We start from the raw sequence: 63,528 nt of genomic DNA on the forward strand, positions 1-63,528 counted from the left end.
TCTCACTCACCCTCGCCATTAACCTCCGAGACATGATCGTAACAGAGGCAGCATATTCACTACTGAGCATTCTTGATTCTGCAATAATCTCAGAATCAGCCTTACTAGAAAAACGGTTCTCTGCTCCTATCATGGTATTGACGGCCTTAGGAGAGAAGATTGATGATTGTTGCGTCAAGGGTTCCTGATTCAAGTCTAGAACATTAGTGGAAGAGAATTGCTTAGCCATTCTATCATTGTGGAAAAACAGAACTCAGGTCAAGAAGTGATGTATTTTTTTTGGCATCTGATAGATGAAAATGATCATTTTTTTATAGAAACTTAGAGCCTTCAATCCCGTTTGTCAACAACATCAGGCGATTGTTTAAATCTTCAGCCGCACTAAATTCATAGAGTTAGGCCTCGAGGCTTTGCAGCACTTGTCGGGTCACGGACGGCTTCTTTTTTAACTATCTACAATGTCTATTAACGCACCGTTTTCTTCAGTCTACTTACTTGCTGCCGATCCTTTTTAATGATGCAAAAAGGGGGAGAAGTTTTAGACTAGAACATTAACATTGTTTAAATTGCTAAACTTGTTATATATACTTAGAATCATATTTATACTTTTACTTGAAAAACTAATGCACATTCTCAGGGGGAGCTTAAGTATTAATACAGGTTTCAGGTTCTATCAAGTATTTGTCATCATAAAAAAGGGGGAGATTGTTAAACCCAATGTTTCAAGTTTTGTGTAATTATATATCTACACATGGATTTTGATGATAACAAATGAATTCAAAGAATAAAGAAGTCTCAAGCTCAAGTTGTCTACACAATGGAGTCAAGCACATCAAGAAAACAAGCATGAGCAAGAAGGGAACAAGTTCACATTAAAGTCATAGAGTAATGTTGTAAATCTCTTAAATTCGAAATTAGGATTAAAGCTCAAAATTAATATTTTATCATAAAACATTAAAATACATTTTCAACATGTGCATGAATATTTTGAAAATTAAATTTGAAACTATTGAAAGATAATTGATTGTCATCTTTCACATGTGCATACCTTAATTAAAGGGTTAAACTTTGAAAATATTAAAGATGATTGATTGTCATCTTTCACATGTGTTGTTTTATTTGAATATTTTCAAAAGTGATTGATGCGCTTTTTTTGACTTATCCAAAAGGTAGATGATTTTGTTTGAAAATTTGAAAAGTAAAGTGTGCTCCTTTTGTCATATGCAAAAAGTAAAAGATTAGGTTTGAATCTTTTGAAAAGTAAAGTGTGCTCCTTTTGTCATATACCAAAAGTAAAAGATTAGGTTTGAAGTTTTTGAAAAATGAATGATGTTGTCTTTGATAATTGAAAAGGAAGAACCTTTTATTTGAATTTTTTGAAAAAGTAAATGATGTTGTCTTTGACATGTGAATCTTTTTAAATTTGAATATGAAGTCTCATATGCCTATAAATAGATCATTTGAGAGCTTCACATTCACAACACTAAGAGCATACAACATTCATTCAAAACTTTCATTCTCTCTTCTCTAAGCATTGAGCCTTAATCCTTGTTCATTTTGAGAGATATAGTTTGCGCTGTATTGTTCTTATTTCACTCATTGAGGAGTGTTTTCTGATAACCTACCCACTATCAGCTTTTGTATCAGAAAAAGGGTGTGTATAACCCTTGTGCGTGTAGAAAGTATTCTACACGGGGAATAGTTGAATCACCACGTGTAAGGTGATTGCAAGTGTAGAGGGTGTTCTACACGGATCCTTTGTAGCGGTGTTGTTCAAAAGTGTAATAGGTTTCTATCTCCACCTGAAGGAGGTTGAATAGTGAATTTGGGAATCCTCAAGGGGTAGCTTGAGGCGAGGACGTAGGCAGTGGGGTCGAACCTCGTTAACATACTGAGTTTGCTTCTCTCTTACCCTTACTCTTTATATTTATTGTTATTTCATATTTTGTTTATATTTTATATTATATATTTGATTTATAATTGTTAATTTTTTAATACACCTCAATTCACCCCCCTCTTGTGTTAGTCATCTGGGCAACACTGTTGATTGAGATCTAAGTCAGATTCGCCTGGATTTATCTTTGATGTTGGAGCTTTTTTCTTTGTAGGATGGTGTTATTCTGGGGCTTGCATAGAATGGCTCAAATCTTTTACATGTTTTAGATTCAACTGAGGAGAGGAAGCCTCTATTACTTCTACTGAACTATCAATGCTGATGGTGATGGGCTCTTCAGTGTTTTGGGTTAGCACTCATTTGTTTGTGGGCTATTTCAAATCAGTACTAAAAGCAAATTGGGCTTGGTCACTTCTAAGTGGGCCTAGTAATATAAAGTGAGAGTAAGAAGTGATTGGCTCACATTGAATTGCTAAGAATGACATGATCCGATGCTTGATCATTCGAGTATTGAATTTTGATTGTAGCTGCCTCCACTGAGATTGATAAGGAGCCTTTGTCAATTGATGTTCTGCTGTTGAAGAGATGGGTTGCGTCAAATGAGTCAAATCCTTCAGAGAATAGTTACCCCCTAGTGATGGAAAATGTGTCATTGCCCTAGTTGTTGATGCGGTTTCCTTGTCAGCGTAGTAATTGAAGCCTGTTAGTTTGGTTGTGGTTGGTGTCGACTAATTAACGCTTGGAGAAGAGAAGCCAAACCAATGTAGTTTTTTGCCACGGGCTATCAAAAATGATGGCTTCATTACTCTGCCTTGTAGACTCTCCGATTGCTTTAAGAAGTGAAAGGGAGACTCCTTCCCTCTACCCTGTGTGTGTTCTAAGTCCATATCGTTGGTATGATCCACCATAACAGGTTCTTTGATTTTTTGTCCTTGGATTTCTAGTGTATCTTTGACCATTATTGCTTTCCCTTTATCTTTTCTTGAGGATCGTTGGTGGTGCATCACTTGCATGTAGTCTATTGTGGGTAGTGAACTCGAAATTATCTGTGTTGAAAGGGGTCTTGAGTCTGTGATGATATTGTGGTTTGAGAAATGATGGCTCCCGCTTGTTTGTTTGTTCCTTGGATAGTATTTTGTGAGTTTACAGATAGGAATGTCTGAGAGTGACTCACGCATTGGTGTTCAGCACGCATCCAAGTTCGTATGGAAGGTTGTTTGTGACAGATTTGAGAAATGTGCATAAAAGTTGGTGATGGCCCAAGCTGCCACAAGCATAACATAAACTCAACAGCCTTTCATATTTGAAAACCGCTCATGTATCAATGTTAATATCTCTAGGGAGATTAAACCCTTGTTGCAGAGGGTTTGTGATGTTTATCTCCACTTTAATGCTGATGAATTTTCTGCAGGTGATTTCGAATGTAGAGTCTTTTTCCACTTCAATTAGATTGCCCAATGCATTCCCAATCTAAGTTGCATTTTTTGGTGTCATGTAGTCTAAGAGGAGGCCATGAATTTGTAGGTGGAAGACTTGGTGATTCAGACGAATCTCCTTCAATGTTGATCCAGGGGGCCATGATTTGAGAATAAGCAATTACCCTTTAAAATTCCATGGAGCTTGGTTGAGGATACGTAATCTATCTTGAGGAGTTTGAAAGGTGAACAAGAAGAGATTTGCTTCTAGATCCTCTATTAGAAGTTTTTGAATGAAGCTCCAGGCAGCCTTGATGCTTGCTTGCATGGCAATCTTGTTCAATAGACGTGTGGCTACCAATCGACCTACTAATGCTAACACTGATTTCTTTTTTTGCTGGTTGCATTGTAGGTTGAAGCTTGAGATCCTTCCATGAGAGAGCTTTTGTTTGAGAGATTAGAGAATCCATGTGCTTTCAGTTGAGGATATTTGTATTTTGGTGCTTTGTGTTTAGTGAAATTGATGAGTATTCCAATATTGTGCATTGGAGTTCTTAGTTTACTAAGCAATTTTAGAGAGAGACTCTAGTGAGAAAGTGGGATTGAGAAGACCGGCTTGGATCATTAGGAACACAATTTGTGTGGCTTTGCATTAAATAAAATTTTAAATAATTTTTATATTTTTCAATCACTATGCAAGGTCCCCATAATACTTAATATTTAAATTATTTAAATTTTAAATAATTTTTTTAAGATCTTGCTAAATTGAGACACAAAATTTGCATTGAGGCCTCATTTTAATTACTTGTTGTGTTAAATATAAATTCAAAGAAGTTGTTTTAAACCTAACAAATATTGTTTTGGCAGCCAAAATTTGGCTTGCTTTTTTAGTCTTTCAGCATGATTTTTATTGTTCTTCATTTTAAATTTTGTTATGGGAGTCACATTTATTGATGTGAAAAATTATGATTGACTATTAATTTAAGCGGTATTTATAAAGCCATTGATCGATAATTGCAAAGTCTACTTTGTATGATCAAGGTACTAGCTAGCATTTTTTATATCATTATATGGAGTTTGGAAGAAGAGTTTTGCTACTCATCATCCCCACACACCACACACTATACTTATTTTTATTTTTTATTCAATTATTTTTGATTTTTTTCTTTTTAAACTAAATGAGTTTTTCTACTAATTATTCTCCATACACTATATATTTTGTAAGAGAGAAAAATAATAAAAAACTATGTATGGTGTGTGGTGTGTGATGATGATAAGTATAATTTTTCTTGAAAGAATCATTAAGAATTAGTGAGAGAAGAATCTGTAAACACATAAAAAAGGAAGGAGAAGAGGGCGGGGGACTGGGAAGAATCTCAAACTAAACTCACCAAAGAGTTTGAATTTGAACAAGGAAGATAAGGCAACCCATTTGAACAATGAACTAAGAATATGGAAACTGTACTCAAGTGGTGAATTAGTATGGAATTAGATCATCCAGATACTATCTAGACTATGTTTCACATGATAAGTAAATTTTGCACCACATATTTCACTCTTTACCATGGCAAGGTTTCATCTTTACTATATTTGCAATGCTGGTGTATAGTTGAAATAACTCTATATTATAAACATAATTCTTCTCTCAATCGTCTCAACATGCTATAGAGGTGAATTGGGTAGTCTGCTACTACTCTGTAGGAAGTAGGGAGGAGGAGTTTCGATCACCTTAGTGGTCGGAGTGGAGGAAATGGAGGGTTTAGAGGAGCGTTGGGATCGATTGAACTTGAATGAACAAGAGAAGAACCCCATCGAGATTGAAACAGAGGAGATAAAAGAACTAAAAATAAAAGGCGAGAGAAGTCTGGTAGGGAAGATCTGCTTTGAATAGGTGATTAGGAAGGATTTAGTTAGATTAATGATGGATAAGGTGTGGCGTGTGAGCAAACCGATGGAATTTCATGAAATTGAAGGGAACTATTTTGTAATAACGTTTGCAAATCAGAGTGACAGAAACAGAGTCTTGGACGGATGTCCTTGGTTATTTGACAATTTGCTATTCATGATGAAGATGTTTGATGGAATGACCTAGTCGCATCTATTGGACTTTTCTAGTGAAAAATTATGGATCCAGATGTCCAATCTCCCTCTAGGAGGGATGATTTGGAGAATGGGTGAATAGATTGGTAATTCGATAGGAAGGGTTATTGTAGTGGATGTCAATGAGAGTAATGTAGCATGGGGAAGATGCCTTAGGGTGAGAGTGGAGTGTGACTTACGAAAGGTAGTAGCGAGAGGAAGAACAATAATATTTGAAGGCCAAAGTATGTGGATCCCCTTTAAATATGAAAAATTGCCTAAAATATGTTTTAAATGTGACTGCTTCTCACATGATAAGTAGGGTTGTGATAAAGGGGAGAATGATGGGTCTTATGGCAATGGTGGAATAGTTCAGTTTAGATCTTGGCTGAGAGCACCAACAGGCAATCGAAGGAATTTTGAGAGGAGATGGGAAACAAACAAATACCATAGAGACAGTGGATCTAAAGATAATCTACAAGGAATTCTAGTTGTGGATGGAGAAGGGCTACTCAGGGGAGGGGAGAGGAAGGAACATTGAGGTGATGGAGGATCTTGCTGAGGATCGAAGGGTGGGGAAGGCAGGGATTGAGGGAGTGAAGAAAGTTATGGGAGGGGGGTTGGATGATGGGGGTGAGGGATTAAACTTGATTTCTGTTGATGTGCAAGAAAAGGAAGACTTAGGGAGGGAAGTCCGAGCAAGTTTGAAATAGAGAGAAACAAAAGGGAGGTAGCTAGAAGAGGAGGAGGGCACGACAGACAAATCCTCCAGGTGAATCTCTCATCTCTATCACAGTTATGAAAAGAAATATTGAGTGTAGTGAATGAGGGAGAATAAAAGGGTAGTAAGGGAAAAAAGGCCAAGATGGACGAGGAAGATGTAGATGAGTAGATACTGAATTCAATGGTATAGGCTGCTAGGCATCCCCACTAGTCATTATGAGTCTATTAAGTTGGAACTGCTGAAGGCTTAGGAATCTTCGAACAATTCAAGATCTTAGCCAATTGGTTAAGAAAAAGCAGCCCAAGCTTATTTTCCTTATTGAGACCAGTAAAGCTATGAGAGTGGAGACATTGAAGAATAAGATGAGGATGGATAGGTGCTTTGCAATTGATCTGTTAGGAAAGAGAGGGGGGTTGCTCTCTTTTGGAAAGATGGAGAGGCAATAGAAATACAATCATATTCCCAATGACATTTGAGTGCAAAAGTAAGAGAGGATGGTAGAGGGGATTGGGTTTTTATTAGTTTTTATAGGCATCCTGACACCATTAAAAGAAGGTTCTCTTGGAAGTTGTTGGCTAGAATAAATCCTGGAAAAGAAACTGCATGATGTGTTGCTGGGGATTTCAATGAGATATTGTCCGAGAGGTAATAGAAATACAATCATATTCCCAATGACATGTGAGTGTAAAAGTAAGAGAGGATGGTAGAGGGGAATGGGTTTTTACTGGTTTTTATGGACATCCTGACACCATAAAAAGAAGGTTCTCTTGGGAGTTGTTGGCTAGAATAAATACTGGAAAAGGAACTGCATGGTGTGTTGCTGGGGATTTCAATGAGATATTTTCCCAAAAAGAGAAAGTTGGAGGGAAGATGAGAGTTGACCACCAAATGGCCCAGTTTCAAGTGGCTTTGGAGAGTAACAACTTGTATGATGCAGGCTGTGTGGGAAATCCTTTCATATGGAGCAATAGACATTCTGATCACACATGTATTAAAGAGAGGTTGGATCGATTCTTGGTGAATGTAGAATGTAAAGGTATATTTAGAGATGTTGTGGTGGAGGGGCTTGTTGTAAGAAGTTCTGACCATAAGGCAGTACTGTTGTCTGTTGTGGAATCAGAAAGGAGGTTGAACAAAATGTGCTATGTTTTCAAATTTGAGGCAAGTTGGTTGAAAGAGGAGGAATGCAAGACTATGGTCGAAAGGGCAAGAAGGTACAGTCAAGTAAGCCTATAGAGAAAGTGCAGAGGCTCTTAAGAATATGTGGTGGAACATTGGCTAGTGGTTTCAGAAGGAAAGATAGAGAGAGGAGTGGAAATATTGACCAGATAACTACTAGAATCAAAGGAACTGCAAGATGTAGAAGGGCTTCAAAATATTGATGAAATAAGTCATTTGCAACAAGAGGTTGGAAGGTTTTTGGAGCAAGAGGATCTGAAGTGGAGGCAAAGGGCTAAGAGGAATTGGTACAATATGAGGGATAAGAATACCAAATTCTTTTATGCTTTAGCCAATCAAATGAAGGAGAAAAACCAGATTCTTCTATTATAGATGCCCAATCGAATTTGAGAGTGGATTAGGAGGACAACTGAAGCTTTCAGGGGACATTTTGATGAAGTTCATAAAACTGTAGCTCCATTTAGCTCACTAATAGAGGATTGTCTGTAGTTTCTAGACCTTCGAGTTACTAGCACCATGAATGATGACCTACAGAAACCATTTACCAGAGAAGAAGTAGAGATAGCCTTGAGGCAGATGGGACCTTATAAGTCCCTTGGTCCTGATGGTTACAATGCTTGTTTCTATCAAGTGTGTTGGAGTACAGTAGGGGAAGATAGTGAAGCAGCTCTAGATTTTTTGAATGGAGGTAAGATGAATAATGAATTGAATTTCACATATGTGGCTTTCATCCCAAAGTGTGCAGACCTAAAAAGGTAAGGGATTACAGGCCCAAAAGCCTGTGTAATGTGTTATATAAGATGATGGCAAAAGCCCTTGCAATAAATTGAAGCTGGTTCTTAATAATGTAATCTCTAAAAACCAAAGTACTTTCATACCTGGGCGCTTGATCTCAGACAATATCATATCTGCATATGAGGCCCTGCACTCTATGAGGACTAGATTGAAGGGGAGAGTTGGAAGCATGGCACTGAAAGTAGAAATTTTCAATGCATATGACAGGGTTGAGTGGCCTTTTTTGGAGTTTGTGATGAAGAAGTTAGGTTTTGGTGGTAGATGGATTGGATTAATAATGACATGTATTAATTTAGTTTCTTATGTTGTGATGATAAATGAAAGTTCAGGGAGTATCATAAGGCCTACGAAAGGGTTAAGGCAGGAGGATCCATTATCCCCATACCTCTTTCTGTTGTGTGTTGAAGGGTTGAACAACTTAATAAATATGTTTGAGATGAGAATGGAGATTAGGGGTGTGGTTGTGGCTAGGGGTGGGATTAGATTGACAAATCTACTTTTTGAAGATGACTGTATCATTTTTTGGAGGGCAAACTGGAATGAATGATAGAAAATCAGCTCTCTTTTGAAGTTATATGAACAGGCATCAGGGTAGTGTTTGAGCAAGCAAAAGTCTACCATTTTGTTTAGTAAAAATGGTAGGAAAGAGGAGTGGGGTTAGATTGCTCAAGACTTAGGGGCAAGAGTGCAGAAAAATTATAGGAAGTATCTAGGCCTCCCCACAATGGTGGGTAGGTCTATTGTGGGGAGGCCTAAATACAATACCTTTAGAGGCATTAGAGATAGAATATGGCTCAAGATTGATAATTGGAAGAATCAGTTCTTATCACCAGCTGGGAAGGAAGTTCTTTTAAATGCTGTCATTTAATCCATACCTACCTACCATATGATTGTGTTTGCTCTACCAAAGAGTTTGTTTAAGGAAATTGTTGCTTTAATGTTAAGGTTCTGGTAGGGTCATAGAAACAACGAAAAGAGGATAAGGTGGAGGAGTTAGGGAAAAATGAGGATGGCAAAAACCAGTGGAGGGCTGGGATTTAGAGAAGTGGAGAGTTTTAATAGAGCTTTCCTGGCTAAACAATGCGGCTAGGGTGCTTAAGGACAAGTATCATAGATAGACTGAGGTGTTAGAGGGAAAGTTAGGCAGTGTGTGATACCCCGTATTCATGAGTATTTTATTGAATGATGATTTAAATTTATATGGTTAGTGGTTCTCTTGTTTTAAATTAAACGTGATTTTCGTGGTATTATTTTGTGATTTTCAAGTTTTGTAATTTATTTATTGTTATTAATTATAGTCTATTATTTATTGGCCATTTACTTGAAATTATTTTACTGTTGGATTTTACTATTTTATTTTATTAAGTTGTGTTTTTTATTGCCTTCTTATTTATCTATTCTTTTTAAGTCAGTTAAATTAGTGTTTTAAATCCTTTTTGTTGGTTCAGTTTTAAGATCCCAAGTTGAAAGAATTGGACGTTTTTGTCTCTTTCCTTTTCATTTTTCATTTTTCTCTTTCCTCTTTCTTCTTTTTTGTTTTTGTTTTAAATTTTTTTTCCTTCTTTCCTCCTTTTTCTTTTCTTTTTCTTCTTTTCTCCCCCAACCCGCACGACACCCCCTTCCCTTTCTCTTCTAAGCTAGCGACCTAGGCCCGCCGATCTCAGCCCCTACACCGTCCCCCTTCTCCCGCACGCAAACCCCACCCGAATGGGTCATTTCGTTCATTCCCTCCAAAATGCAACCCCAACGTCACCGCCAACAGCCACCCATGCCTTGTCGGACCACCCTCGACCACCTCTTTGATCTCCAGCCACATTCAAGCCCCCAACACGTAGCTAACTCTCATCCTGAAATGGGTTTCTCATGCACGGGTTTAGCAACCCAACGCTGCCGTGCGCCACCGCCTCGCCTCACTGCTACCACCATCGGCTTCCCCTTCCACCAGTGACCTCCCCTAGCCAATCTCATGCCCCACCGTGACCCCTAGCCGCCACACTCTCCCCCACTCTCCCACAACCTTTCTCCACCTTTCATGGGCGATCTCCACTGTGTGCCGCCACCCACGACCAACCGCCACCACCATTAGTTTCGTCAACACTGCTAAACCCTACAAGCTTTCCCTAGTCTTCGTTTGTTCCCGTTCAAATTTGGGTATTTTGAAACCACAGCCATAGTGCATTTGCACTGTCATGTTGGTCTGCCGCCACCTTTTGCATCTCATTGATCATCCGAGTATTATATTATAGTGCTGTAAGTATTTTCTGAGCTTTTTTTAAGATTTAAATATATTTTTGCTTTAATAATACATTGTGATTTGGTTGGTTGTGCCGGACTGAGTTCGAGGAGTCGGGGGTCGGATGGATTGGAGGACGGAGTTATTTGTATGGTTGATGTTGGGATTTGTTGGATATTTTGTGTCTTAGTGTATGCATTGCATGGAGTATGCATGTTCATGTTTGTCAAAGGAAAAACTAGATTTTCGCATATTGCATGCATGTACATTTGTTAGAAAATGAAAACTGGGTTTTTATGTGTAAAAGTGGATTTTTGGGTGCATGTGTATCATGACCCCAAGTCGAGATGAGGCATTATCTTGGTCAAGCTCATTTGGTCACTCAGAAGTAGAAAATACTGAATGACATCCCCTGGGTTGTCGCTGGGTGACAACAGGCTTGGACAATACGGTAACGTTATCGTGCTGACTTCGTGGTCCCTCAGCTGGAGGGGACTAGAGGATGCTTGGTCATGGTACGCTCTGGGCGCAGAGCTATGTATCGCTTGTGTAGATGTCACATGAGTGGTCGTTACCTACGGTGTGGCATAGGAGCTAGAGTGTGCGGATGATCCCTAAGGGAGATCATGGTGCATACAATAAAATTGGAAATTGGTTTTGATATTGGATATAGGCCAGTTTCTGGAAAAATGATGAGTTTTGGTTAAAGGATATTGGTGGACCGTTTTCTGGAAAAATGTCGGGATTTTGTAAGTGGATTTTCGTGGACAATTTTCCTAGAAAATGGTGGATTTCTTGCTTAGCGATGGAATACATAACCCGTGTTGTCATCATTCCGACGCCTCGATTTCCACGTGTCCGTACGTGGGAGTTGGGGGCGTCACATAGTGGACCTTCTTTGAGGTGTTATAGACTGAGCTGTTGAAGGAAGGGCTTGTCTGGAGGGTGGAAAATGGGCAGAATATTCAAATATGGAGGGATAAATGGCTACCAAAGCAATCGTCTTATAAGATTCAATCACCAAAACAAAATCTGAGTGAGGAAGCTAGGGTGGCAAACTTAATTGATGAGGGCCAAAGGAGGTGGAAAGAAGAACTGGTGAAAGGAATATTTCTTGAGGAAGAAGCTGAGCTAGTTTGCAGTATCCCAGTCAGTCAGTCACGTTTACCTGATAAATAGATATGGGCACCATCTAAGAATGGTTTGTTTAGTGTCAAATCTGCCTATTATTTTGAACTTAGTAAGAAGAGGAAGTTGGTAGGGGAAATGTCATATGGATTAGAAGGGAAAGTGGGCTAGAAAACTCTGTGGAAGTTATCTGTGCTAGGAGTGGTAAATGTCTTCATATGGAAAGCTCTAAACAATCCTCCCTACTAGTATGAACCTAGTCCAAAGAAGAGTGCTTAAAAAGCCATGCCGTCCCATTTGTGAGAGGGAAGAAGAAACCATATGCCACGTCCTCTGGTGTTGCTTGGCTGCTACAGATGTTTGGGTAGAGAAAGGAAGCCCTGTACAGAAGTGGAGCTATGGTGAAGTAGATATGGGGTTAGTTTGGAAAAAGATGGTTGAGAGATTAAAGGAGGAAGACTAGGAGTTGGCAGCAACTGTTATGAGAAACATCTAGTTGAGGAGGAACAAGTTTGTGTTTGAAAATGTTTTCCTCAGTCCAAGGAAAGGTGTTTAACCAGGCCAAGTCCAGTATTGAAGAGTACAAACAAGCTCAGTCTATTCAGAACCTATGTCCAGCGAGAGAACAAACTAATAGAGGTCTGGTGAGATGGATTGCACCCAGGGGAGGAGTTGTGAAGATAAATTGGGATGCAGCTTTCGATCCAAAAAACAAAAAGATAGAGGCAGGTGTGATTGTAAGAGATAATGAAGGGAAAGTTCTTGTAGCTCTGAGTATGCCAAAATTGCAAGTTTCATCTCTTGCCTTTGCTGAAGCCAATGCTTTATGGGGAGCCTTGAAGTTGGGTGCTGAGTTAGGGATTAGTCCTGCTTTTTTTGAAGGGGATGTACTGGGAATCATAAAGGCAATTAATAATTCAGCAGAAAATTGGGAATGGAAATGGAATGGCCAGAAGGTGGAGGACATTAAAGTTCTTCTTGCCAACAGACCCTTTTGGAAGGTCCAACATAATTATAGGTAAGGAAATAAGTTAGCTCATTTTTTAGCAAGTCATGCTTATACTGTAAATGAAGAAAATGTATGGATAGAAGATGGCCCGGTGGGTCTTTACAGCTTTTTCGTATAGGACAAGATTTGTAACGATTGATTATCAATGAAATACAGATACTTTGGTTTTATTGGAAAAAACAAAAAAAAAAAAACTCTTTATTATAAACGAATAAATCAATCTGAAAAGCTATATATAAGGTGGACCTAAGAGAACCCATGACAGCTCTGAGATAATATTTACATCTCTTACTCAAAATCAAGAGATTATCGTATAGAAGATGTTGTGCAGTAACAAACCTTTTAGCCTTAATTATGATTTATGGATGCGTGGCCAATAGGATTTTTTTTATATATAAAACAAAATATAGAAAAGGGTAGATTTATGTACTGCGAATTGATGTTGTAGAGCTGCCAATCCAAGTTAGAGCAGAATCCGGGGAAAGTGACTGCGAATGAGTCTTTAACAAAGCAGCATCATCTGCAGATATATCTACCTCCCCTGTCTTGTGCTTAATGTACTCCTTTTCCCGTATATCATTTAGTTCTTCCAGCAACTCTGCCATAGATGGTCTGCTTTCCTTGACATGTTGCAGACACTGAAATGCCAACTCTGCAACAGCAGTTATCGTTCTCTTGACCTTGCTGTCTGATTCAAACCCAAGAGTTTTGTCAACAAGCTCGTGCAATGTCTGGTTTTGGATCTTGTTGACAGCCATGTTAGATAGATTAATTTCGTGTCGATGCCGTGTGATGTCAACAGCAGGCATGGATGATATAAGCTCAATTAGCACCACTCCGAAGCTAAAAACGTCGCTCTTCTCAGTAAGCTGGTAGCATTCATGATACTCGGGATCGACATAGCCAGGAGTCCCTTGTGGAGCAGTAGAAACATGGGTGACATCCGTTGGAAAGAGACGAGACAATCCAAAATCTGCAACTTTGACACAGAAATTGTCGTCGAGAAGAATGTTGTTGGTCTTCACATCGCGGTGGATGATAGCAGATGCATGGAGATATGTCAAAGCACTTGCGGTTTCAATGGCAATGTTCAGTCTAGTAGGCCAAGGAAGTGCACCAGGTTTTGCCCGTTCGCCATGAAGATGATCGGCAACAGTGCCATTGGCTACGTATTCGTAAACCAGCACCAGTTCACGGCTGTGGCGAGAGGTGCTGCCATAAAGTGAGACGAGATGGGGGTGGCGTAAGCGAGTAAGGATTACTACTTCATTCATGAATTGCTCGACTCTCTTGCAGTTGTTTTCGTATAAGCGCTTAACTGCTACTGCACGCCCATCTCGAAGCTCGCCTGGTGATCAAATATATCAGAAAAAAGACATTTTCGTCGAGTTTAAACTAAGGATATATGCTTTAGTATTGTGTTAAATCACGATTTGTAGTTTTGTACCAAAAACTTGAATGAAAACAGTATTGTGTTTGTGCGTGGGCTCTTACCATAGTAGACAGTGCCAAAGCCACCGTCCCCAAGTTCTTTATGTGAATCGAAGTTGTTTGTGGCTTCTTCAAGTTCGGTGTAGGTGAAGAGATGAACTCCAAAGTACTTACTTCCCATCTCAGGATCTGTCGTTGTGGAGGAAGGATGATCAGAAGAGATGTTTCGAGACTCAAAGGAGGAACGCACATATTGCACTGCAAATTTCTTCTTGTAGCGTTTTTGATAGAAGAAGAAGATGATGCACATTATGATCACGCTTCCAATAGCTGTGCCAGCACCTGGGGTACAAGGAAGAGTGCCAACAGGTTCAAACTGATGATCAAATTGGAGAAATGTTTGTGATAGACCCCGAAGAGACAAGAAAAAAGGATGAAAATATATTACCTATGGCAAGCTTTGTCCGCCAGTTCCGTTTCTGTTTATCTGTAAGTGTAAGCAAATATGGAATCAATGAAGTTTCAGAATACTTGTGCCATAAAAAAAACTATGAAAAAATTATCTCAATTAATATAGCCAAAACCAACCCATAATTTGTTTTTTTAATCCAATTGAATGCAAAGAAAAGAAGCATAGTGCAAAAAGGAAAATGAATTGTAAGGTTAAAGGACTTAGTACAGTGGCATCAACTATGAGAAAGGTAGGAAAGATTTCGTACAGTGGACCTTCAAGAAACAGGAAGATTACATAAACTTATAGCGTAAAGGAGGAAATGAGACAGGATATCATGGTATCAGAGACCTGATGTTTTTAATTGATTTTATTTTAAACTTAGACATAGCCAATCCTCAACCATCCCCTTTAGTGGGCTCTGTTTTCTGAGAGTAATTTAGTGCCAACGTCATGATTCTTGCTCACCAACAATCTGGAAATTACAGATTATGTCTGACAGATGCTTAGGAATTTCTAGGATTTCGTCCATGTTTTGGAGCAGAGGACAGAATACTTGAATATGAAAATTCTATCAGAACCTAATAAATTTGCAATATTTGAATTTTTAGTCCCTAGCTTTATGTGACTGAATGTAGATTAGACTGAAAACTAAGGACTTCAAGAAAATAATGAAACAGACCATGCAGAATGAATGTAAAGCCAGACCAATCAGTCATTCAAAAGTTCAGATCATGTCATTTTCTATTCCCAGAGAAACAATCCAAGAAACCATCAATGTCCAATTTACTGAGATGAAGTTAAAATTGAAATTTGAAAGCTGCGAGATCTTCTCACCTACGGTGCTAGTTGATGAACCTTTTACTATAAAAAAGCTAAAAGAGAGAATTGAACTCATTATAGTGTTCCTTTAACACATGCCTAGAAGAGAAGGAAGAAAAGTTTGAAGAAACTACTCAATAATGATGATGAATCTTCCTACGAAATTACCATCATTGCATATTTTTAGATGAGGCCCGCCTTGGCAAAAACAAAGAAACTTATCATTATCGAATCCACACCGTCCACCACTTATCTGACAACTGCTGCAATCATGTCCACTCCAATTCAACAAAAAACCCATCTTCATAATCTCAGTATGATTCATTTTCAATAAGCTTGTGAAGTTGACTCCACTCTGCACATCTACAGGCACATCAACCAAGGACTGGCACGATCCTGAAGAATAGTTTTGCTCCAGTGCTTCCTTGTGGAAAACGGCGAAAGAATACAGATGGGACCTATTGCTAGCACACTCTATTTCAAATATAGGGTAATCAGGCAATGATGTGCAGTTGTAGAAGATGGAGAAATCACTATTATCCGAACTAATATCCAATTGAGTTCGATGGATGCTGATATTGTGCAAAGGAGCAGGGCATGTGTCCTTATAGGCAGCAGCATTGGCGATGAGCAATGAATGGTTGGCGTAAAAGATATCCTTAATGATATACTCGACATTGGAAATTGAGAAAAACAAGTTTCTGTCTCTACAGATGACCTCAAAGTTGGGCAGGCCACAGAAAGATTCTTGCTCATGAGGTATCCAAAACGGGTAGCTTATATTTAGACCATTGCCACAAGTTCGAGGCATGCAGGCTTGAAATTTTGTGTCTAGGGAAAGTGTGTGTTTGGCCAAAGTGAAGAAGATGAAGAAAAAGATGCATATATGAAAAGGTTTTGAGGACATGAAGAGGTTTTGGAGGTCCATTTGGGGTGGAAGGAAGCAAGGAGTAAAGGAAAACAGAGGAAGAAGGAAAGAGCCTTACCATGTACTGGAACTGGAAGAAGTTTCTATATTGTAATTTGGTTTATAATTGGAGTTTGAAATGGTGGGGCAAATCAAAACAAAGGCTCAAGCAACGGCAAAAAGATTTGTTCCTTTACCAACTTCCTAAGTACATCTTCTCGCATTGGCTACTCTTCTCAGCCATTATCTTTTGAATGTCTCAGTCAACAACACATCATTCAGGACAAAAGTAATCTAAAATCTTCGTTTTCTTATTACAAATTTTCAAAGGTATTGACAATTTTGCACTCCAAGTAAGAAAGACACCGTCATCCCAAGTAAATGGGGGACACCATCATGATTCCATATATTTGTATGCATGTATGTATGAAAAAAATGAAGAATAATCTAACACCCTAATGTCAAAAATGGTCCTTAAAGTAAGCCACAAATGCATGGTTGAGACGTATTGAAAATTTCCTACAGTAAAAGACCTCTACCTACCAAACAAACGAATGAGACAAAAGCTGCACATATGTCAAACAAACATTGGATGGTGATAAAAAAAAGGCTCAAGTTTGTGTGATGCTAACATGATAAGAGTGGATTGGTTAAAAGCTGTGGTTGGTAGAACAGAAAGTGGAGGGAAAAGAGAAGTCTATCTCTTGCTTCCTTCCGCATGCCCCCAAAGTTAACGAGTAGAGAAAATGATGATCTAGATGTTGGAAACGTGCAGGGAATTGGTCGGTTTGCGTATGAGGGAAACTGGTTGACTCTGAAATATAGTTCCTAAAGCAAGCCACATTAATGAATATTCTATGTATATATATTCATCACATATTTTTAATTTATTAATTATCAAAAGATATGTTTTAACATAATCTTTTTGTGTTAGTTAATAGGCTTTTCATTAATTCAGAACAATTAGTTAGCAAATTTAAATTAAATCATAGTCTACACTTTTTGATTTAATTATAGGAAAATGATTTGAAAAATGGGATAAATTTAGGAGCCAAATGAAAAAAATCCACTTTTTAACGGTGGACTCTATTATTTTTCAAAAAGAATATACGAGATTTGGACATCTTAAAAATATATCTACCATTAATCTTAATTATAAGTACTATGGTTATTTGCCCATTAAAAGTACAGTACAGAGTATGGTTAATCAATCAAGTATTTTGTTAAAGCAACAAAATTCATATTTTCACATATTTATGGGCTAAGGTGAATAATGACTTAGGCTGTTTGGATAATGAAATTATTTAATTTTATCTCATCTTATTATTACAATTTTTTTAAATTTTTACATAAAATATAATAAATAATTCAAAATTTTTAAATTTTTAAATAATAATAATATTTTAATAATATTTTATTTAACTTTCAATTTTCATCTCCCTGTCTAAACAGCAACTTAGACTTGAGCAGGAAACATAGCCTTTAAAAATCTTGATGATATTAAAGACGGTGATATTAAAGAGTATTAAAGACTCTTCTGTTCTCCAAAAGTATATAGTTTTCGACCTAATAATTTTAGAAGGAATAAGTTGACCAAACAGAAACATCAAAACAATGTATAAAAATAAGTAATAAAATGATCAAAACACCTTTCTTTTTTGCAATAAATGGATATAAACCTTGTTATCGCTAATCACATATTGTAATCTATTACATTTCAAGTGACTCCTTTTATCAATTACTCAACTGGCATTCAGTTAAAATATGCCTCATCACCAAATGTGAATGAGGATAATAAGAATTATGATAAAAAAGAGAATCACTATTTGAATAAAATTGAGAGAGTTATTATTTTCAAGAATTTGTTAAAGAGAAATGCTTGGAATTCTGATAATGGGTCCCGCGCACTTCTCCTAATATATATATATTTTTTACAGTTGTCGGGACCCAATCAGTGGCTGTAGAGCCACTCTTTGTTAAAACTCTCTATTTCAAGTTAATTAACAATACCATTACTAGAAACTGGTATGCTAATTATTCGAAAACCATACTTTTAGTTTTGAATCACTAAGTTTATTTTTGAATCACCAAGTTTATTAAGGATTTGGATCTCCTAGATTTCTTGCTCGGACTCTAGGGCATTGAAGGGAGAAAGTTACACATAAAGTAGGTCTCACAATATTTATTGAACATTTAATATTATTTAAAAAATTCACTCAAGTCATCATAGGTGTTACAGAACCCACTTTGTCCGTCTATTTCTCTCCTACTCTAAGACCTAAAGTTCTGATAGAAGCTATAGAGAATCTAATTAACCACTGAATTATATCCTTGAAAGTAAGAATAATTTTTTAGGAGATTTTTCGTTTTTTAAAAAATTGTAGAATTATTGATGGGGTGATTCTCACCGCATCATGACATCATGAGGACTCGGTGAGAGGACAAAGAAATATTAAAAATAGCATATTTGACTCAAAAGGAACATATTCTTAAACAAGGGTGTGGCTTGGCCACTTCCTCCAAGCTTTGAATGTTGACCAAGATAACATGGCTGCAAGATATTATGGCATTCTCTGAGGGGTGGCCTTAAGAGCATTCACATTGATCTATGCATATATATATATGTAAAGTCATATTTGTATAATATGAGTCTAAATTCATCTACATTAGATTATGCATCTTCAAATATTTGCATAGCTATGAACAGTACATTTACATATTTAAAGATCTACTATTCACTCTCCAAAACATATTTTATTCATTCTTTTTCTCTCCTCTCACTCTCTTTCTACATATTTTACCTTTAAATATTTTACTACATATTTTACTCATTCACTCCCCAAAAAATATTTTACTTAAATATTTTACATATTTGAAGATCAAACTCTATTAAAAAAAAAAGCAAAAAAAAAAAAAAATAAAATGATAATATTTTATTATTATTTTGTCTCAAATTTGCATAAACCAATGTGGAAGTTTTGTTTGTATGACAAATTGGATCTTCAAAAGATGTGATTTTATATATGCATATGCCTTAACCAATGTGAATGCTCTAAGAGGTTCAAATTTCAACAATATTTGATGATGATGACCCCTCAACAAGCATGACCCAGTCCATCGAAAAAATATATTTTATGGTGCTTTTATTCTATAATATCACTAAGTTTTTATTTCCTTAATCAAATGACTTCTTTTTATTTTCAAAGTATCGTAAAAACTCAATTCTAAAGAGAGAATCCCTATGGATTTGAGAGTTTATGAAAGTATATATTTATCAAAAGAAAAATGCAACTTGCAAGTAAACTTATTGAATCATTAATCTAGGAAAAATCTCCAAGAGTTAGGTATAGGATAATAGGTGGGCTAAGAAATCGAGAGTTTTGCCAGTAAACGATGATGTAGAAGCATTGATACGATTTGATCTGATTCGTTAGATTTACTTTATAATAAAAGTAATTTTATAATATGACGAGCCATATCAAGTTATGTCAGTTTATAAGATTACTTTGTGCAATTTCTTTGTGGTTAGAGTAGTTGTTGTTGTTGTTGTTGTTTTTATTTTTTATTTTTTATTTTTATTTTTTTAAACTATGCTATAATGTGGCCTATACCTAATTAAAGAAGAAGAACCATACCACATAAATTGATTAATCTAGCTAGGAAAAAACATGATCAAGAATGGAGGCTTCAACTTATCCAATGAAAAAATCTATTCACAAGTCTAAATACCTACTTATACTAGCTTATCATTAAAATATAAATTGAATAACCAAATTTAATTACCTCTTACTTATACTAGCTTAAAGACGAAGAACCATACCACATGAATTGATTAATCTATCTACGGAAAAACAAGCCTAAACTTTTTAATAAATTCAGCAAACAGGTCGATATTTGTAGAAATCTTAATTTACATTAAGTAGTTGTATTTTTAAAAATATTGTTGTTTTAACTTTTTAAAAATTGTAAGTTCCACATCAAAACTCACATCCAATTGAAAGGCCAGGAGAGCAGAGAAAAAAATGTGCATACCGTCTGAGCAGAGAAAAGGAGATTGCCCTCCGTCACGGCAAAAGCAGACAAACTGGGAGGTGATATTAGAGCCGCATCTCCCACCTGACAGCTCACACCCACTACAGGCAACCATCAACGATTGATTGTATTCCACCTCAAACCCTTTCTCCAGTGCTTTCATCAGTAACGTTGCTCCATCCAAAGAGTCTTCATGATCATTGAAGAAAGTACTATTGGAAACGGGAACTTTGACAGTAGTGGGATCGCATAATTCGGTAAATTCAGTTCGATTGATACCGGGCCAAGAGTCGTCTACGAAATAATTAGAAATATTCCGAGCTCCTGGGCTGCATTCAAATCTAATGCCCGGTAGACTAGGCCGAGAGCAGTTATAGAACAAAGTTATGTTCTTAACGGTTGAGGAGTAATCATACCAGGTGTAATCCAAAACGGTAGTCAGCCGTTTTTCTGGACAAAGATTATCCCGGAGGTCCACTCTTGCAATGGTCATTCTGCTTGTAAACTGGATGAAATTCAGTACCCGGAACTTCAGCTCGTCAAATTGCAAAACAGGGTATTCATTATTGGGGCACTTCAACTCGTACTCCTTATCCTTATGCCAGCAATTGTCCGGCCGATCATCGTCTATCCAGAAAGGGAACGGAATGTTTCTGAAGCTTCCACAGTTGTAGGCGCACTCCATATAGAAGAGATCATCGTCGATGCAGTAAGATGGTGGAAGTAGTAGTACTGTTAAGATGATGAAGAAGGAGATGAGGAGGATGGAGGGTAGAGATGTAGAGAAATATGGGGCGTCCATGTTTGTAAGGAAAGCGGGTGGGGTGTGAGATGATCAGATGATGATGATGATGAGGGCACGTTAATCATGTTAGTGTGGACACAGCATATTGTTGAACAATGAATGGATCAAAACGAAAGAAATGATATTTAACAGATGCAAGTTTGACCATAATTTTGTTTGGAGGGAGAAGTGGGAATGATCAGGAGATCGATCGAGGTTGTTGGAATTCTCATATTATAAAGTGAAAGGAAGGAAGGTTGAGCCCTATATTGACTAGAACCATGAGAAAAGTCTTGTTGAATGGTAGCCATGGCGGCCACCAGACGCAACATATATAAGGACCAAACGTATGTGCATGGGTCGTGGTCATCTCTTGATCATATCTACTGACATCTCGTCCTCTAATTTTTACGTAATTGGTTGACAAATAATGAATAATAAATAATTTTTTTAATAATTATTTAATGAATTACGAGCAAATATTAATAATAATAATTTATCTTTCTTTTTTTCTTCTTTTAATTACTTCTATAATTATTTTATTTTATTTTTTGGAATGGGACATGCAGTAATTTTCTCCCCTAACCTCCACATTTCTGCTCATAAATCATTTGTTAATTTTTTCTCTATACACTCCACTAGTACGGTTTTTTCTCTATAAATTAAACCTCCACATTACTGCTCATAAAAAAGGGTAGTCTTGAATGTCATATTTTCAAGAGAAAACCATAAAAAAACAGTGTTAAGAGGAGGAAAAGGGGGGTGAATCAGTTCCAAATATCATTGTGTATGCGAGTTTTGTGGTTGCCAAATGGCTTCAAAGTTGAAAGAGTTATTTTATTTTAAGTCGGTGTATAAAGTATATCATTCATGTAACTTCAACGGTAATATCTAATTTGTAAGATTTATATTTTAAAATTTATCTTCCAAATCAAATTATGCTATGTATGTATTTTATTAGGTGTAGTACTCTACGTACCGGGTTGAGAATAGAATTTTTCAAAACAAGCCAGATACCCATGACTAACTCATATAAAAGGGGATGCCCAATAAAATATCATGACTATTAATGGTGATATTTTGTTCCAACCTCAGGTAGTGATTCTTTGAAAGAGAGAGGTTTTAAGCGTGACGTGCACAATGGGTTAGAAAGTTAACATCCATGACTAACTCATTTTGAACAAGTCAGCTTGAATTGAAGCCTCATATGAAGAGAAATTTCCAAGGAATTTAATAACGAATTTAATATTGAAATTGACATTGGTGAAACAAATGAAAGAGAGATGAAACAACTGATCAGAGAAGTCTATTGAAAATCTTGTATTCAACTTAAGTGATTAATATACAAGGTAGAATATTGAAAGTCTGAGAAAAGCGGACTAACTCACAAACCAATTACTAACTAATTATAATGCATGCCATCTCGATTGAAAATTTACAATATTGCACTTGAACATATATTTGTAGTTAATAGTCCCCTCAAGATGAATGGTAGATATTATTAACATTCATGCATGTTGGACAACAAAGAATGAAAAATAGTAGAGCCAAGAGGTTTTGTAAGCAAATCAACATTCTAATGAGAAGAAGAACCGGGTGGAGTCTGAAGAACATTGGTTTGTATTTTTTCTCTAATAAGATGACAATCCAATTTAATATGCTTGGTTTTGTTGTGAACTACAGGATTAGCTGCAATATGGAAAGTAGCATTTTGGTTCTCACAAAAAAACTAAAGGGTGAGGATGTTGTTGATGAAGATCACAAAGTAAGGATTGAAGCCAAGTGAGTTCACAAACTGCATAGGCCATGAATCTATATTATGCTTTAGCAAAAGATCTGCATGCTGTATTTTGCTTCTCAGATTTGCGGAAGTGAGGGACTCACCAAGAAAGATGCAATATCTAGAAACTGATCTTCTTGTGTCAAGACAATTAATTATCTCAATCTGAATCAGCAAAGACCTTGAGATGGATTCAAGTTGAAGCTGGGAAAAAAACTAGTGTCATTTTGATATGGGAGCTGCCACTCCAACCGAGGGGATCTATCGAACAACAAAAAATTCTTTTTTTTTTTTTTTCCAAATGTTTTTTTAAATCACTTGAAGATTTTCAAAATAAAAAATCAAAATAAAAAATTCATTAAAAACCACTTTCTTAATTATTAAGTAAAAAAAAACCCAATCGGTGGATTTTGTCGGTGGATTTTGTAGGTGGGAGTATGTTTTCCTTTTGATATACTTCAAAATTCTAAGAGATGCTTGCATATATGGAACTCGAACGGAGTCAAGAAATTCACTAAGATGACCTATTAAGCGTGAAACAACTCAACCTGTTAGCTAGCCCAAACCCTTAGGAAAAAACCTAGCCCTAAGACGTAAAATGGAGTCGTTTTTACCCCTTAAGATCAAAACTCTACTACGTAACCACCTCCCCTTTCCTTCTTTCCTTCTCTCTCTCTCTCTCTCTCTCTCTCTCTCTCTCTCTCTCTCTCCCCCCTCCCGTAAGCCCAACCCGCCACTTATGCACACCAACCGCTCACCCACCACGTTTCTGCTCAGCCCTTCAATGCCACGCTTGACGCCACTTATGAGGCCCATCCCACGACAAGGCCTAAAAATTTAGGAAAACCCTAGTCCATCCTCCAGAATGATGTCATTTTGGCCTTGGGATATCAAAGCGTAATACCCACTTCTTCTTCTTCTTCTTCTTCTTCTTCTCTCTCTCTCTCTCTCTCTCTCTCTCTCTCTCTCTCTATATATATATATATATACATATACATATATACATATATATATATATATATCTCCCGCTCATCTCCGTCACTCTCCCTCTTTCTACAATGCCACCACTTCTCTCCGTCTGTGTAATGCCCCGGTCTTGGATGGGTAAGAGAGTTATTAACTATTACCTAAAATCATATCTCACATTATAGATATAAACTCAAATTTCTTAATTACACATAGATCTCATTGTTTTAAATGAACTACTCCAAAATAATTAACTAAGAACACCACAAATTCTCAAAATAAATGGTAACCTTCCAAAATACCTAGATAACATAGCACAACAAACCTACTGAATAAACTCTCCAATAATTAAAGTACCCTCTTTGTACTTAATCTACTATGCTCACACAGTCTTACTCATGCTTAGAATTCTTGATATTTAGCTGAAACATCCAAAATATTTGAAAATATTATGGAGGTAATGGGTGAATTATTAATAACTTACTAAGCAGATAATATATACTAGTATGTAAACATGAGTTTTTTCACAGAGTTTAGAATACAAAACAAAACATTTTAGCTTTCAAAATGTGGAAATCAAAACATGTTATAAAAAAGGAAAATGATAAACACATATCACATTTTACAACATTTTACACAATAATGTTTAAAAGGAAGGTATTTTTGTAAACTCCTTTATAAAATTAACATAATTTTACAAAAATACCCTTATTTTATAAAATGTGTTGTGTAAATTGTTGTGAAATATGTTATGTGTATATCATTTCTCTATAAAAAATATCAAAACAAAAGTTTAAAAATATTTTAATTCAAAAGTATCATTTGACATAACATAATTGAGTATCATCATCATTATATCAGAGTATCATATTAAAACAGAGGCCACGTTTAACCCTTGTGGTAGGGTTATACATATATAGATAACAAAGTAGAACATAAATCACTCTGTCACCAAATGGTGTGCACTCAAATAGAGGCCATTACTATAACTCATGGTTGGACTGTATACCACTATTATCACCCCTGGAAGGGCGGTGTATCACTATTAACACCCGTGGCAGGGTCGTATACCACTACTATCACCAGTGGCAGGGCCGTATACCACTATTATCATTCATGGCAATGTCGTATACCACTATTATCACCCATAGCAGGGTCTTATAATACTATTATCACCCATGGCGGGGCCTTAACAGAACAGAATAGAAACAGAATCAGAAAGTCATGCCCAAGGTTTTTCAGATGCCACATCATATCAAAATAGAGTACTAAACAAATTCATATAATTTTCACATAATCAAAATAGATTCAAAGCATCTTCACATAATCATGCACAAATTCTCAGATTTCATATTCGCTCTTTTTGCATAGTTTAGAAATAGGATGTCAAAAATATTGTTTATGTTTACACCAGTCATAATAAAAATAATTTTCACTTTTTATATAGATTTAATGAGTAATACAGAACAAATAACTCAGGTTGTTTCAAATTTCTTTTCATAAAAAAACATGCATATTTTTTAAAATCAACCTCAATTCATTTTTTTTTTTTATGCAAAGTTTAGCGTAGGAATCTCGCTTACCTGAACTTATTAACTTCTCTGAATTTTCTCACAACAAAGCCAAGAGAGTATCAAATATCACCTACAAAATACTCAAAAAAACATTTTGACTCCTCAATTCATTTTTTTTATGCAAAGTCTAGCATATGAACCTTGCTTACCTGAACTTTTTAACTTCTCTGAATTTTCTCACAACAAAGCCAAGGGTGTATCAAACATCACCTACAAAATACTCAAGAAAACATTTTGACTCAGACCAATTCAACCGATTCAAATTGAATAATTCAGAAATCAGACCAATTTTAGTGAAATTTTTGAATCATTCACTGAACTATATATTAACTTTTTTATCATTGTATTTTACAAAAATGATAGAAAATTGAAAGAGAAAACATATAGTTCTTTATTTTCTAGGAGATGAACGAGTACCTTGTATTAAATTTGTTGTTGTGCATAAACTACTATCTTTACCATGTGCTTAAAACTTACTTCTTTATCTCCTTCTATAAGAGGTAAAAAAAAGGTTGACAATTGAGGTTAAATACCTAAATTATATGTTTATTGAAATTATTTAAATTCATATATAGTTTTATTAAAATTAGTCAATTAATTTTTATTCATAAGGTTTTAATGGTAAAATTCAGGATATAAACTACTTGAACTCCCCTAAAAGCTATAATAATCCTGATAAAAGTAAAAGTAGGACAAATTAAGGCCCCATCAAAATTTTTATCCCTAATTTTTGTCCCATCACGAATTAGGGCTAAAGTTATTCGAAATTGTTTTGAGTATTAATACAGTCATAATTTTTTTTTTTATAAAAATAAACTTATAAATTCACATGATTTCATATGATATATCATAACTACTTTATAACAAAAATAATTTTATAATTTAATATATCGCATTAAATCAAGTCGATTAATAAATTTACTTTTATGAAATCTATTTGTAATGAAAATTTTCTCAAATGTTTTCATTGATTTGTTTCATTTGGAAGATAAGGTTTGAGATATGAGAAATGATATTTGCAGTCGTGGTTGTGTAAATGCTGCGCAGTTTTTTTAAAAAAAGTGAATTAATATGAGACCCACATGAAAAAAAACTAACTTTTTAATCGTAGACTCCACTTTTTTTAAAATAATTACACGATATTTACACATTTCATAATTATATGTAATATTATTCATGATATATTTGAGTTATTTTATCGTTTGGATCATTACTCCCGGCCCGCTCATTCCTTATCTTAAATGCGTGGCCAATATTTCTAGCACAGCCCAAATTCTCTTCCATCTCCGCTGTTCCACAATTGTTTCTTCGTAAGTTACCTTAAATGATTTTTTTTTTCAATTTTTTATTTTGTAAAAAAAAAAAAAAAAAAAAAGATTTCTCCCAAGGGAAGTGGTCAACTTGCGTGTGTTAAGTATTTCTTTCGTTTTGATCCAATCATTGTTCAACAATTAATATGCTGTGTCCCACACTAACTTGCATTACGCGCGTACCCTCATCATCATCATCATCATCTGATCATCTCTCACTCCACCCGCTTTCCTTACAAACATGGATGCCCCATATTTCTCTACATCTCTACCTTCCATCCTCCTCATCTCCTTCTTCATCATCTTAACAGTACTACTACTTCCACCATCTTACTGCATCGACGATGATCGCTTCTATGTGGAGTGCGGTCGTCCCTACAACTGTGGACGCTTCAGAAACATTCCGTTCCCTTACTGGATAGTCGATGATCGGCCGGACTATTGCGGGCATAGGGATAAGGGGTACGAGTTGGAGTGCTTCAATAATGAATACCCTGTTTTGCAATTTGAAGAGCTGAAATTCCGGGTACTGAATTTCAACCAGAGTACCAACAATATGACCATTGCAAGAATGGACCTCTGGGGAAATCTTTGTCCTGAAAAAAAGCTGACTACCGCTTTGAATTACACTTTGTATGATTATTCTTCAACCGTTCAGAACCTAACTTTATTCTATGGCTGCACTCAAGCCGTCTCCATATCGGCCGGCAATAGTTTTGAATGCAGCCCTGGAGCTTGGAATAATGCTTATTTCGTAGACGACAATTTGCCGCCCAGTGTCAATCTATCTGAATTTAAGGACTTTTGTACTGATACTGTGAAAGTTCCCGTTTTGAAAACGAGTGCTCCCAATGAAGACCCTGATCATACGGGTGGAGCAGCACCGTCTCTGATTAGAGCACTGGAGAAAGGGTTTGAGGTGGAATACGAGCAATCGTTGGAGGTTGCTTGTAGTGGGTGTCAGGACTCAGGTGGGAGGTGCGGCTCTAATAGCACCTCCCGGTTTCTCTGCTTTTGCCGTGACGGAGTGCAATCTTTTAATTGTGGTCTAAACAACTCAGTCGGTAAGCACTCATCTCTCTCTTTTTGCTAACTAGGTTAGTTTGGTTCTTCAGCTTATAAATTAGGTATAGGGCATGACATATACATATATAATGGCATATATATTTAAAGTGCATATGTATACCATTCGTTGAGATTAGAGTCAGCCATTGGAGAAGCATCAGAGAACTGCAAAAATCTAGTTGGTCAGCCCTTCTATATACTTCTGATCTTTTCTATTTAATTATAAGCTCCGATCCTTTCAACCAGACTCGGATTGTACGTAATGAATTAGTTCTAGGTAGCTAGAACTTGAGGTTGCAACTAGTAATATTGCAGTACTACTCAAAACTCAATAAATCATGATCCCCATATAAAAAACGTTAAAACCATGAAATTAAATGGGATAAAGTGTAGATCGAACAGAATTTGATCTTAGAACTTATGTTCTGATAACATGTGAATCATCGTTTGTCAAGCCAAAAGTTTAAGATCATGATAGTAAAATATAAATTTTATTATTTAATTTATATTTTAACGATGATAATGAAATTTGAAGCTTTATAAATTAGGACACACAAGTACAAATCATGCTTTAATATCTCACAGCTAGCTAGCCTTATCTGGTCAACATTAAAAGGTAGGAAATTATGGCTAGGAATATTCAACCCACCCTCGTTTAAGAACACATTCCAGCCTTGAGTCAATACAAGGCGAGTTGGATTGTTTTTTTGTGATCTTAATTACCAATTAGTCCTCATGATGTCATGATATCATGCGATGGAAAGCACCCTATTGTTCGTAAGTACTACACCTACCGCTAATTATTTTGTGTGTTTTTTCTTTCTGATTTTTATATATTTTTATATATTTAATATTTTTAAATATTTTTTTAAAAAAATCACAATATTATAAAAAAATATTTAATTATTTAATAAAAAATAAAAAAGCCAGAAATAGGCCCCGCTACCTGCGGGCTCCCAAGCATTTCCCTCAATGATTAACAAGTATATTAAAATTTCTTTCCATTAAAGAGAGAAGATTTCGTACGTACGTAGTAAATTATTTGTTTATTTACTTATTAATGAGAAGGATGAAGAAATTAGATTCTATTGGCAGATGACCATTTTGAAAATAGATTTGGTACTCAATTTTTAAAATGCAGGTTTAATTTTCAAATTAGCATATTAGTATCAAGTTATGCTAGCTCATGTTAATTAATTAACTGAAACACAGACAATTTTAACAAGTTCTTGGAAGACAATTGATCTCTATTTTCCTCAACCAAAGTCATCCACTCTTATCATTTCAGCATCACTCATTTGTGTCTGGGACAGAATTGCAAATAACATGGTGAGAGGGGCCGTTATATATATATATATATATATACACGGAATCCCTTCCAACATCACAAATAGAATTTCTAATTATTTGAATAATTTGCGATACAATAAAATGTCTGATTATCGTTAGTATAAAGATGTTTTTATGTCTCGTGTTATGCTTAGAGATGATTCCCAAAACCCTTACTGGCTCTTCTGGTTCTGGATTCTAACAGCTTTGCTTTATCTTGATCTCTTTCTTATCTTGGTAACTACTGAAACAAAATTCTTTGGTACATCCATAGATGGCCCTCCAAAGTCCAATGTCCTCTTCACATGCATATGTTACATATATGAGTAAAACTACTCATCACCTCAATTCTTATCATTTTATAATGTGGTATTAGATGATTGAAGACTATTTATTATATTTCACTTGTGAACCTATCATCTAATACCACATCATGAGATGATGAAAGGATAATAAGAAAAAGATTAATGAATAGATTATATTTTTTTTCTATATATATTGACCCTCCTATATATGTTTGCAGCTTATGCCTTACACATTTGTTTGATAAGTAGGGATCTTAATTAGGAAATTCATAATATGTCATATTAATGAGCAGCATACTATAAGGACTATTCTCAACATTTGATCGTATGCTATGTTATATAATAGAGTAATGTTAGATATCACACTGTTATTCCACCTCATGATGGGCAAATGCCGCCTCATGATTTCACCCTTAAATAGTGATGATCTTTGAAGAGCTTTAGCTCATGCTCTCTTTTTCTTTTTCTTTTTTAATTAAAAATAAAAACTTGTTGCTATGAAGTCTATATTGGAAATTTGTGTTCTTGTTTACTATTGTTCGATTTCAAAGAATGTCAATTTCAATTTGTTAGATTTTCTCTTAAATGGTTTCAACTTTCGAATAAAATGGCATATTCTTTTTTGCAGGTTTTTATGCAGGCCGGAAGGTCAGTAGATCGAAAGTGATGATAATAGCATTCAGTAAGATACCTCTTCACCCTAGTTTCTTTTCGAGATCAATACAAAATACTTGCTTGGACTACTTACAAAACTCAAAGAAGTCCATTTGGAGTTGGTGTTTTGTTTCTTTAGTGCATATAAGTTTTAACTCCTTTCTTAACCATTCCCAAGGTGTGGCTAATGAACACCTCTTAAAGTATTATTCCAATAGAGATATAAGGTTCCTCTATTGGAAAGTTCCTAAAACTAGCAATGACACTTCAAACTTCTACTTTCCATCATTTTTTTTAACCTATTTCATGTTCAAGGGGGCTTTATGTTTGCCTGCTATTAACAAGTTAAATCCCAATTCTGCTTTAGATAGTTATAGCCAAGACATCAGCATAATTTCCTACTTCAGTGTTAGTTTGGTGTCACCACATATAAAAAAATGCAATTTTGATTAACTTTTCTTTATGCACTATATAGTTGCATAATCTTTATTCTTTGTTTACAGCTAGTTTATCTACTGTAATTGGAGTTCTGATAATTGGCCTCTGCTTCAAGAGAAAGTTTACATCCATTAATATTATTCATTTTATCAAGAAGGAAAGTCTAACACATCATAGTGTCAAGACATTTCTAAGGAATAATGGACCATTTTCAATAAGAAGATACAGTTACTCAGATATCAAGAAAATGACCAACTTCTTCAGAGATCAATTAGGCCAAGGAGGCTATGGTTGTGTCTACAAGGGAAAGTTACAAGATGGTTCTTTTGTAGCAGTGAAAGTTTTGAAAGAATCAAAAGGAGATGGTGAGGAATTCATTAACGAGGTTACGAGCATTAGTAGGACCTCTCATGTCAATATTGTTACTCTTAGAGGCTTTTGCTTCGAGGGTTCTAAAAGAGCTCTCATCTACGAGTTTATGCCTAATGGATCTCTGGAGAAGTTCATATACCAAAAAACTCCACAAAAGGTTGATCATCAATTGGGATGGGAAACATTATATATGATTGCAGTTGGCATAGCTCGAGGATTAGAGTACTTACATAGAGGTTGTAACACACGAATCTTGCATTTTGACATTAAGCCACACAACATTCTTTTGGATGCAAACTTCTGTCCAAAGATTTCTGATTTTGGCTTTGCAAAGATATGCCCTAGAGAAAATAGTATCATATCAATGTTGGGTGCAAGAGGGACTGTGGGATATATAGCTCCGGAAGTATTTTGTAGAAATTTTGGAGGGATCTCACATAAATCAGATGTTTTTAGCTACGGAATGATGATTTTAGAAATTGTTAGGGGTCCAAAGAATATAGATGTTGAGACTGATCATAATAGCGAAACATTCTTTCCACCTTGGATATACGAATGCCTTGAACTAGATAAAAAAACTATGGATGCTAGGCATTATAAATGAAGAGGATGGACAAAATATAAAGAAGATGATAATAGTGGGTTTGTGGTGCATACAGACCGACCCATCAAATCGTCCGACGATGAGTAGAGTTGTGGATATGCTGGAAGGAAGCCTTGACTCTTTGCAAATCCCACCGAAGCCTTTTTTGTCTTCCTCATCACAATCTCCAGGTGATTCTTCAACTACAGGGGCTTTCCATTCTGATTCTTTGATGCCCTGAAAAGCATCTTTTCCCTAAAAAAGGAAATCTTAATCCTTGGTAGTAACTGAGTATTTGTGTCACTTATATCATGTTTTAGCTTGTCAAAAGACCTTACTATGGAAGACAACTATATTTGATTGCCTCAAATATGTAGTAATACCCAGTGAATGGCTCCCACAACAAATTTATAGTTCTTTGAGTCAATGTTAGTAAGTTGTAATCATGTCCTTATGCAAAAGTAATTCCCTATATAATCTTATATATATATATATATATATATATTTACATAGGCAGTTCAAATAATCATAAAAATACCACAAGTTGATGGGAAGAGTACTACAGGTTAGTTTTGAAGAATAAATGATAATAGTTTACTATAGTATTTCAAGAATGTATAGGCACAACCTAATTAATGGTGTTTATGCTCTTAAGTGAAGAAGAATAATATGGAAATTGAAGCTTTTGTGAAGAATACTAAGGAGATGAAACACAATTTCTATTATGGTAGCAATTGACTTAGACTATCACTACAAGAAAAATGACTTTTTCAGGCAAGTAGTGGGAAAAAGCATAAAATTAGCCAAAAAATAAAATTTATAGCTAGAAAATGCTCACCGCATCGTAGCCAAAATTGTTGTGTGCAAACTGCCCATTTCTGGTGAGATTGTGGAGTAGTTGTAAATAATAGACTTTTTCTGCCGATAAAAGTTGGTAACTATGGTTAATTTCCGCTGGGAAAAATCAGTACTATTCTTGGCGATTTTATTGTCGTCGAAAAATACTATTTCAAGCAGAATGATCTTTGATTAAAACAAAAAGTGGCAGTACTAAAACATACTATATAAAAATTACAAACCCACATTATATTTCAACATGCCTTACAAGAACACCACATCCAATTGGCATTTAATATATACCAATGAAAGAATTTTAGAGAAAATAAAGGACTAAACAAAACATGTAAACTATAAAGATTATCTTATACTATAAAGGGCCCATCACAACCACCTCTGTTTTTTATCTAGTCATGGCTCACGATTATTGAAGGAGAATGCTACTAACAATTAAACTTAAGAAGCCTTGGTGCCATATGGCTTCAGGTAAATCTGATAAGTCAAAATGTTGAAAGAGAAGTGATAATTTCACAATCTAACAACTTAAACTATTGGTTGTTCAAGAAAGCAAATAGCACTCCAAACAAAACGCATATATATTAAATGTTTCATCCCATCTTAACTCAAACACGACATGGCCTTGTGCCACCATTTAGAGTTAACCACATATATCCTAACAACATGATCTAAGATAACAAAAAGGAAGCACAAGCTAAGTAAAACAATGATAAAATAATAAAACCACAAAAAACAATAATAATAACTCAATATGTGCCATGCAAGCAACAACTCATTAGCTGCACTAGGAGGAAGGTGAGAAAGAGAGGATGAGGGTGGGAACACATTAGTTAAAAAGGAAAGTGGAAGGATTCATCTACAAAAAAGTAACAACCACGTTAATAAAAAACAGAGTTCTTATGGCAAAGAGTTCAACAAATTTGCTTGGACATACACTTAGCCAAGAATAACCGCATGGAGAAAGTAAGCATAACTAGTTTTATGTATAGATGACAGTTAGCCAATATAACAATCCCCCTACCAAAGAAAATATTGTTAGTAAGAATTAATCAAAATATAATTTTTCTTGGTAAGCAATATCATTATTCAAATAAAATGGACTTATTTTTCTCAATTCCAGCCAATCAGCTTTAGCAACAATGGAAATAATGTAATGAAAATTGTTAACGTTGTGTTTCATACACCTTTGGGTCGGGTTCCAGCAACTCAGGTCTTCGGTCTTGCACCTGCAGACTTGGAGAAAACAAAAAGATTCGGGGGCCTTGGTGAGACCGGGGAGTCTCTGATACTTAAGTTAGTATCTCCTCAGTAGTCTATGCAAGAGTGTAGAGGAATCAAAGAGAGTTCTTTGTACTTGGGGATCAGCTTTTATACTAGGTTTCAGGGAGGGTGAAGGGGGGAGGTGGGGGGGGGGGGGGGGGGGGAGAGAAGGGGACCGCCCATACCTTGTGTCAGGGGTATATGTTCCCTCAGTTGTTCCTTTAGTGAGAATCTTTTAATGTGGTATAGCTCATAGGTTGGAACAATTAATGCGGCGTGGAGTCCTGGGATTGGCATCATTAATGAGGCGTGGCTTTCTATCCATTTTATCCTATAGGTGCACATCGTCAGGCTTCTCACTTGCTGTCAGAAGATCGAGGGCTCCTTACAATTCCCGCCCACCTACTTGCACAGGTTTTCTAAAACTAGGTGTCGTAGGGGAGTGCCGGGGCAATGTGTCCCCCCCCCTTCTTTGCTTTTTGGGACTTCTTGCATGATTGTGGCCATAGGTTGACCTCAACTTTGGGTTGGGGGCCCTTAACTGGTCGAGGGACCGTTCAGTTGAGCTCAGCTCCCCGTATTTGGACTTGTCTTCTAGGCCTTCATCCCTTGGGAAAAAATCCCCTTAGAGTCACCCCACAATTCTTGTTTGATGGGAATTTCTTCTTACCTTTGCCTTTATATCTTCCCAAGGTTGTTATTGTTTGATCTATTCTTTTCTCGAAAGGGGTGGGCATTTTACTTCCCAGCTCTTCCACGTGTTAGGTTTCTAGACACCTTTACTTGGTCCTTTTCATCATTTAATGCAGTGTACGATGGTTCCCCTTCTGACTTTATTGGCACATTTTCTGACGGTTAAATTCCAGCACTTGATTGTGTCCGGTTTGTCCCTTCAACATTGATGTCAAATGGCTCCCCTTACGTCACATCATTCAGTATGCACCACTAGATTCGGGATGAGCTTGAGGGCTTCATTGGGCGCATGTGTTCTCACGACTCTAGGATGCCAATTGTCGCTTGGAGCCTATTTAAGCCATTTCCCTTTGTAGTTGGTGCCCGCTTTATCTCTTCTTCCTTTCTTAGAGTATGCTTTGATATTCTTTTCTTCCTCTTCAAATTTTTCTTTGTGGTTTGCGTTCTATTTTTACAATCTCATGGCTCCCAAGAACTCTTCACATTTTGCTTCTAAAAATTCTAAGTTAGTCAAACCTTCTGGTTCTCCTTGGACCTCCGGCGACTTGGACCCTTTTAAGGTTCGTGCCAAAGCACAGATGTTTGACGGCTTCTTGTGGCAGTCAATGGTAACTCTGAGTAAGTTAGTTGAAGTTTAAGGTACCAAGTATCTTTGAGTTGGAGGTGCCGTCCATCAATGAGGGTGCTGTGGGTTCCGAAGGGTACTCATCAAAGGTGGCTCGGTACCCAAGCATGTTCTCCAGTGGCCTCATGCCTTTTTGTTGTCTAGTTTACAATGTGCTGGATTTTTTGGGTTTGGCTCCTGCCCAATTCCACCCAAATACATGGAGGATCCTGGTGTGTTGTGCCATATAGCGGCAAGTTTTCGTGGAGGTTGGCCTTGAAGCCTGAGAAGACTGAGGCCGACTAGGTGATGGCAGTCCATAAGGCGACCATTTGGGACTTGCGCTCTCACATTGACAGTGCTGAGGCTGCCATTACCTAGTCTGTCTGATCCATGACAACACTTGGAATTACGGCTACCTGGAAGGTTTGGAGAGAATGAGGGATCATGTGCTCCTAAATCCCCAAAGTAATTTGATGGCACTAAAAATATTAGATCTCCCTCCTTGAAGCAAGGTGGCTTGATAGGGAAAGTGTTGATCCCGAGTACACTCTCGGACAACCCTGCCAGCTCTAACCCCACCAGCTAAACATTTTCCTCTTACTAACATATATTTTTTGTTTTCCTTCGTTTGTACTCCATAATATTATGAAATACTTTACTTGTATTCTTTTCCTTCATTTTACCTCCTTCGCTTTCCTTTGTTTGTACTTTGTGTATATATATATATATATATTATTTTTTGTGTTCTTTGGGTGAGTGTATCGAGTGAGGGTGATGTCACTTGTACTATGAACAATCTGTGAGCAGGATTGACCCCTAAACGTAGTCGCACGATCCCGATCTGGTGGAGTTTTGAGTGAGTTAAGCAGTGTTATGGAAAGACTGGGCTCCCATCCCTCGGGGTGAGAGGCTAGGATGCCTTGGGCCAAACCTCTTTTTTGGCTTGACTGGAGAGGGATGAGCCATCACATAGCTGATGAGTTTAACATATAGTTGGAAAAGATAAAAAAGTTAATACAACTCATCTTTAGTCCACGAGCGCCAAATTTGCAAACCTGGGATATTTTGCCGATGATGTAAGGTGCTTGCTGTCTGACGTTTCATTGTTGGTGATGGCGTTCTCGGAATAGTGCCAGGTAGTCGAAGGATTAAACATGCACTCCATGGGGGAGGGGTAGGGATGCCTTAGGCTAAGCCCACCCCTTTGGTCCCTCCGGGTGAGGCAATTTGTTGATCGGTTGAGGAACCGATCTACACTTCGCCGTGATGGGGGAGTGTTATTGTTCCCATCTATTTCAGTACGAGGTCCCCAACCTTGAATGCCCTTGGGCATACTAGGTTGAAACATCGTTCTGCCCTCTTCTCATTGATGGTTGTTCTCACTTCCACTTCAAGCCTGAGCCCTTCCAGCAAGCCAAGCTACTCCTTTAGTCGCTTGTTGTTAGAGTCTTGCTTGAAGTGTTGCACCCTATAGGTGGGGAACCCGACTTCAACCTACAGCATTGCCTCATGGCCGTAAGTGAGGGAGAAGGGAGTTTCTCTTGTCGGGGTCCTCACCATGATCCGATATGCCCATAGAACTCTGGGGAGCTCCTCTGCCCAAGTGCCAATTTTGTTACTAAGCTTCTTCTTGAGTATTCTCATTAGCATTTTGTTGGTCACCTTCACCTGCCCATTGGACTGGGGATGTCATGGAGATGAGTAGCAAAATTTGATGTCTAGTTTCTGGAACCAATCTCGGTAGTGGTCAGAGTCAAAATACCTCAAATTATTTGATATGATGATGCGAGGAATGCCGAATCTGTAGATGATCGTCTTCCATAGAAATTGTGTAATGTTACTTGTCATGATTATTGCCAATGCCTTAGTCTTTACCCATTTTGTGAAATAGTCTACTACAACACTACCATCACTAGATATCTTAGTCCTTTGCCTGGGGGAAAGGGCCTACCAGGTCAATTCCCAATTGGGCAAAGTGTCACAGTGAAGTGATCGATGTCAGTTCTTCTGGTGTGCAATGGGACACTCTGGAATATACTTGGCAATTCTTACACTTCTACACGTACTCCTCAGCATCCTGAAGGGCGCCCCGCAAGTAGTACCTTACCCTCATCACTTTGCCTACTAGCACCTTCCCTCTAGAGTGGTCGCCACAAACTCCCTCGTGTACTTCTACCAGCACGTATTGGGTTTCTTTGAATGAGAGGCACCTCAGGAGAGATGTGGAGTATCCCCTTCGATACAAGACTCCCTTGACCATAGTATAACGCGCTAGTATATTTCTAATCTTTCTGGCTTCCCACCTGTCGTCGGGTACCTTGTTGGCATTTATGTATTTGATAATATTCAATGCTCACTCAAGGGCTCTCGGCTTGACTTCCACCACCTCAATCCCCATTGCAGGTATCTCAATGGTCTTGATTATTGTTCACTCTAGTAGGGGAGAATTTTCTTGCTTGGATGCTGCTCGTGCTAACTTGTCTGCCTTTTGATTTTCGGCCTTTGGAACTTGCTGAATTTGGAAGTATCTGAAGTGGGTGCGCTCGGCCTCTATCAATGTTAGATACTTTTTTGATTTTTTGCTCTTAGCCGCGTATTCCCCCTGTGCTTGGCAGACCACTACCTAGGAGTCGGCTCGCATCTCTACTTCCTCAAAGCCCAAAGACTTGGTGAATGTTAGGCCAAAGAACCATGTCTCGTACTCTACCTCATTGTTCGTAGTTTTGAATGCTAGCTTAATGGTCTAATCATCTTCTTCACCTTTGTTTGTAACAATATGCACCCCTACTCCCACTCCAACCTAACAAGACAAGCCGTCAATAAAGACTTACCAGGGCTTTATGATAAGTGTATGTTCAACCTCCTTTGGGAAGCCGATAAATTCTGCTACAAAATCTGCCAACACTTGCCCTTTGATTGAATTCCATGGTACATACTCGATGTCGAATTCGCTTAACTCTACGGCCCAGTTTGTGAGATAGCCTAAGGCGTCTGGTCTTTGCAGGATCTTCTTTTCTCGGTGAGGACCTTTATTATGTGAGATTAAAAATATAGGTGGAGCTTCCGAGTTGTTACCACCAAGGTGAAGGCAAGTTGTTCTATAAGCGGGTATCTGGCCTTTGCTCCTTGGTAGGCTCGGCTGGTGTAGTGCACCAGTCTTTGGACCCCATCTTCGTCTTGTACCAAGGTCGAGGAGGCCGCCTACGGGGAGACTAATAAGTACAAGACCAAAACTTCTTTGCACTAGGGCTAGCTGAGCAACAAAGGGTTGGTGAAGTACTTCTTGAGGGCAATGAACTCTTGGTCGCACTTGCCATCCAATGTTTGGGCCTTTCCCATCACTTTGAAAAAGGGGAGGCACTTGTTAGTGGATCTCGACACAAACCGGTTAAGGGCTATTACTTGACTTGCAAGTTTTTGTACATTTATACTCTGAGGTGAGGGCATGCCGAGTACAACTTTCACTTTCTCCGGGTTGGCTTCTATTCCCTGTTTGGACGATTTTCCGGATTCAACTTCATCAGGTACTACCTCAACACTGCAAATGTGCTTCACGGAGGTCATCTAGGTGCTACTCGAGAGTTCCACTCTTGACCAATAGATTGTCTATATAGACCTCCATGTTTATTCCGATCTTACTATTGAACATGCAGTTGACCAGCCTCTAGTAGGTGGCCCTGTTGTTCTTTAGCCCAAATGGCATGGTTGGGTAGCAATATAGCCCTTGGTCGGTGATGAACAATTTCTTCTCGTCGTCGTTCGAGTTCATGCGGGTTTGGTTGTACCCAGAGTGGGCGTCCTTGAAGCTTAAGATACAATGACCTATAGTGGAGTCAACGATTAGATCGATGCGAAGAAGCGGGAAGCTATCCTTCAGGCAAGCCTTATTTAGGTTGGTGAAGTCAACACACATCCTTCACTTGTCGTTTTGATTTTTCACCAACACCATGTTGACTTCTGTGACAATGGCAATGTTCTTTTTGGTGCTGAAGCTCCGGCGTTTTTGCCTTACCCTCTTAGCCTTTTGGTCCACACTCAAGTGGTGCTGGATGACCTCCAAGTTGGTTCTGAGCATGTCCATGTGACCCCAGGTAAAGACATCCCAGTGTTCCATGAGGAGCTGTTGCATGGCGCCACTCATCGCAAGGGCCATCCTAGTGCTGATCCTGGCGGTGGCTTCTGGACGGCTCGTTTGGCTCTGCCTTCTTAGAGCATTGGCATTGGATTGACTATCCTAATATTCAAAATTTGAAAAATATGCAACTTTTTATTTTTTAGCTAATCACTTAACTCTTAAAATCTACATTGGATTAGCCATCACATTTTCTAGAATAATAAAATATTATTATTTTATAATTATTATTTTATAATTACTTTTTTATTTTATTTTTTTAATGTGATATAACCTCCAATAATCATATTCATTTTCATATTCATAATCTAACAATCTATAATATAATAATCTTATATTCAAAATAGATGACAAAATCTCATATGTAAATAAAAATTCCATATGAGAAAATCACAGCCCAACAATATATAATAAAATAATAACCCAACATTTACATGTGATAACTTAATGCTGCCCAAAATAACAACCCAACTTGTGTGCATCGGCAACCACAGATTTTTGGCAATATTCTAACTCCAACAATCACTTGTGTGCATCTGCATGCATAATAACAGCTCAACAGCCCTACAAAATAACAGCATCTCTAACATAAAGTCCGTCCAACAGCCCTACATAACAGTCCAACAAAAAGCCACAAAATAGCTAGCAATAGTTGCTGCCCAGCCACAGTATTTAACACCACATGTGGCTGCCCAACTACTAAAACCAATTGGATTTCTATTAACAAAATAATATTAAGTAGATAATAACAAGTTGAAATAAAGATGGCTACACATCTTCAAAATCAAAAGATGGAGATGGAGGTGGAGATGTAGATGAAAATTGCTTCCGTGATTCCTCGAAAATCTCTTTTCGAATATTCAAGAAATACTCTTGCTGCATTCTATTCATCCCAGCAAGATCTAATTTCATTAACTTCATATCGATCTTCCTTTTTAACATATCATTCTTCCTCTTTTTCTCCACTAGTAAATCGTGTGCCACAGAATTACTCTTGCTAATCTCTTGTTTTCTCTTAGAAATGTATATGGCTCTGTCATTTCTCATGCCATTTAAGGCCTCAGTAAATTCAGCATCATAAGTTTCTCCGGCCTTCCTCTTTCTAACACTTTCTTTTGTAGCCTTCTTGCCTGGAGGTCTCTCAGAAATGACCTCTACGTTGTCATCTAAGGTGTCGTCTCCTAGTGGAGTCGAGTCTGCAATAGCAGCACATTTTCCATATAGTTTCCTCCTCGTTGACAATATGGAAGCATGCTACTGCCATTTTGGTTGGTGTCTTAATAGACACCAACAATGTTTCATGTTGTATGTGGCCTTCTCAGTCTCTCTATACATGATTTTGGCTCTTTCAATCTAAATATGCGAATGTAGTGAGAATGTGATAATAGAATTTCAGTAAAAAAATTCAAAACCAAATTTAGTTAGAAACTCATACCTTGTCTTGCTCTGTTGCAACACTTGGATGCAATGATTCTACTTGGGTCACAGCAGCACAAAACTTATTTGTGCATTTTTGGATCACCGACCATCGATTGGTCAATGACCATCCAGAACGATTTGCCATGCTAGGTTTTTTATACTCATTGTAATAATCACTAATTTTCTCCCACATTTGTGAATATTTTTGATCTGTCCCTCGGATAGCATCCACGCTAATATTAAGCCAAGCTAACACGAGGAGATTGTCCTCCTCTACGGTGAAAGACACACCTCGTTGTGTTTTTTTACTAGGTGGCCTTTTTTCACCTGCCAATTGTGTTGCTTGGAGTCCAACATTATCATGGCTGCTAGTCATTAGGGTACTAGAGATTTCTTGTTCACCACTTTGCAATAGAGTGGTAAAAAAGGGATCTTCATCAAATATGGTGTCCATCCTTGATTCAAATATTCATGTACAAAATCAGCACTAGACTCATAATTCTAATAACAGCTCTGTACGCAGTGTTGTCCAAAGTTTAATACAAAATAACATACAACAGCCATGCATGAATTATACTTTAAATATTCACATGTGAACTAATAATAAGGAAGAAACCATAACATACAAACAGTTCATTCTAATATCTATTCCACCATAACATTTGCAATCATATTTTAAAGAAACCATGCATAGTTAATTTCAGCTCAGTTAATAGTTGTATGATTTGTGATGTTTTTGGGCATACAGGCAGAAATCAACTATCTTGGACAGCTGCATCACCCAAATCTTGTGAAGTTGATTGGTTACTGCATAGAGGATGAGCACTGGATTCTGATATACGAGTTCATGCCTAAGGGAAGCATGGAAACTCATCTCTTTGGAAGTGAGTTTTTTATATGAAATGCTATATACTATACCCCCTTTAATGCTACTTATAAAAAACCTACTCTTTAATGCTAACCTTTCGAAAGAAAAAAATTGTAGTTATGTTATTTAAGACCTCCAACATCCTGCTTGATTCGGTATGTAGTTTGGAAGCATGCTTGATCATATTTACTTGATTTTAAAATTCAATCAGACTTAGTTTTTGTTCTTTCAATTCACAGGACTACAATGCAAAACTCTCTGATTTTGGGCTGGCCAGGGATGGACCAATTGGAAATAAAAGCCATTTATCTTCTAGAGAAAGAATCCAAACACAGGTTGTTCAACTCTGTCATTTCTCAGGATCAAGACTCTGTCTTTCACCTGCATTATAGCCTCCATCCTCTTTGAAACGGGTAATATTCCACTTTTTTACTTCAGAATTACTCGTAAAGTTCAACATGCCTTTTACTCTTTGAAGGATAGCTCTCATTGGTTGCATAGTGATTGAGCAAGAGCAGATTTGTTTTTTTCAGAAGTTGTGTGGTGACTTTTCTTTTCACACACTGTAGAGGTACCATTCATGCTACTATAGAGGTACTAGGATTTAGTTTTTTCTTGGGTTTCTTTGGTATAAGAGTGTGCTTAAGGTTTGTACTTAAGGTTGTTCCTACATAAGATTAGTGTGGTTGTTGTAAACATGATAGCACTATATTTGCAGCAAGAAGTTTTAATTTAGGCCAACCTCCAGCATCTTTGTTTTGTCATTTTCTTCTTTTATTCTTTTTTTTTTTCGGTTTTATTGTGGACTTGTCTCCATGGTATTAAGTATCGAGGATCCAACATTAATTATATATACAAGTGGTGTAGGTGAGGATCCAACATTAATTATATATACAAGTGGTACAACTGGTAAACCTAAAGGTTTGATGAGATGGAATTCAGAGTCAGGTTTGATGAGATAGAATGCCTTTCTCTTTTCGTTTGCTTTATTATTTTGGGATGTATGCCTTCTAAAATAAATAATTTTTTTTTTGAGATGCTAATGAACCTCGATCAAAATAATGCTAATCTTTGGGGCCTGACTTCTGAGTAAGGTGGATCTTGATTCAATTAGAAACATTGTACAGAAGGAAGTATATTTTAAAGTTGAAACTCAAACATCAATATGAAATACCTTGACAGCAGCTAAAAAACACACTGATTCTGCATTCGAATAGATATCATGAGGATGTTAAAAGCAATGAACTCACACAAATTCTCTTGGTCAGGGGTTGGTCAAGGATTATCTTTAGGGTGTGCAAAATATACTTTCCCAAATCAAGAATACAATCAAAATCAAACAAATCAGGCTCGGCACCAAACAAATCCAAAATGCATCAACAAAATCAAACCCAAATTCCCAAATCTAGAATACAATCAAAGCTAGGGTTTCAAAAATTACTGTGTTGTTGAAACTTTTCCCTTTTGAGAAGCTGTCGCGGTGTTGTGCTAGAGAGAAGAAAGTGAAAAGGGAAGAAGCAGAGCTATGGGAGAGAAGGAGGGAAGAAGAAGAGAAGAAAAAAAAAACAACTAGAAGAAGAGAAAGAAGGAAGAGACACGGGAGAGGGAAGAAGAAAAGAAAGAAGAAAAAAAACTAGAAGAAGAAGAGGAGAAAGGGTGAGATGCAGCAGAGAAAGAGTGAGGAATGAGAGAAGTGATGACACACGGGAGAGGAGAGAGAGGAAGAAATGCGGGACAGAGGCAACCAAAATTAATAAACAATGTAGATGAACTTGCTACAGAATTTTTTATCTTTGGAAAGAAAGTGTTTGACTAAACCGATGTAGGAGATTTCTGGAACACATCCTTCAAATTTGAAGATGAAAAGTGGTTTGAACAAGCCGATGCGGATGCTCTTAAGAGCTTGCTTGTCCCAGATCTCAGGATCGCCAGGGTGCGCTTAGGCAGAGATGAGAGGACATTGTCGTCGGCCGGGGTGTGGACCAAATGCACCTTGCCACTCCTGGGCTTCAATTCCTGCATGTAACACTCCCGCGCCAAGACTTGCTCCCCTCAGATCTCTCCCACCCCACGTGAGATCAGGAACTTCATCTTCAAGTGGTAATTGGATGTTATTGCCCTTCGGTTCTTGAGTGTTGGCCGACCAATTATGACGTTGTAAGATAATGGGACTTTTACCACCAAGAAGTCGACCATGACAGAGGCCATGCTGGGGGCACCGCTTGCCAAAACAGACAACGTGGTGGTCCTAACTGGCTGAACGATTTCTTCAGAGAAACCCTTTAGTGGCATGGGAGTTAGTTGGAGTCGAGCGACATCTATCTCCATCGAAGTAAAGGCCTCCCAGAGCTGCCATTGTCAACTAGGATTCTCCTAGTGGGGAAGTTGGCGACCAGCATAGTGACCACTAGGGCATTGTCGTGCGGGTAGAAGACTCTCTCCTCATCACCTTCTCTAAAGGGGATTATGGGGTCAACTTGCTTCTCTTGTATTTGGCAAGATGGTACTAGGTTTAGAACACTTCTTCGTATCAAGTTTCCCTGGCATGGGCCTTCCACTTGGATGAGGTTGTGCCTCCGTAGGCAAATCCTCCTGCAATGGTCTTGAATTCCCCTAGTGGTGGTCCTTCCTAAAGTGGCAACTGGGAGCGACCATGTGGGTGCCTTCACTCGGCGTCCCTTCACCTCAGTTTTCTTCCTTTCTTAGCCTATCTCCCCTCTCTAAGCTCCTTTCTTAGGATCTCCTCCTCCACTCCCATTCCAGCCTGTGGACGAGAGGATATCTTGGCCATGGCCAATTTGCTTGCTCTCTTTCCCTTTTCAAGGAAATGTATTCTTCAGTATTGTGGGTGGTGGACTGGTGCTTAGTGTAATAATGGCGACTAGTGCCCTTGTAGCTATTGTCTTAAGGGGGCTGACGGTCGTGTTTTTGGATGGTGAGCTCTGGCTGGTCAAATCAAAGTTCCAGGCCCTTCATGGGTGCTTCTTCCCTCTTGGTGTTGGCTGACTCTCTTTTCTTCTTCTCACGAGCCTTGCCTTTGGCTAGTGCCTTCCCTTTCTTGTCTACACTCTCCAGTTCTTTCCTCCATAGCTCGATCAAGGCACAGAGTGTATCTTTGGAATTGATGAAGTTATTGGCTTGATTCATGAACTCTGGCAATGTGGTGGGAGTTCTCCTTGCCAGCTAAACCATGAATTGGGACTTGGGGCCATACTCCTCTTAGGAGTGCTGCTAGAATTATCTTCTCATCTTGGTCATCCGTCGTAATGCTCTCCTTGTTGAAATTGGACAAGTTCATTTTCAAGCTTTCGTTTTCCACTTGTTTGATGGTGAGGAGGTACACATCTAAGCATCTTCTACTCGTACTCACCATAGACTAAGTGAGGAACAGGTAGATTAGTTCCCCTAAGCTGTCTACGAGCCACCTCTCTTGGGAAGCCGTGTAAGGTCATGTGAACCCTGAAGGTTTCTAGGTTCTTGAGGGGTTCTCTGGTACCATTGTACATCTTCATGAGGGGAACTCATAATCTCAGCAGTAGGGGTACAACCATCACCTCTTCACTATAGGGCAGACCCAAACTGGTGAGCAGTTGGTCTACTGATGATTATGTGTCCATCTTTTTCACAATTTCTTCATACTCCCCTTTGAGGTTATATAGCTCGTTATGCATATTCTTCTTTTTTTCCTCCATGTCGCCTCCCCCTCTAGCATTCCTGGAACCTAAGTGCTTGTTGTTGCTTGGCTCCACATCGTTCTTTGGCTCATTAGTGGCTTCTCTGAGCATCTCGTTCTCCTTTTGGAGGGTCTCTATCTCTGTAGTTAGCTTCCCTACCAGCTGTTCCATTGTCGCGAGTCTTGCTTCCATGTTTATTAATGTTACTTCTTCTTATCCCTGAGTCATTTAAAAACGGGTTGTCACAGGCATACGAATGACAAGTGAAGTTTATAGGGATCCCGCGGAAGGCTCCATTGTTATCGTTGTGTTTCGTACACTTTTGGGCTGGGTTTTAGCAACTCAAGTCTTTAGTTTATCACCTGCATACTTGGAGAAAACACAGAGAGTCGAAGGCCTTGGTATGGCCGAGGAGTTTCCCGTATTTCCCTTCCACCTGCCTGCATGGGTTTTTTGAGACTAGGTGTCGCAGGGGAGTGCTGGGGTGACATGTCCCCTCCTTCTTTACTTTTGGGACTTTCCACGTGATTGTGGTCATGGGTAGACCTCAGCTTTGGGCTAGGGCCCCATATTTGGCCCTCTAGGCTTGTCTTTTAGGCCTTCGGCTCGAGGGGGAAAATCCCCTTACAACAATTATTAATCTAAAATAAATACTTTCCATTCTTCCATCACTTGTCAAATATTTTTTCAAGCTTCCTAGGATTAGTGACCTGGAACAATATTGAGTTAGAATCTGAATAAGATCAACTTTGGCAGGTAAAGACCAGACAAGCTTCTAAATATTAAACAGTTAGAGCAACCCATGCCCAACACATCATAAAAGTCGGTTCTATTTTATATAAACTCAACAATTCGTAGATGCTTGTTTATAATAAAGTTACACAAATGCAATTGACAGCAATTGCAACTCATTCAAGAAAAGCCACTAGGTAAACTAAAAGGTGTTAGTACTAAGCATTGTTGTAGATGAACTTGTAGGATCATTTTAGTATAATACCGGTCAACAAGAATCCATATAAAATTGAGTAAAGAAAAGCTCCATAACAAAATGAACAAACTTCCAGTTAAACTTATCATAAAAAGAAATAACCCTTCAGTCTATAGAAGGTCATCCACAGGGGTTCAAAAATTCTGCAAGATAGCAACTTTGTGGTCAAATTAATAGAAAAGAAAAAACATAAAAGTATATTCAAAACAAGAATAACTTGATTCAAAATTAGAATAACTTGATTCAAAATTACGTAGAGATTACCTCAACCTCATCACCAGTCACTTTCAGTATTTCTTGGATAAGAGAAATAGTGGCTGCATCTCCACAAAGGTGAAGCTCATTAGTAGAGATTCCTAATAGAGCACAAGTAAATGAAAAACCCCTTGTCCTACACCCCAACATATGTACTGCCAATGAATTCATGAGAGGGGGAATAACAACGATATGCATATAATAATAACAAAATAGCCAATCACATATAGGAATATATGAACTGCATAGCTTACATTGAGTACCCAACTTAGAAAAGAAGTCTATTGCATAAAGAAATGCCATAAGCTTGGGAATATAAAACATCGACAAATATAATCATCCAACAACTTGGGGTTGTATGTGCCAATATCATTTCACCAATAAGCTCCATCTAGGTCTTGTATTCAAGCATGTGATTGACCATCATGATATTCAAGGAATATATCTCCGCATGTTTTGAGAAAAAAACATTTACATCATTATTCCTAGCTAGGGCACCAGAGAAATTAGTTTTGTACTCTAAAAGGAAAAAATTGATACTTGCCCAATTCAATTCCAACAAAACTGACCACGTACAGCACAAAAACAACCAAAGAATGAAAATTATTTACCTTTTCTTGTAAATTAATACAAGGCAAACATGTAAAAGCATAATCATAAATACAAATATAAGCACTATTTACTCCCAAAACTCTCTATCAACCCAATGAACTCCCCAATTTCCACACACAAAGAATTATTCATTACCTACGAATTAGATTCTAATTAAACTTTCAACAACTGCAGTCTCCAACAAAGTTCAAGCCCATCCAAGATAATGAAAATCATACATATTTTCTTGTAAATTAATACACACTCGGAGCATTAGCATTGGTAATGAACAAACACTATAAAACAAACACTATAATCACTACAATAAACACTATAATCCCAACAAGGAAACAAGCAAATCATACCAATAAAACAAATGAGTGAAGGAGGAAATAAGCAAGCACAAGCTCTGCCACATTAACCTAAACCAAACTCAAAGTAAAAAAGAAAAAAAAACAAAAAACAAATATTTGGTCCAAATTCTAAGAGCACCCACCCCTTTTATGTAAAATTTTAAAACATGAATAAACACAAAAACAATGCTTATATATGATAAGAAAAAATGCTAGCCTTGTTTTTTTCATTTTCTATCAATTTGTCAACTAAGTGAGCCAACGAATCTAGCTCTACTGCCTGTGGCACCTACGATCTCAATACCTAGATTGAATTAGAGAGAGAGTGAGAGAAATAGATAGAGAGACAGAGATAAAGACTTATTGGAACCATACAAAGAGTGGCATTGTAACAACTTGGGCCATTGACACTGGCAACTATCAGGGGGTTGGGGATGTGGTAAGGATGAGCTAGGGTTGCTGAAGTTAAGAGACAAAAGCTTGAGGGATCGGGACTTAGAAGAGTTAAGCTGGAAGATGAAGATTGAGTTACATGTGGGCTGGGCTACTACTTGGGCTATAGCATGGGTTGGGCATTAGTTCTCCATTATCCTTCTTATGTTTTAATTTCAATTGTAAGTTTGTAAGGTCTTCAATCCACTAGTGTAGGGCATACAAAACCTTGTGAACTAATGGGTCCTTTTAATTTGCTTCTTGTTTTCCTTAGGTGCACTATTGATAATAATAACTTGTGCTCTATTCTATTAAGAAATTCATATATATTTTGTCAAAAGAGGGTTGTGAAGTTTTTATTCAAAATTGTACAATACAGTTAATCAGAAAATTCTCTCAATATTCTTTCATTTCCTTGGAGGACTCTCTCCTCGAAGTGAGATTTTCATTTCTTCCCACTAGCATGTTACAATTGGTATCTAGAGCCAGTCCTTCCTCGGTAAAGTTTCATCAAATTCATGGCAGAAGGGACCAGATAGAACCAGCTTCAGGATGGCCTGAATGGCTTCAAGAAGACTATAGAATCACATTTGAAGACTTTGGAAGCAGAGATGTTGGCAATCAAGAAACAATTTGACTTGGTGGTGTAGTAATTGACAGGTCTCACCTTGGAACTAAAGAAAAAGAATAATGAACATCAGCACTAGTATTCAATATCTAGAACCAACAACAGATTTGAGCAACTTGGGAAAGTGGGAGGTGAAATAGTACCTAGATCAGTAAAGTTAGACTTTTCCTCTTTTAATGGTGACGATCCCTTGGCATGGCGCTTTATAAAGCCAATTAGTTTTTCATGTTTAACAATACTCTACCCCAGCATAAGTTGAGGCTAGCTTCCTTTCACATGGAAGGAAAGGTCATGGTGTGCTACTAGGATCTAGAAGATTTTGGTATTATTGTGGATTGAGAATCCTTTGTGAGAGCTTTCTTGACCAGATTTGGGCCATGTTCTTACGATGACCGAAAACACTAACCAGATTAAGACAAGTGGGGTTTGTGGAGGAATACAAAGGTGAGTTTGAGGTAGTATCAAATAGGCTAAAGAAATTGTCTGATAATCATAAAATAAGCTGTTTTTTAAGTGGCCTTACAGATTAAATTAGGCTACTAGTGAGGATGTTTAATCTCTCTGATTTATTAACAGCTTTTAGCTTGGCAAAGATCCAAGAACAACATGTGAGGATCAACAAGAAGGGATTTAAGGACTCAACATACAATGTGTTAGACCTTAGGGGTACTAAAACCGAATCATGGCCAGACCTAGGAGTCTAGCAAATCTGTTTGGAAGGCTTAGTGCCTGTCCAGAAGATAAACCCTACTTAGATGAAAGAAAGGAGAAATATGAGTTTGTGCTACTACTGCGATTCCAAATGGAATCTAGGTCACAAATATAAAAATTCCAAGTTATTCTTAATAGAGTAAGTGATGGAAGAGGAAGATGTGGAGTTGGGAGAAACGAAACTAACATAAAAGGGATACCTGGATTTCCCAAAGACACCTGACAAACCAGAAATCTCTCTACATGCTCTCATTGGTTTCTCAAACCCTAAAACCATGAGAGTAAAGGAAAAACTAGTCTGGCAGTGGGTAGTTATTTTAAATGATTCAGGCAGTTCCCACAATTTTGTGGATCCTATAGTGGTTAGAAGAGCTAAATTCCCTATTTGTGTTAAGGAAAATGTGAAGGTTAGGGTGGAAAATGGTGATCAGTTGATTAGTGAAGGCAAGGGACAGGGAGTTAAAATTAATATCTAAGGATTCCTACTTTCCATGGATCTTTTTGTTCTTGACTTGGCAAGATGTGATGTGGTCTTAGGTGTCTAATGGCTACAAACTTTGGGCACAATTGCATAGAATTTTGAAAAATTGACTATGCAATTTACCTTTGGGGGCCAAAATATTAGTTTGTCTCAGCTAGCATCAACTCAGTGGTTAGAAGAGAGTTCTTTGTTAGAAGAGAGTTCTTGCAAGGAAAGGGAGAAGTTAGAAACAGAGAAAGTCTTACTACAATTATTATGTGAAGATGAACTGACTTGGGAGACTAGATTATCTACACCATTACAGAGGATAGTACATCAATTTGAAGATGTGTTTCAAGAACCCAAAGGACTTCCTCCTAGTAGAACCCATGATCATGCTATCAACCTACTACCAAGGGCAAAATCCGTCCCTATAGATATCCTTTTTATCAAAAGGATGAGATCGAGAAGATAGTACAAGAGCCATTACACTCAGAGGTGATCAAGGCCAGTCAAAGTCCCTCTTCCTCAGTAATTTTGGTTAGAAAAGAAGATGGTACTTGGAGACTCTGTGTTGACGACAATACTCTAAATCAAGTGACCATAAAGGATAAATTCCTTATTCCTGTAGTATAGGAATTATTGGATGAGTTGAATGGCTCTAAGGTGTTCTCTAAATTGGATCTCAGATATGGCTATCACCAGATATGGGTCAGACTTGCTAATGTGCATAAAACATGACTTCATATCCACGAAGGCCATAACAAGTTTCTGGTCATGCCCTTTGGGCTGACCAATACACCATCTAATTTTTAGAGCCTGATGAATGAGGTTTTCAAACCTTATTTGAGGAAGTTTGTGTTAGTCTTTTTCAATGACATCCTAATCTTTAGCAACAGTGAGGAAGAACATTTGAGACACTTAAATTTGACTTTGGGAATTCTTGGGAAACACTAGCTGTTTGTGCAAAAAAAAATAAAAATCCAAATGCCAATTTGGATGTCAGGAAATTAGTTACTTGGGACATTTGATCTCGGGACAGGTGGTGAGAGCAGACCCCGAGAATTTAAAGGCTATGGTGGATTGGCCTAGACCTAAGACTTTGAAGGCCCTAAGGGGATTTCTTAGGTTGACTGGACATTACAGATGTTTTATTAAAAACTATGGGAGTATTGCTGCTGCCCTTATAGCTTTGTTAAAGAAAAATAGTTTCAAGTGGGATGACACGGCTGAAACAGCCTTTGAAAGGCTAAAAGTAGCCCTAACTCAGCCGCTTGTTTTGGCTTGATCAGACTTTTCTAAGCCATTTCAGATTGAATATGATGCGTCAGGGAAAGGAGTGGGAGTAGTTCTAATGCAACGGAGTAGACCTATATCATTTCTTAGTCAGGCTCTAAAAGGGAGAACCCTTCTGTTATCCACATACAAGAAAGAACTCTATGTGTTGGTGATAGCCATCCAAAAGTGGAGGCCTTATTTGCTGGGCAGATCTTTTGTTATTAAAACTGATCACCACAGTTTGAAATACCTCTTGGATAAAAAAAATAGGCACACTTATGCAACAAAAATGGCTAAGCAAGTTGCTAGGGTATGACTTTGTGGTTTAGTACAAAAAAGGTCCCGAGAATAAAGTGGCAGATGCACTCTCTAGAAAAGGAGAAGAAGAGGTTTCTCAAACTCTAATTTTAGTACCTTTAGGAGAGTGCATGAAGGAGTTTAAGTTGGGAAATAAGAAAGATCTTGAACAATAGCAACTAGTAAGGCAAAGCCAAGAAGGGCACTTGAACCAACACCATTTTGTAAGGGAAGGACTGCTATTTTATAAGGACAAATTATACATACCAAATGTTCCAAAACTCAGGGAAAAATTACTCCAATTTGTGCATAGGACTTTTTTTTGGGGGGGGGGGGGGGGGGTGGAGGGGGAACACTTGGGTTTTGCCAAGACTATACTAAGAACTAGAAGAGAGTTCTTTTGGCTTGGGCTCAAATCTGATGTCTAGAAGATAGTGCAGAGTTGTGAGATTTGTCAGGTGCAAAAAACAGAAAATGCCCTCCCTAGTGGGCTTCTACAGCCTCTACAAATTCCTTCCCAGCCATGGTCTCACATTACTATGGATTTTATAGATGGGTTACCAATTTCTAATGATTTCAGTACCATCTAGGTAGTGGTAGATTGAATGATGAAGTACAATCACTTTACCCCTTTGGGCCATCCATACTCAGCTATGTCTATGGCCAAACTTTTCATCAAACACATTTTCAAATTGCATGGTCTTCCTCATTCTATAATTTTGGATAGAGACAGTACCTTCACAAGCTTATTTTGGAAGGACTTGTTTTAGCTCAGGGAGTTCATGAGTTGGCTTTTAGCACAGCTTACCATCCACAGACTAATGGTCAATCTAAGATTGCAAACCAGAGCCTTGAACCTTATCTATGATGCTTCATGGGGAGCAAAACCAAGGACTGGGTGAAGTGGGTGCCACTTGTAGAGTGGTGGTATAACACTAGTACCCATACCTCTACAAAATAACACCTTTCGAGGCTTTGTATGGTTAGAGACCACCTAGACTTTTATCTTCCAGATGAAGACTTACTAAATTTGAGGAAGTGGACTCTACTCTAAGAACATGGGATCAGATCTTACAAATCCTAAAACTCAACCTCAACATAGCCCAAGAACGGATGAAGAAAAATGCAGATTTGAAGAAAAAGGAACAAACTTTCAACATCAGGGATTGGGAATTTTTTTTTTTTTTAAATTTGAAAGCTTATTTCCAATGAAAAATAGATGTTGAAAATAATATTTATATCATTGCAAATAATTGAGAGCAAACAAAAATTGTTTTGCGACAAACTAACATCGCTGTACAATCACTACAAAGTGTCGCAATAAATCGGCGAATAAAATTGCTGCAATTTTATTTTATTTTTTCTACGGTGACTTTCTTTTTGGTCAACAGTCTTGCACCCCAACAGTCCTAAATGCACGGTTTTTAGTGGCGATATTATTTCCGTTGACAATTGTTTGCCACAAAAAGTAATTTTTTGAACCAATACAAGAACATCCTACCCTGGCCTAGAGATTTGAAGATTGTACGACTAAGATTTTTCATCTCAAATACAAAATTCTTATCTCATCATTACAATTTTCTCAAATCTCCATACAAAATATAATAAACAATTCTAATTTTTCTTAACTTTTTCAAATCTCAAAACAATGATAATATTAAATATAATATTTTAACATTTCATCTTAAAACTCAAAATTCTCATATGAGAATTCTCAATGGCCAAACTGAATCTAAATGAATGAGTCACAAGGTGAATTGTACCAAGCCCCAATGATCACAAAGGAATTTTGAGACTGTTAGTGAAATCAATGCACGGTAATAAAATAAGAATTACAATAATATTAAAATTTAAACAAAACCAGTTTGAACTATGGCATAAAAATCTCGCTTTCTTTAAGGAGATTCAAACTTTCTATGATGAATAAAATTTCAAATAAATCAGTGCAGCAGAACTCTATTGACTTGTCTTTTCAAGGATACATTAGCCCATTAACTGATCATTGTATAACTTGAATTACCAGCTATACATGTATAAGTGATTGAGTCCAAAGCTAAGTCCACTAAAAGAAATACTTCTCTGTTATCTGGAAAAACTCTCCAAGCCTAAACACCAACTCTTTTTTTCTTTTTTCTTTTTTAATCTAAAGCTTCTCTCTATCTCCAATGAAAAAAACAAAACTAAAGAAGAGATGATGCTTCGTTTCTAAAGTAATTTGTTTTTTCATATATTAAACATGGAGCTTTCTTCGTGCATATAACTACACCTCGCACAACGTTTTCAAATTCTAAACATTGAAGGCTTTTTTTCAATTAATTATAACACTTTGGATGCCAAAAAGTTAATACCCTATATATAAGACCTCAAAAGTTCAAGTGAAAGAATAATGAACGTACGAGTTAAAACGTCTGTGCTTGATTAGACATTAAAAACAAAAGAAACGGTAATGATGATAAAATAGTATTAAAGCAGCTACTAATGGATAATGTTGATTTATTTGTAAAATTCTGTAACTTGAAGAATCTGTAACTTGAAGAATCAAGAACAGAGAAATGGAAACATGGAAGAAAAATTGAGAGGAAAGCTTAATGCAAAGTTCTCAATGAATTGAATGTACTGAATACTGAATTGAATTAAACTTCCTTTACATCATTTCTATTTATAGACACGTATGCTAACTAACATTGCCTAATTTATCTCATGTGCATTTCAACTTAATTTATCTGTCATTTAGAAACCTCATCTTTTCTGTTTAGCTTCCCTTGACTTCAACTCCAAAGCTTCAATCTGAGTTTGTATATTCCAACACCCCCCCTCAAGAGGGGAATGGATGTTTATCATTCCCATCTTGCGGATCAAATGATGGAAATTGAGGGAACCAAGTGGTTTAGTCAGAATGTCTGCCAGCTGATGTTTGGATGGAATATGAATTATCTTGATTAAACCTTCTTGTAGTTTTTCTCGAACCAAATGGAAGTCTAGCTGAATGTGCTTGGTTCTTTCATGTTGGACAGGATTTGAAGCAATTTCAGAGGCTGGTTTGCTGTCTGTATAAAGCAAAACAACTTGTGGATGAGGGATTTTCAGGTCAGCTAATAAGTAGATCAGCCATTATAGTTCACATGTGGTAGAGGCTAGAGCTCTGTATTCAGACTCAGCTGAGGGTCGACTAACTGTTGGCTGTTTCTTTGATTTCCATGAGATAAGAGAGTCACCAAGGAAAACTGTGAAGCCAGTAACACTTTTTCTGGTATCAATGCAGCCACCCCAATCACTATCTGAGTAGGCTTTTAGATGAAGAGATGAATGAGCAGATAGAAAAATTCATTGCCCTGGTGTTGCTTTGATATATCTAAGAACCCTTTCAGCAGTTTGAAGATGATTGCTGCTAGGATGAGCCATGAATTGGCTTAATGCTTGTACTGAGTAGGATATGTCAGGTCTAGTTATAGTGAGGTATAATAACCGACCCACTAATCTTCTGTATTGTGCAGGATCTGATAAAAGAGGTGATGAGTCATTGGCACTTAGCTTAAGTGTAGATTCCATAGGGAATGCCACAGGTTTACAACCTGAAAAACCACTATCTTGCAAGATATCTAAGGCATATTTTCGTTGGCACAAAGTTATGCCTTTGGTAGATCGAGCTACTTCAATCCCTAAGAAATACTTTAGTTCTCCCAAGTCTTTGATAGTAAAAGAGTCATGTAAGAACTCTTTGACAGTGAGTATAGCATCAAGATTATTAGAGGCAAGAATCACATCATCAACATAAATCAAAAGTGCTATAAAACTGTTTGAATTATGCTTGATGAATAGAGATGAATCAGACTTCCCTTGAATAAAACCAAACTGAAGTAGAGAAGATGACAGCTTGGAAAACCACTGTCTTGAAGCCTGCTTTAGACCATATAGGCTCTTTTTGAGTTTGCAAACTCTTGGGTTAGTTGGTGAGGAGGAGTACCCTGGTGGTAGTTGCATATAGACCTCTTCATTTAAATCTCCATGGAGGAAAGCATTGTTTACATCAAGTTGATGTAAATGCCAATTCTTAATGGCAGCAATGGATAACAAAGTCCTCACTGTTGTCATTTTAGCTACAGGTGAGAATGTATCAAAAAAATCAAGACCTTCTTGTTGGGTGTAGCCTTTTGCTACTAACCGTGCCTTGTATCTATCAATTGTGCCATCAGCCTTGAATTTAACACGATATACCCATTTACATCCAATTGCAGTCTTATTAGGAGGTAATATTGCAAGTTCCCATGTTTTATTTAATTCAAGAGCTTTTATCTCATCTAACATGGCTGCTTGCCATTGTGGGTAAGAATTGGCTTGTTTGAAGGTCTTAGGTTCAAAAGTAGATGACAAGGTAGAAGTAAAAGCTGCATGTTTAGGAGATAATTGATGTGTTGAAAGAAAATGAGCAAGAGAGTATGGCTTACCAGAAGAAGGAATGCAGCAACCGAAGAATTTTTGAGATGTTGAAGTAGATTGAGCCATATTACCACAATGAAAATGCTGCAGATATGAAGGAGGATTCTTTATTCTTTCAGCTCTTCGAAGGCTTACAATTTCAGGATTAGTCTGTGAAATGACAGTTGTTTGAGTTTCAGAAGATGAATTTTGAGAAATAACAGGTGTTTGATTTTCAGATGATGGATTTTGTGAAGTGATGGGTTCTGGAATTTCAGAAGATGGAATTTGTGAAGTAATGGGCTCTAAATTTTCAGAAGATTGATTTTGTGAAGAAGTGGTTCTTGAATTGCAGAAAGTGTATTTTGTGGGCTAGTAGGTACTGTGAAGTCATGTATTTGAGGAAAATCAGGGAAAATAAAAGGTATGTGAGTAGTGTTTGGAATGGAAGGAAAAACATTCTCATGAAATATGACATTTCTTGAAACAAAGATTTTGAGAGTAAAGAGATCAAGCACTTTGTAACCTTTGATATTTGGTGGATAACCAAGAAATAAGCATTTTGAGGCTCTTGGATGAAATTTGCCTCGACCAGTGTTGATTGTGTTGGCAAAACACAAACAACCAAAAGCTTTAAGATAATTATATGCAGGAGGTTTGTGAAAAAGGATGTCATATGGTGTTTTATTGTGTAGGATAGATGAGGGGGTTCGATTTATGAGATGTGTAGCTGTCAATACACATTCAGTCCAGTATGTTAAGGGCAATTTTGATTGAAAAAGGAGAGCTCTAGCAACATTTAACAAATGTTGATACTTTCTTTCAACTCTGCCATTTTGCTCAGGAGTTTCTACACAAGACAGCTGATGTATTATGCCATTTTCTTGATAAAAGGAAGGCATATTGAATTCTTGACGATTGTCTGTTCTAAGTGTTTGTATTTGAGCATTAAACTGGGTTTGAGCATAAGCAATGAAGTTAGCAATTAAGGCTCGAGTTTCTGACTTAGCTTTCATGAGAAAAAGCCAAGTGAATCGTGTATGATCATCCACAATGGTAAGAAAGAACTTATATCTAGAATGAGAGATAGTGGAAAAAGGACCCCAAATATCACAATGTACTAATTGAAAAGTTTTATTTGAATTGTTTCGTGATACAGGAAAAGATAGTTTCTTTTGTCTAGCTAGAGGACAAATCTCACAAATAGGATTATGAGATATCTTTACAGAAGAATCAATAGAACTAATGAGTTTTAGTTTGGCAGAAGATAAATGTCCCAAACAAAAGTGCCATATGTCAGGACTAATAGTAGATGTGTTAGCCAAAAAAGAGTTGTTTGAATCAGGAATTTCCTTCTGTGTAGCAGCAGAAAAATTGATTAGGTGATATAGACCATTTCTGACTTCAACAAGCCCAATCATCCTCCATTTGCTGAGGTCTTGCAATACACATTTGGATTGAAAGAAAAATAAAGCAACAGAATTTTCTTTAGTCAATTTGGAAGCAGAAATGAGGTTGACATGAAAAGAAGGAACATAGAGAGCATTGTGTAAAACTAGATCAGGGGAGAATTTAACAGTGCCAGTAAAGATTATAGGGACTGAGTGACCATTTGGTAGATGAACTGAAGAAGATCTTGGTGGGATTTTTATAGAGGTGAACAAGTGAGGAGAACAGATCATCTGTTGCTCCAGTATCTAATATCCAAGGAGAGATATGATTTAATGAGACATTAGCTGAATAAAGAATGGGATTATTACCTGATGTAGAGACAGTGTTAGCTGTAGGATTGGAATTGATAGAAGAAGTAGATAGACTATTTGCAAGAGTCATCAAATTCTGTATTTGCTCTTGAGAAAAGAACATAGATGGGTTGTTTAAGTTTTGCTCCATAGAAGATGCAAAGTTTGCATTGGGCAATCGTGTAGAATTACTTCTCTTTCCTCGAGGTCCTTTCCATCCTGGTGGATAGCCTATAAGCTGGAAACACTTATCTACAAGATGTCCAGAAAATCCACAATGGGAACAAATGACATTTGTTTTGCCTCTGAGTTTGCTGAGCTTAACAGCATTTGAAGAAGTTTGTGTGAATGGTTGTGTAGCAGCCATAGCATGGGAATCAAGAGGGATATGTACTGCATTAGTTAAAGAACGTTGGCTTTCTTCTTGTATCAATAAGGAGAAAACCTTGCCCATTGATGGTAAGGGAGAAAGAAGCAATAGTTGGCTGCAAATTGCTGAAAAAGAATCATGTAATCCAATCAAGAATTTCATGACATAGTCAGCTTGTTGTTGATCAGCAAGATTCTTTAATACTGAACAGGTGCATTTTTCCATAAATCCACAATTACAAGTGGGAAGGGGACGGTAACTAACATATTCATCCCATAGTGCTTTGAAACCACTAAAGTATTCAGTGATTGAACTTGAGCCCTGAGAAATAGAACTCAAGGATTTTTCCAAAGCAAATACTCTTGCACCATCACTACGCAGGTAACGAATCTTTAATTCATTCCAGATGTCAGCAGCATTATTGAAGTAAATAAGACTACCTCGAATCTCCTTTACAATGGAATTCATTAGCCAAGAAAGCACAAGATTGTTTGCCCGTAACCAAGCAGTCTTGAGTCGAACATTTGCAGGGTTAGGTTGAGGCAAACTTCCATCAATGAAGGCAACTTTGTTCTTGACTGTGAGAGCAATTGTGATGGATCGACTCCAAGCTACATAGTTGTCACCAGAAAAAATTTCAGATACAAGAAGGGCTCCAAGATTATCAGATGGATGCATATAGTAGTAACTTGAGGAATCATCAGAAGGATTCCCCAAAGGAGAAGAGTCATCAGAGGATTCTGCCATAGAAGCAGAATAAAGAAATAGCAAGAATTCTTGAAAGAAATCAAGAAAAGGAAGGAGAAGGCAGTGGAATGTTTATGGACGATGATACCATGTAAAATTCTGTAACTTGAAGAATCTGTAACTTGAAGAATCAAGAACAGAGAAATGGAAACATGGAAGAAAAATTGAGAGGAAAACTTAATGCAAAGTTCTCAATGAATTGAATGTACTGAATACTGAATTGAATTAAACTTCCTTTACATCATTTCTATTTATGGACACGTATGCTAACTAACATTGCCCAATTTATCTCATGTGCATTTCAACTTAATTTATCTGTCATTTAGAAACCTCATCTTTTCTGTTTAGCTTCCCTTGACTTCAACTCCAAAGCTTCAATCTGAGTTTGTATATTCCAACATTATTTTAAAAAAAAAATAGAAAAAAGAAAGACAGAAAGCAACTCTAATATATATGCACTCAATGGCCAACAATTAACCCAATGTAACTCCTAATCTAAATGACTAAATGAATTTCAAGTTTCACCATTAATAGACATTAACCAAAAAAACGTTACAAAAATTCTATTTATATATTAAAAGAAATACCAACAGATCAGACTATTGAGTCTTGACCCAAAAAATGTTCAGTTTATGAACCAAACTTGTATGACAAGATAGAGGCCTATTTAGCACACATGAGCACATGATGCTATCACGCGGAAGGCAATATTAGCTAGGCAAAGCATTTCTTACTACATCAATGGGGTCGAGTAACATGAAAATGGTATACACGAATCCTCAGGCAAAACCCCAAAGATATAAACTTACCCTATGGTATTTCTAAAAAAGGATGTCACTAGGATCCAACACCCGGCCATTATATATGAAGTCTTGGCAGTGTCATTGGTGATCTCGAGCTGCACATGAACTTGGGGATTCTTGATCGACAACATTAACTCAGTCGATCGATATCTTGTACGTATATTAATTGATATAATGCTTCTCATGTTGCCTGTCTCTTAATTGACTTTTTCTATAGTAATATTTCCATCATATATGGTTCAATCTTAGCAGTTACGTACTAATCAAGTAAGCATAAAAGGGTGAGAAGATCCCATGACTTCTTTCATCGTTGTTACAAATTAGAAAGATCAACCCATGACTTAGCCCTTCGATCGCTGTACTACTATGTAGGAAAGTTGTATCGCTACAACGACGTCTCAACTGAGCCAAAACCATGCTTTCATATATATGACTGAGATTAGTTTGTTTTACTAATTTTCCATTCTTTGATTATAACGTTTACTTAATTTTATCAGCAATGGTAAAGATAACAATAATGGAGTTAAGAAGCATTATTATTAGAGTATTAGTTTGATGGTAGAATATTATGAACAAGAAAGAAACAACTAATTACCTGTCAAAGGACTGAAGTTTGTCCATTTATCTCTACCAAGTCATGATATAAGTGTACGAGTTTTTCTACTTAGCAGCCTTAAGCACACACCTGGTGAGGGGAAAAAAATAAAAATAGGTGTGTGGTATAAGCTACTGAATAGAATTTTTCTAATTATAAACATAAATATCTATAATTAATTACTTCTAGAATAAATGTAATGTATATATAATGAGTCAACCTTGTGGCCATTAAGGCTACCAATTATCCCGGAAGGACCTTATAGGATTATTTCAATTTTAGATTTTAAAAATAATAATAATTCTTTAAAAGAAAATTGTGGGCCCTAAATATTTTATGCATTTTACTTCAATTCCATTACCATATTAAGCTTTTGCCTCCAAACAAAAGAATATGAATGCGAAATGCAAAAGATCATTAAGATAATTTTAAGGGTTTGTTTGGGATCACATCTGATTATTTCATTTCAAAATTTCTTATAATTTCATTTTCAAATATCAGTACTCAAAATATAGAAACACTTTTCATGAATTTCAAATATTTAATTTTTATTTTATAATTTCTCATAATTTTCTTATCTAGACTCTAGGACATTGGAGAGGAGAAAGGTAGACACACAAAATAGGTCCCACAACAATGATTGAAGGTTCAATATTGTCCAAAAAATTCACCCGAGTCATCATAGGTGCTGCAGAACCCACTTTGTATTTTTACCTCTCTCTCTCTCCTACTCTAACACCTAAAGTTCGGATAGAAGCTATAGAGAATCTAATTAATCACTGAATTAGGTCCTTGAAAGTAAGAATCAATAATTTATTATGAAATTTTTCATTTTTTAAAAATTGTAGAATTATTGATTTCTCATTGAAGGGTGCTTCTCAACGCATCATGACATATTCTTAAGCAAAGGTGTGGCTTGAATATTCCTGGCCACTTCCTCCAAGCTTTGAATGTTGACCCAGATAACATGGCTGCAAGATATTATGGCATTCTCTGAGGGATGACCTCTAGAGCTTCAAATTTCAACAATATTTGATGATAATGACCCCTCAACATGCATGACCCAGTCCATTGAAAAAATATATTTTATGGTACTTTTATTCTATAATATCACTAAGTTTGTCTTTCCTTAATCAAATGACTTCTTTTTATTTTCAAAGTATCACTACAACAAATATGGCTTTTAGTGACAGATTATAAATAGTGACGGTTTCCAAACTGTGACTAAAACATATTTACTGTGACGGTTTGTGAGAACTGTCACTAAATGTTGGGCAAGAATTTTAAAATGTTAGGACGTTTCACATAATATGTTCGCACGTCACAGTCACGTTCGAATGTTATGTATATTTACGTGCAAACGTAAAAAATTTAACGTGAACGTTCGAACGTTTTAACTAATTACGTGCGAAAGTTAATATATTAGCGCCAATGTTCGAACGTTAATATGATAAAGTTTGAACGTTGTATGTTAAATTACATAAATTAACCATAATATATATTTTTTTAATAGTAAGGTTGAGTAACGTTATATTAAAAAAAAAAAAGAGTAGAAATTAAGCTACACAATACATATATTAAATATTTGTGTCCATTACATATGTCAAAAATAAAAAATAAAATATGATAAATTTTTACAAATCACTTTCAGAACTGCTGGTTTACAAAAGATCGAAACTCCTCAGTCAATGTCTCGACCTTATTGTTTAGCACATCTACATGATGTGCAAGATGTGCGATAGCCTAATCTATACGTGCAATCTGTCTATCGATCTGTCGGTTTATATGTGCCTTCATATCTGTCATCATTGCATCAACCCAAGCAGGTTGCACATCCCCAGCAGATGTAACTCCTGGTTGCTGACTAGTACTCGCCGACGGGCGAGCAACATGGGCCCCAGACTCAGTCGGGGGAACAAGATCTGGCGTAGGACTAGACTGACGCCGAGCTGAGCCTCTCCCCTGTCCAATGCTCCGGTGGTGTGTGGTTTTGTCGATGGGGCTTATCTCGTTTATCACCATCTCCTCCGCCTGGAGTGGCACTCCCCGGGCTAGTAATAAGGGGCTGATGATGACTCCGTATAGGAGATTATCCGTGGTAAAGATGCTGGCCTCGTAACGGATCCGCTCAAATATAACAAGGGGCAAGTCAATGGGCTCACCACGTGCCAAGCAAATCAGGAACTGTGCACGAGCCCGACTGAATGTGCTCTTATGTGCCACCGGGTCTACATTTGTTGCAACAAAAATGTGCAACATGCGAAAGAAAGGCAACAGCTGATTCTGGCTGAAGGAGTTCGGCCTATCGAGCTTTGTGCGGTCCGTGCCAGTGAGGATGTAGAAATCCTGGTCCCGCTCAGCGTCACCAACCTCAGCAGCAATAGGATCGCCCTCAGGTCGATCTTCTTCATGACTGGGCATAAACTCAACAGGGCCCGAAGATGAAGCAGAAGCGGCTGGATCTGCCTCGAATATACCCGGGGAAAATGCAGCTGCTATGTCACCAGCCTGAGCAGCTGTCGACTCAGGTAGTGTACGCGGAATCTGGAGTAAGTCGGCGAAAACATCCGCCAAGAACTGAAACTGTACACCGCGTACACTGAGAGTATGGGATGATGCATCGTTAGGCATGGTGGCCATCCCAATGTAAAACTCTCGAACCATTGTGGGGTAAATCTTTCCCCTCAATGTGCATATGGGGCCCCAGCCTCTGGTGACAAAGACATCTCTCAGCGTCTTCTGCTCCCAGCTGAGCTCATCAAACTCATTAATGAGGATTTCTCGTTCCCCCATAATAGTTTGTGCCCCCAGTTGAGCAATGTCCGGATTGCCTCCATCCCTCCCTCGCTTCCTTGTCGTCATATACTGAGCCATATCCTGAAAATTAAAAAAAATATATAAGTTATAATATTTTAAAAAAATGATTAGAATCACAGATACATACGTATTATGACATATATGGATTATACAGAAAATTAAAATATCATCCTTATAAATTTACATAATTTTTCCAGTAAAATTTTTAAATAATTTCACTTTTTCAATATCTAAAATAATAATAATAAAAAGAAACAATATAAAAATATTTTAACAGGAAACTTTCGAACGTTATTGAAAGTACGTTCGCACGTTAAAATTAAAACTGTCATGTGCGAATTTACAAAGATGATACGTTCGGACGTTTTTATCGAACGTGTCATTCAAACGTTCGAACGGATTATATAAACGTTCAGACGTAATGAATTTGAACCGTCATACGTTCGGACGTTCTTACTAGCCTAAGAAGACCAACGGTTTACGTCGAACGTTTTATCCAACGTTCTGTTAAAGCGTTGGATAAAAACGTTCGCACGTAAAAATAATACGTTCGCAAGTTACAATTTAACGTGCGAACGTAAAGAATACTAAAGGTCACACGTTCGGACGTTGTGTCGTGACGTCCGAACGTTACAACACAGAATCACTGAGTCGACTCAGCCATTACCGAAAGCTTCGAAACGCATGTCTCGAAGCCACAAACAACCAAAATAAGCATCTACTAACAGTGTGGAATGTTTCTACGGTCCTATTTTATCAATTTACTGCGAATGGTGGCCGGAAATGCAAGTGTTATAACCGGCCTATGGTGGGTTTCGAATTTTTGAAACCCACCGATTAAAATGGTACTAAATAGAAGAGGGAGAGGGCACATTACCTTTTAGTGACGGTTGCGGTGGCGGATGGCGACAGTTGCGGTGGCGTGCCTGGCGGAGAGGAAGAGAGAATTTGAGTTTTCGTACAAGTTATGGCCTAGAAACCGTTGTGCCTGGCTTTATATACAGTTAACGTTCGAACGTTCATTAATTAACGTTTGAACGTTTCATCTACATGCGAACGTTATGTATTATACGTTCGGACTTAGAATCATACGTGCGAATGTATAAGTTGTATGTTTGGACGTTATGTTAACATGCGAACGTATAACGTATAAGTTCGGACGTTAATCAACACGTCCGAACGTTTTAATTATAACATTCGAACATTTTTACACTATATATTATATTATATATATTATATAATATATTAATATAATATATATTATATTATCTATATATT

General features: G+C 37.2%; 4 protein-coding genes and 1 pseudogene across 5 annotated transcripts; 3 read left to right on the forward strand and 2 right to left on the reverse strand.

The window, feature by feature from the left end:
* Positions 1-5,933: 5,933 nt before the first annotated feature.
* Positions 5,934-11,910, forward strand: LOC122296871. The gene is made up of 4 exons (XM_043106667.1): positions 5,934-6,090; positions 6,804-7,336; positions 7,781-7,979; positions 11,804-11,910. The coding sequence occupies exons 1-4, from the start codon at positions 5,934-5,936 to the stop codon at positions 11,908-11,910; spliced, it is 996 nt and encodes a 331-aa protein (XP_042962601.1).
* Positions 11,911-11,971: 61 nt separating this feature from the next.
* Positions 11,972-12,469, forward strand: LOC122296872. The gene has a single exon (XM_043106668.1). It carries the CDS (start codon positions 11,972-11,974, stop codon positions 12,467-12,469), a length of 498 nt encoding a protein of 165 aa, XP_042962602.1.
* A 255-nt stretch (positions 12,470-12,724) lies between these two features.
* Positions 12,725-21,155, reverse strand: LOC122296084 (LEAF RUST 10 DISEASE-RESISTANCE LOCUS RECEPTOR-LIKE PROTEIN KINASE-like 1.2). 2 transcript variants are annotated; one of them, XM_043105497.1, is made up of 4 exons: positions 20,100-21,155; positions 14,336-14,374; positions 13,951-14,229; positions 12,725-13,804 (listed from the first exon to the last, which is right to left on the reverse strand). In XM_043105497.1, exons 1-4 carry the CDS (start codon positions 20,899-20,901, stop codon positions 12,879-12,881), a joined length of 2,046 nt encoding a protein of 681 aa, XP_042961431.1. In that variant the 5' UTR covers positions 20,902-21,155; the 3' UTR covers positions 12,725-12,878. The 2 variants fall into 2 exon arrangements, with proteins under 2 accessions (XP_042961431.1, XP_042961432.1); XM_043105498.1 differs by lacking the exon at positions 20,100-21,155 and adding an exon at positions 15,329-17,085.
* Positions 21,156-26,599: 5,444 nt separating this feature from the next.
* LOC122296085 lies at positions 26,600-31,705 on the forward strand (annotated as a pseudogene).
* A 7,869-nt stretch (positions 31,706-39,574) lies between these two features.
* Positions 39,575-40,679, reverse strand: LOC122296873. The gene is made up of 2 exons (XM_043106669.1): positions 40,242-40,679; positions 39,575-40,060 (listed from the first exon to the last, which is right to left on the reverse strand). The coding sequence occupies exons 1-2, from the start codon at positions 40,677-40,679 to the stop codon at positions 39,575-39,577; spliced, it is 924 nt and encodes a 307-aa protein (XP_042962603.1).
* Between the last annotated feature and the right edge of the window lie 22,849 nt (positions 40,680-63,528).

Source organism: Carya illinoinensis, chromosome 15 (assembly GCF_018687715.1).
Source record: "Carya illinoinensis cultivar Pawnee chromosome 15, C.illinoinensisPawnee_v1, whole genome shotgun sequence".
NCBI lineage: Eukaryota > Viridiplantae > Streptophyta > Magnoliopsida > Fagales > Juglandaceae > Carya > Carya illinoinensis.

What these genes read in the sequence shown, in the direction of transcription:
- LOC122296871 (XM_043106667.1), top strand. Translation starts at nt 5,934, where the DNA reads ATGGAGGATCTTGCTGAGGATCGAAGGGTGGGGAAGGCAGGGATTGAG. An exon ending in AGGGAGGGAAGTCCGAGCAA is followed by an intron (nt 6,091 to 6,803) that starts GTTTGAAATAGA and finishes TGAGTGTAAAAG; the next exon opens with TAAGAGAGGATGGTAGAGGG. An exon ending in TCTAGATTTTTTGAATGGAG is followed by an intron (nt 7,980 to 11,803) that starts GTAAGATGAATA and finishes TGGCTGCTACAG; the next exon opens with ATGTTTGGGTAGAGAAAGGA.
- LOC122296872 (XM_043106668.1), top strand. Translation starts at nt 11,972, where the DNA reads ATGTTTTCCTCAGTCCAAGGAAAGGTGTTTAACCAGGCCAAGTCCAGT.
- LOC122296873 (XM_043106669.1), bottom strand. Translation starts at nt 40,679, where the DNA reads ATGGACACCATATTTGATGAAGATCCCTTTTTTACCACTCTATTGCAA. An exon ending in TTGCAACAGAGCAAGACAAG is followed by an intron (nt 40,061 to 40,241) that starts GTATGAGTTTCT and finishes AAATGGCAGTAG; the next exon opens with CATGCTTCCATATTGTCAAC.
- LOC122296084 (XM_043105497.1), bottom strand. Translation starts at nt 20,901, where the DNA reads ATGGACGCCCCATATTTCTCTACATCTCTACCCTCCATCCTCCTCATC. An exon ending in TCCTTTTCTCTGCTCAGACG is followed by an intron (nt 14,375 to 20,099) that starts GTATGCACATTT and finishes TTACACTTACAG; the next exon opens with ATAAACAGAAACGGAACTGG. An exon ending in CTTTGGCACTGTCTACTATG is followed by an intron (nt 13,805 to 13,950) that starts GTAAGAGCCCAC and finishes TTTGATCACCAG; the next exon opens with GCGAGCTTCGAGATGGGCGT.